At 36.6% G+C, this 72,089-nt stretch overlaps 3 protein-coding genes and 1 pseudogene across 3 annotated transcripts; 3 read left to right on the forward strand and 1 right to left on the reverse strand.

Annotated features, from left to right (window-relative positions):
- Positions 1 to 26,796: 26,796 nt before the first annotated feature.
- LOC107639133 (brefeldin A-inhibited guanine nucleotide-exchange protein 2) lies at positions 26,797 to 36,272 on the forward strand. The gene is made up of 11 exons (XM_088483304.1): positions 26,797 to 28,450; positions 29,730 to 30,047; positions 30,220 to 30,565; positions 30,660 to 31,082; positions 31,175 to 31,467; positions 31,888 to 32,161; positions 32,369 to 32,874; positions 33,383 to 33,704; positions 33,829 to 34,210; positions 34,375 to 35,057; positions 35,278 to 36,272. The coding sequence occupies exons 1-11, from the start codon at positions 27,222 to 27,224 to the stop codon at positions 35,881 to 35,883; spliced, it is 5,382 nt and encodes a 1,793-aa protein (XP_088339430.1). The 5' UTR covers positions 26,797 to 27,221; the 3' UTR covers positions 35,884 to 36,272.
- Positions 36,273 to 37,392: 1,120 nt separating this feature from the next.
- On the forward strand, positions 37,393 to 38,091 carry LOC107636251 (putative calcium-binding protein CML23 pseudogene; annotated as a pseudogene).
- A 3,058-nt stretch (positions 38,092 to 41,149) lies between these two features.
- LOC107639132 (kinesin-like protein KIN-UB) lies at positions 41,150 to 51,231 on the reverse strand. Its single transcript, XM_088484077.1, has 19 exons — positions 50,867 to 51,231; positions 49,228 to 49,328; positions 49,008 to 49,130; positions 48,635 to 48,820; positions 48,246 to 48,467; positions 47,982 to 48,141; positions 47,069 to 47,218; positions 46,736 to 46,824; positions 45,660 to 45,863; positions 44,761 to 44,877; positions 44,360 to 44,491; positions 44,142 to 44,273; positions 43,412 to 43,550; positions 43,242 to 43,334; positions 42,721 to 42,846; positions 42,461 to 42,586; positions 42,163 to 42,306; positions 41,789 to 41,917; positions 41,150 to 41,697 (listed from the first exon to the last, which is right to left on the reverse strand). Exons 1-19 carry the CDS (start codon positions 51,012 to 51,014, stop codon positions 41,537 to 41,539), a joined length of 2,682 nt encoding a protein of 893 aa, XP_088340203.1. The 5' UTR covers positions 51,015 to 51,231; the 3' UTR covers positions 41,150 to 41,536.
- A 5,657-nt stretch (positions 51,232 to 56,888) lies between these two features.
- On the forward strand, positions 56,889 to 57,338 carry LOC107636250 (uncharacterized). Its single transcript, XM_016339772.1, has one exon. The coding sequence runs from the start codon at positions 56,889 to 56,891 to the stop codon at positions 57,336 to 57,338; it is 450 nt and encodes a 149-aa protein (XP_016195258.1).
- The last annotated feature ends 14,751 nt before the right edge of the window (positions 57,339 to 72,089 follow it).

The raw sequence follows: 72,089 nt of genomic DNA on the forward strand, positions 1-72,089 counted from the left end.
TTGAAATTGAAATCTGAATTTTTATAAAAAAAATTTCGAAATATTTGCTTAAAAATAGTTAGAAAAGATATTTTTTATTTTTAAATTTTATGATGAAAGAAAAAAACACACAAAAGACACACAACTTAAAATTTTTAGATCTAATGCTCCTTGTTTTCAAAAATTTTGGAGGAAAAACACCAAGGAACACCAAACTTAAAAATTTTAAGATCAAAACACAAGGAAGACTCAAGAACACTTTGAAGACTCACAAGAACACAAGAACATGAAGAAAGAACACCAAACTTAAAATTTTTAGAAAACTAAAACAAAATTTTCAAAAATTAAAAAAAAATCAACAAAAAAAACACCAAACTTAAAGTTTGACACAAGATTTATTCAAAGAAAAATTAATTTTGAAAAAGTTTTTAAAAAGAAGATAGCCAATTACCAAGAACATAAGCACCACGCTCTAGCCAATTGAGCTATAAATTTAAAGTGTTTTAACAAGGTATAAATAAATCTTTTTTTTTAGATACTAATAATTCTAGAATGCACAAGAAAAACAAGAAAAATCACAAAACAAGAAAAACTAAAGATCAAACAAGGAAAATAAACAAGAACAACTTGAAGATTGAGAAAGAACAATGAACACAAATTCGAAAATTTAAAAGAAAATAAAAACATGCAATTGACACCAAACTTAAATTATAAAACTAAACTCAAACAGAAAAACTCAATTATTAGAAAAATAAAAATAAAATAAAATAAAAAAATAAAGTTTCAAAAAAAATTTTTTGAAAAAGAAAATAAGGATTCTAAAATTTTAACAAGAACAATAATAAAAGACTCTGACCCAAAAGACAAAATCTTCCTAATCTAAGTAACAGGATGAACCGTCAGTTGTTCAAACTCGAACAATCCCCGGCAACGGCGCCAAAAACTTGGTGCACGAATTGTGAATCACACTTTTCACAACTCGTACCACTAACCAGCAAGTGCACTGGGTCGTCCAAGTAATACCTTACGTGAGTAAGGGTCGAATCCTACGGAGATTGTTGGCTTGAAGCAAGCTATGGTTATCTTGTAACTCTTAGTCAGGATATAATATCAATAATAATTCTTAGTTTTAATTGTAAAAGTCAAGGGGTATAAAATAAATACTTGTTACTCAATAATGGAGAATATGTTGGGGTTTTGGAGATGCTTTGTCCTCTTTATTTCAGCTTTTCTCTTGTACTCCTCTCCACACACGCAAGGATCCTTCCATGGCAAGCTATATGTAAGGTGTCACCGTTGTCAATGGCTACTTCCCGTCCTCTCAGTGAAAATGGTCCAAATGCTCTGTCACAGCACGGCTAATCATCTGTTGGTTCTCGATCATGTCGGAATAGAATCCCTTGATTCTTTTGCGTCTGTCACTACGCCTAACAATCGCAAGTTTGAAGCTCGTCACAGCCATTCAATCCTAGAATCCTACTCGGAATACCACAGACAAGGTTTAGACTTTCCGGATTCTCATGAATGCCGCCATCAATTCTAGCTTATACCATAAAGATTCTAATTAAGAAATCTAAGAGATACTTATTCAATCTGATGTAGAACGGAGGTGGTTGTCAGGCACACGTTCATGGATTGAGGAAGGTGATGAGTGTCACAGATCATCACCTTCTTCATAGTGAAGCACGAATGAACATCTTAGATAGGAACAAGCGTGTTTGAATGGAAAACAGAAGTAATTGCATTAATTCATCGAGACACAGCAGAGCTCCTCACCCCCAACAATGGAGTTTAGAGACTCATGCCATCAAAGAATACAAAGTTCAGATCTAAAATGTCATGAGTTGCAAAATAAATCTCTAAAAGTTGTTTAAATACTAAACTAGTAACCTAGGTTTACAGAAAATGAGTAAACTATGATAGATAGTACATAAATCCACTTCTGGGGCCCACTTGGTATGTGTTGGGGCTGAGACTTAAGCTTCTCACGTGCCTGGGCTGTTTTGGGTGTTCAACGCCAGGTTATAACCTGTTTCTGGCGTTGAACTCCAACTTGTAACTTGTTTCTGGCGCTGGACGCCAGACTGCAACATGGAACTGGCGTTGAACACCAGTTTACGTCATTTATCCTTGAGCAAAGTATGGACTATTATATATTTCTGAAAAGCCCTGGATGTCTACTTTCCAACGCAATTGAGAGCGCATCATTTGAAGTTCTGTAGCTCCAAAAAATCCACTTTGAGTGCAGGAAGGTCAGAATCCAACAACATCAGCAGTCCTTTTTCAGCCTGAATCAGATTTTTGCTCAGCTCCCTCAATTTCAGCCAGAAAATACCTGAAATCACAGAAAAACACACAAACTCATAGTAAAGTCCATAAATGTGATTTTTAATTAAAACTAATAAAAATATACTAAAAACCAACTAAATCATACTAAAAACTAAGTAAAAACAATGCCAAAAAGCGTATAAATTATCCGCTCATCACCCTTCATTCCAGGTTCAATGTTCCTTTAATTTATTTTTTTCTACTTTTATTTATTCTATTACTTTAATTGTTATTTATCTTTTCAATTTGACTTATAAATCTTTCCATGTTAGATTTGAATATTCTATTTAATATAATTTGAGGTATTTCAGATTTATGATTGTTTTATTCTATTTATGATGCTTTCAATTTAATTTAGATTTTTCCCTTTTGGTTTTGGTTAAGTAATTGGTAACACTTGAGTTATCAAACTCAGCGGTTGATTGAGAGTTGGAAACTGCTGATTGATTTGGATCGCTCTAAAGCTAGTCTTTCCACAGGAGTTGACTAGGACTTAAGGATCAAATTGATTGGTCCACTTGACTTTCCTTTATTTAGTAAGGGTTAATTAAGTGGGAGCAACAACAATTCTCATCACACCTGATAAGGATAACTGGGATAGGATTTCCAATTCTCATACCTTGCCAAGAGTTTTCTTCATTATTATTTTAATTTATTTTTCTTGTCATTTAAAATTACTTGCTCCCTATTTCAAAAACCCAAAAAAATACACTTTTTCTATAACCAATAATAAATCATACTTCCCTGCAATTCCTTGAGAAGACGACCCGAGGTTTGAATACTTCAGTTATAAATTTTATTGGGGTTTGTTACTTGTGACAACCAAACTTTTGTACGAAAGGATTCTTTGTTGGTTTAGAAACTATACTTACAATGCGATTAATTTTGTAAAAATTCTTTACTAGCAAAAAATCAGTTCGTCAGCCACTAGCATAACTGAGGTGGTTGAATTCCTTTCATTCTATATTCCTTCCCGCTCTTACTATGTTATGTTCCGGTTTTTCTGCTATTTTGTCTCGTTTATTGCATGATCCTTTATTAGATAAATTCCTAGGTTCTAGTTTAGTTCTACTATTTTGAAATTTTCTGTTATTTGCTTTAATGTTGAAAGATGCCTCATGTATTACCCACTGAGCTTGAAATCAAAAAGAAAGAAGAAAAGATGTAGTGCATGAGAAATTGAGTTTAATTATTATTTTTAGTCTCATTTAATCAAATGTGGTGGTGTTCTCTGTGATTCTAAATGCATGACATGAACAGTGCATATTTAAATTTGAATCAAAGAATGTTGATGTATAAGGAAAAGGAATTTAGATAACTATTATGAATTTTCTAAAATTTGTGCAAGTTGATCCTTGAAGCAAAAGAAACAGCAAAGAAAAAAAGCAAGGTCCAAGACTCTGAGCATCAATGACTAGGGAGGTCAGACATGATTAAAAGCTCAAAGAGTTGTTTCCCTAGTCATATGCTTGTGGTGTTCTTGTGTCAAGTAATCCTTGAGACAAAACATTTAGAGTTGAGATCAATTGCAATTAATAGAGTATGCCAAAGGCTTTGAGCACCACTGTCTGGGAGTAACCGAAAGAAAAATCAGAACTTAAAGAGAGTTCAAAAGTTAAGTGCTTGTGGAGTTTCTGTGTCAGGTGAAGCTTGAGACAAAATATAGTCACGGCTAGGCTCAAGGTGCAAAGCACCAAAGAAAAGAGAATCAAAGAAAAATTGATGTGTTCAAGGGTTAAATTGAAGTACAAAAATTAGAGAATTCATAATATTATCCGGATTCTAATTCCGAATGACAGTGACATCCTTCTAACTCAAAGGAGAATGAGATACCAAAACTATTCAAGATTGCAGTTGTAAAACTCACTATAAGAAGAGACATGAGCTTAATCGAACTCTCATTCTCATGCAAATTCACATTCTAAGCCTATATTAATTTGGTTGCTTGAGGACAAGCAACAATTCAAGTTTGGTGTTGTGATGCGTGAGCATCTTTCCTATCTTTTCCTAGTGAATTTGCATGTAATTTGTTGAGTATAATCAAAAATTAATTATCTTTTAGCCACTATGGATGCTACTTTGAGTCTTATGCAATTCTGTTTATTTTAGGTAGCATTTGGTTGGATCTGATGGAGTTTCCGCAGAAAAAGAGAAGAAGGCTATATAGGACAGGAATGGCTTAAAGGATGGAGAGGAAGCTTGCACAAATGGAATCAGCACAAGAATTAAAGGAGATGACAGCGAAGAGCGACGCGTGCGCATATCTGACGCGTGCGCGTGATTTGGAGCTTTCCATAGCGACGCGTGCGCGTACTTAACGCGTACACGTGAAAAGTGAAGTTGCACAGCGACGCGTGTGCGTACCTGATGCGTACGCATGACACGCGAAGAAAACCATCGACGCGTACGCGTGACATGCGCCACGTGCAGAAAACGCTGATTCCTATTAATTCTGATTTAAACTTTATTTTATTTAAAAAAATAGAAAAAGATATTATTTTAGTTTTAGAAAATAGATTTTAAATTAATTAGGATTAGATATAAAAGAGAAAAGAAACTTCTCTTCGGGGGATCCCATTCGAACATTATTCCACTTTTCATTCCACCTCAGCCGAATTTACAATCTTAGTTTTTCACTCTGAACCATGAGCAACTAAACCTCCACTGTTAAGGTTAGGAGCTCTGTTTATTGTATGGATTGATACTATTATTTTTCTATTTTAATTCATGTACTGATTTATATTTCAAGAATTGTTTTCGTTCTTTATCTTATGAATTTGCGTGGAACGGAAGTATGACCCTCTTTCTAATTGAGTTCTTGTATAACTTGGAAAAGCTATTTACTTAAACAACAGCTTGAAAACAATTTCTCCTAAATTCTAATTATCTAGACTTAACGAGATACGTGACATATAATCCTCTTATATTTGGGTAATTAGGATTTTTGTGGCATAATAACTAGAATTAAACTTCACCCCCTAATTGGAATTAATTGACCAAGGAATTGGCGGTTAATGAATTTTAGAGGAGACTAGAAAGGTCTAAGGAATTAGGGTCTAGTCACATATAGTTTGCCATGAATTAAATCTTGCATGATTAAAATAAATTAATAAGAAAAGTCAATCCAGAATATAGATAACTCTGAAGCCTTAACTGTTTCTCCATACATATTTCACAACCTGTTTATTGCTTGCTTTATTAAATTTTTGAATTATTGTTTAATGCTTTTGAATACCAAAACACTCTTTTCTATTTGTCTAACTAAGTAAATCACTTGACATTGTTGTTTAATCCATCAATCCTCGTGGGATCGACCCTCACTCACCTGAGGTATTACTTGGTACGACCCGATGCACTTGCCAGTTAGTTTGTGGTTGTAAACTCTGTACCATTGCCCCCGCCACCTCATCAATGTCGGCCACCTTTGATCCATATTTTCACTTTGATCCAGCAACGGCCCAAGCTTCTTGGGCTGTGTATCAATGGCCATGATGGACCCACGCCAATACATGGCTGTTGCCAGCCCAATAGGCCCAACTGCTATTGGTGGTGTTGATCTCTAAATAGTTGCATATGAGCTCATCAATAGGCACGTGCTTCCGCAAGCACCACCTCAGGCTTCTGGTTCCAATGCTACATCGACGTCAGCTCCATCACTTAGTTCTTCGAAGTGATCAAAAATATATTTACATCTTTGAACTTTAAGCAACTGATTTTTAATTTTTGTCTCGTCAATCATAGATAGTTATGGAGGAATGTTTGAGTTTTCTTAGGTGGATGTTTCGTTGAGAAAATAAAATCATAGTTACTGTATCGATAATATATCGTTATCTTTAGCCCTTCCTCCATTAGTTTTTTCTGTAAAAATGCTGGGCAGTGAACTAATTAGTTATTAATGCAGATGTGAAATATTTTCAAGGGGTAAAATTTTAATTTTCTTTTAAGTGAAAGCTAAAATAAAAATGCTTTGAATTGTTCTAGGTGAAGATACAAATTTAATATTAACAAATATTATATTATTAATTTAACCGAAATGTAATTTGTTTATCTTATAAAAATGATTACCGACTTTTTTTCCAATGCTAATATTTAAATTTGCATTATCACGTGAATACAACTTTAGATACAAAATATGGCCCCCAAAATCAACATAGAAGAAATCGTTATTCCATTTATTCATACATAATAAGCAAAAGAAATAAACATGCTTTCATGACGAATTCAACACACACAAAGAGAAAAAATATTTAACAAACATAAACTGATAAACACTTAGAAAGAGAGGGAAGGGAGGTAAAAGAGAAAAGAAAATGAGAAGATAATAAGTTATTATTTTTAATATTTGATTTAAGAAAAAATTATAAAAAAAAAGTCAAATAATACAAAAAAGATCGTGAGAATAACTGTATTTTTATTTCTTTTTATGTTAGATGAAAAAGTGATAGAAAATTGATTATATTATTTTTTAATATATTTTATAATATAAAAGTAAAATTATCTTTTATAATATGTTTTTATTAACTAAATATATCAAAAAAATAAAAAATTAATATGTTTTTATTAACTAAATATATCAAAAAAATAAAAAATTTACTTAATTTTTTATTTATTTTTTTATTTTTTTATTTTCTTCCAACCAAATAAAATTTAAGTCTAAAAAGTATTATAATATTAACATGTGTGACTACAATGAAAATTAAAAAAAACACTAATAATTCGATCTTGAGTATCTTGGTTAAAACACAAGGGGAGAATTTTTAACAAGTGTGTTCGAAATAAATACAAAATATATTAATAATTCGATCTAGTACAATTTTATTTATAAGAATATAAGTACTGTTTGATTCTTAAAATTTGGAATAAAAATTAAAATTGTTTCTAATTTTTTTTCGTTCAAAATAGTCTTTAGCGTTACGTTTAATATTAAACTATGTTTTTAAACACAATAATTTTTAAATGATAGAAATATCTCTTTGTTTTGTTTCAATTGCATCACATCGACGACCACACCACTACTTCTCTCTCCGTGGTCACCACCACCAATAATATCATACTTCAAATTTTTCAAATTCAACAACAACAACAAATAACTTCTCTTCCAAATTCAACAACAACAAAAACAACAAAGAAAAATAGGATAGAGAGAGCTTCATCCGTTCCTCAGCCAAAAATTATCAAAAAAGCTTCTCGCTAGTCTTTCACTAGTGGCGGCAACTATGTGGTAGTGGTAATAGTAAATGTGGATGGACGGCGGAAGGGTAACACATCATAGCAGTAGTGGCACTGCACAGAAAAGGACAAGGGACAACATAGAAACAACAATCTCACGCATTGAACCCTAAATTTTGCTTTCCTTTTCAAATTTCAATTTTCATTCGGTTGTAGAATTCAAGAGAAAGGACAATATCCTTTTTAATTTGACTTCTTCTAGTTGTCCTTCTGATTTTTTTTCATCCATCTTCAACCTATTTTTCTTGTTCATGTAAAATTTTATCATTTTTTTGGTCTTTGTTTTGTGTGAATTCTTGTAACCTTGAAATTTTTATTTCGAAAGAGTTGAACTGTTGGATTTCGTTTTTGATTTCGGTGACTGTATATTTCTCAATTTTAGAACAGTGTATATGTAATTAGCTGTTAAGTGTTATTTGAAATCATTATTTACTTTTGAGAAAGTATAGGGGCCAACACACCCACCAGTCAATGTACAAAATTTCTTTAAAAATCTGATTTTGAATAATTAGAATTAGGCAACGTAACCTCCTCAAAACGCAGGGATATTCTCACGTCAACATTCCCTCCTATGCGTCAACCTCTCGTCGCGGAGACCCTTTACTGACACTGCATCTCTGCCGCCGCTGGAGGGAGTTCTCGTGCGAATTGCACCTACATTCCTTCATGTCGCCGTTGTAGGGAGTTTTGCGCGAGTAACATGATCATCCCCTTACATCACACTCCTCCATCGCGCCACAATGGGCGCGTCCTCCCTCACATCATCGTCCTCCATCCCGTCACGCCCTCCGCCACCGTCGGTCTTTCTTCTTCTTCTTTCAATGTGATTTAGATATTTTTCATGGATATTTTTCGATATAATTTAGATATTTTTTTTTTGTATATTGTAGATATTATTTTCCATGTAAAGTGGATACCTTTTTTTAATATAATTTGGATATTCTTTTGGTATAAATATATATGTGCTTTAATTTATTTTTAACGTGTATTTGTATTCTAGCATGTATTTTATACTTATGGCTGATTTTGGTATACACGTAGCATAATCCTTAAAAAAATAAAGATCAAATTATTATTATTATTAAAAATTAATTAATCCGATGTAAAAATTGTTTATTGGTAAATTTGGGATATGTATTATGCGGTTTCAGAATGAACATCAGCATAGATTATTATATATTACACATGCAAATGTGGCATGAATCTTACTTGGTAGAGTTAACGTTGTCCATACTCGAGTTGCATGAGATGGCTCTTTAACTGTAGATCAAAATTTCTTTTCCACAAAAATTGAGTTGGGTTTATAAGATACAAAATCATCCGTGTGAAGCTCTTACATAACAGAAGCGCACTACATATATAAAACTTTCATGTTATATATCATCCGTTTAAACTTTAAACTTTGGAAAATGATGATTCATATCATGTATGTCTTTCTTATAATAATTTTCTTTTGAATAAAGTTATATAATTCAAATTTATTACATTATAAATTAACACACTTGTGCTTATGATTTTGAAAAGTTTGGATGTTCTAAGTGTACATAAAAAATTATTTACTAAATTAATTATCGGTATAAAATATATTTTAAAATATAAAATAATTTTAAAAATAAATTAAATAATATATGTATTTATATACAAATATCTAATATTAATTTAGTAATTAATTTTTTATGTGTACATAGTATTTTGTTTGAAGATATTTAAAAAATACTTTTTAAAATTAACTTGTGTTTATTACAACTAAAAAGTTAATAAAATCTTATATTAATAAATATTTATATTTACTCTTGATTAAATTATTGATGTAAAATTTTATTTGCAATCAAATTTTTTATTTATGTCTATTATAATTATTTTAAATTTTAAAAACATTTTTCTAAATATATTATTGTTGTTTGTATATATTTATTGAAAGTTATTTTTGTTTACTAAATATAAATACTACTATTTAAAAAAAAATCTTTTTAAAATCAACTTTAATCAACCTCTTACGAAAAGTAAAATATTTATCAAATTAAACCTAAGACTTATTGCAAGTTTGGCACATAGACATATCCCATAACGACACCTTAATTAAGTGAAACTCTCTAATAATTAATCATGAGGAGAGAATAATAAAAAATGTAAAGGGAAAAAAGTTTCTAAGAGTATAATATTAGTGAGTATCAAAAAGCTATTACGACTATACAAAATTCAAATTCATATTTTCATTTTTTTTCATCGTACAATATAATTAGGTAAAAACTCAGGTGCAATTAACTTTATATAAAGTTGATAACTAAAATTCGTTAAATAATTTAACAGGTTTGATTAAATTATCATCTAACAACTCTCAGCTATCAACTTCAACTATACCTGAATTTTCATCTATAATCATATTACAATCAATTATTTAAGTGTCTTTCTTGTATAAAGATCTTGGCTTATATAACCATTATTGCATATTGATTGCTATGATAAGAGCTTCTTCTATGATGCATGTTGTTAAACTTGCTTATGCTACTTACGACTATTGGTTAAGAATAATAATTTCTCCTGATAAAGTGGGTATCCGCGAGGATTTACCTGTCGAGAGATGGATTTGGAGAATATTTTCTACTCATGGAAACAAAGGACGGATATCTGATTAATAAACGGGGTAGTGAAGGCAGGAGAAGAAGTATCTTCCCTGTGGATATTCATTTAATACCCATTAGTATAAAATTACTTTAATATCTCCAATATATATATATATATATATATATATATATATATATATATATATATATATATATATATATATATATATATATATATATAGGCGTCTCTGGTGGCCGTGGTTTCGGTGGCTAGTGGTGGCTATAGGTTGACCAACCAATGAGAAACTGACAATTGGAGTGTGATATATTGTCCTTAAGCCTTGTATTAATTTGCTAATTACGATAAATCTTGGTTCGTTTCGTAAGGCTAGTGGTGTAAATAAGTGATTAGCCAAGGGATATGGATGTCATTTAGTGGAATAGCTTGTCAACGATTGAGGGCGTGGCCAGCAACCACCAAAAATGGGCGAGATGTGCAATGGACATTGTTAGAGAAAATAAGCGCACGGTGGAAGGAGGCACGTGGTTTCGGTGTCAAATCTTGTGGGCTTAATCACTCTAGCGGCAGCATCTCCGTTCTTCAAGGACATCAAGCACCTGAAGCATATGAACGATGGAGACAGCGAAGCTTTTTATTTGAAGAGAATACCAAACATTGCAAATCAAGATCGATGGTGGTAGCGAGGAGGCTTGAGCACCTCGTCAGCGCAATGACGGTCCAAACCACCAATAGAGCCAGAAAACTCAAGTGCACACCAGAGATCAAGTGGCGGCGACAAGCAGCATAGACACATGCAGGTGCATCAACGGTGGCGGGATGGAATGGGTGGATATCTTCTTGTAGCAAGTGTAGAGGAAAGGCCGGCAAGGAAGGTGGAGCAGATCCATGGGGGTTTAGTAGAGGAAATGGGTTGGGATTGGGTAAGCTCTCTTAGTTCGGGTCGAAACCTGATCTGTTTCACTCAGGTTTAGTTTGTTAACCCAAAGCCAAAGACCAAAAAGACAAGAAAAAGTTAATTATCCACATCTATTTTTTCAAGTTTTTTCGTGAAAATCAAACCGTCACGTGTCATGTTATTACAAGTTCATCATTCTTAGCCACCAAAGCCATGGCTTTTCCCAAGCCATCAGAGACGACACCATATATATGTTATCTCAAGGTGATTTTATTTGGCCACAGGGATCTTTGTGTAGAACAAAGTTGTTCTTCAGAGAGGGTATTAAATTGACTTATCGCTAGTGTTAGAAAAAACACAAAAGCCCATCATCACTAAGAGAGCATTTGGTTGTTGTCTTTATCTCTCTGAGACATGCACACGGTGACACATGTCCTCTGTTTGATTCAGTGAGACAATTTTTAGATAGACATGGAAGTACACGAATAGAGACAAAGACACAAAATTTGTTTCCATCTAAATAGTTGAGTTACTGAGACATAATTTATGAGACACTAATATTTTACAGTTTAATTTTCAAATTTCCAAAATTTTATACTCTCATTCTCTTAAACTTATCTCCCTCCTGCTAGCATCTTGCACCTCTCTCCAACTCCTTATTCTATTTTCAGTGGCTCATCATTCCTTCCTTCATCCTCCATCTTTCCTCCGCCACTATCTTCGCCTCCATCACTGTTCCCTCCGAGACCGTCAGTGCCACCACCGCTGTCGTGCTCTCCTCTCTTTGTCCTCCCCTTCACTCTCCACCGCCCACTGCCACTTTTCTCCCTTTTCCTCTTTTCGTCGCCCACTGCTGCCTCTCTCCCACTCTTTCTCTTCGCCCATCGTGCTTCGATCACTCTCTCTTCTCGATGATTTCAGACACTTGAGTGTGGGGTACTAGGAGCGTTTGCCACTTCGGATGACCAAGGACGGTGGAGACACAGTGGAGGTGGAGGTGAAGGTGTATTTCGAGTACAGAAGATTTGGGGAAGGACTATGGAAAAGAATGGTGAGGTGGTGCTGATAGAGATCTCTATCTGTTTCCATTTTTTAATAAAAAGATAAAATTTATTGAGTTGATTTTTGAAAGAGATCTTGTTGGTGATAATAATTTGAGTTGATATTTAATTATTTATTTATTTTTTGATTAGATGATTTATTTTTTGTTATGAATGATGGAGGAGAAAAATAGGTGGTGGTAGATGAAAAATTTGAGTGATGATAGTAAAAGTAGATGCAGATATTATAAATTTTTTAAGATTTTGTGTGTTTTATGTATTTATTCTGCCAAACATAAAATATACATATATTTTGTGTTTATGTCTTCTTAATTTATGTCTCAATGTCTATGTTTCAGTGTATATACAAACCGAATAGAGCCTATGGTAGTATATGCAAATTTAAAATAAACATGATAGAAAGTTAAAAACAGCCTACCATAATAGTATTCGATTGATCATGATGGAATTTATAATAGGATAAATCGAAAATAAGTAGCTATTTAGGTATTATAACAAGATAAGTTTTGAGAGAAATAAATAGTATAAATAAAAGATTATATAATTATATTAGGATTTTTTTTCTTTTTGCTTAAAGAAAAGAGAATTCAGAATTGTGTTCATAATTAGTCATACTATTTCTCCCGTGACTAATTTTCATATAAATAACATTAACCACTTAGTCAACAATATAATTTTTTTCATTTGTGACATTTTTCTGATCTCTTATATATATATATATATATATATATATATATATATAGGTGTTGGCTTTACAAGCCGAACTCTCATTCTTACAAAATCATCTTACTATAATGGAGATACGCCAACTGCCACCAATTCCTCCAACGCAAAGAGTGCCGACATCAATTGTTTTCTCAGTTGCGGACTTACCAACGGTTGTGGGCATTGCCCTCGCCACCTCATCAATGCCGGCCACCTTTGATCCATCTTTCCACTTTGATCCAGCAACGGCCCAATCTTCTTGGGCTGTATATCAACGGGTCATGATGGACCCACGCTAATACATGGCTGTTGCCGGCCCAATAGGCCCAACTGCTGGTGGTGGTGTTGATCTCCAAACAGTTGCACGTGAGCTCATCAATAGGCATGTGCCTCCACAAGCACCACCTCAGGCTTCTGGTTCCAATGCTTCGTCGTCAACTCCATCGCTTAGTTCTTCTAAGTGATCAAAAACATATTTACATCTTTGAACTTTAAGCAACTGATCTTTAATTTCGTCACGTTAATCATAGATAGTTATGGAGGAATATTTGAATTTTCTTAGGTGGATGTTTCGTTGAGAAAATAAAATCGTAGTTACTGTATTGATACTATATCATGATCCTTAGCCCTTTCTCCTTTAGTTTTATCTATAAAAACGCTGGACAGTGAACTTATTAGTTATTAATGCAGATGTGTAGTATTTTCAAGGGGTAAAATTTCAATTTTCTTTTAAGTGGAAACTAAAATAAAAATGTTTTGAATTGTTTTAAGTGAAAGATACAAATTTAATATTAACAAATATTATATTATTAATAATTTAACCGAAAAATAATTTGTTTATCTTATAAAAACGATTACCGATCTTTTTTTTTCAATGCTAATATTTAAATTTGAATTATCACGTGAATACAACTTTGGATACAAAAGATCCCCCCAAAATCAACATAGAAGAAATTATTCCATTTATTCATACATAGTAAGGAAAAGAAATAAATGGTAATTGCTTTTATGAATTGCGAACACAGCTGCTTTCATGACAAATTCAACACACATACAAAAAGTAAAAGTATTTAACAAACATAAACACTATTAGAAAGGGAGGGAAGAGAGGAAAAAGAGAAAAAGAGGAAAGCTAATTAGAAGAAAAATTATTATTTTTATTGTTTGATTTAAGAGAAAAATTGATATAACTATTAGACTAAATGAAGAGTTAGCAGTACCAAATATTGATGAGATTCTTGATGAACTTTGTGGTGCTGAATATTTCTCTAAAATTGATTTACGTATTTTCGTACACATCCCAAAGACGGCTTTTCGTACACATCTCGGGCATTATGAGTTTGTGGTGATGCCTTTCGAGCTAACAAATGCTCCTTCTATATTCCAAGCCACCATGAATAGAGTATTCTCCTTTACCTCCGAAAGTTTGTGGTAGTATTTTTTGATGACATACTTGTTTATAGCCGGTCCAAAAATGAACACCTTCAGCACTTGAGGACAGCTTTAACCGTGTTACAGCAACATTATTTCATTGGTAAACTGTCCAAGTATGTTTTCTGCCAATGTTAAGTTGAGTATTTAAGCCATGTGATGAGCAGCGAAGGAGTGCAAGTTGATGCTTCAAAGATTACAGCCATCGTTGAATGGCCAAAGCCAACCAATTTGAAACAGCTGAGAGGTTTTCTCGGACTTACTGGTTATTATCACCGCTTTGTAGCGAGATATGCACACCTCGCTGCCTCGTTGACTGATTTGCTCGAATTGAACAATTTTCATCGGGATCATTCAATTGACCTTGCTTTTGAGAAACTCAAAGCCGCGTTGACTCATACTCTTGTGTCGGCACTCCCTGATTTTTCTAAACTGTTTGTAGTAGAAACAGATGCATCTAGTAATGGAATAGGAGCAGTGTTGTCTCAAAATGGCCATCCCATGCATTGCATATTTCAGCAAGAAGCTTAGTGGGCGACTTTCGATGGCTTTGGTGTATGTTGGAGAGCTATATGCTATCACCCAAGCTGTAGCAAAGTGGAGACATTACTTATTGGGCCTCCATGAGCTAATGACTCAGGTGGTGTTGACCCCTGATCAACACTACTATGTCACCAAATTATTGGGGTTTGACTTCGAGGTAGTATAACGGTCGGGTGTTTCTAACAGGGCAGCAAATGCACTGTCTCGACTCTCGACAAGGTGAAGAAACTATTCTAGCGTGTTTCCAAGCTTTTTTCACTGTTCAATCTTCTTTAATACCCTCCTTATTGAGAGCCACAACGAAGGACCCAAAGGCTAAGCTATTGGTTGAATAGTATAGTCAAGGGGAATTATCTCTAAACTTTTTTTTTCAAGATGGCTTATTGGTATATTGTGAAAAAATTTGGGTGCCAGATTTTGGGGGCCTACATGAACAGCTGCTACAAGAGTTTCACACTACTCCTATGGCAGGATACCATGGCGAGCTTAAGACATGTAAAGCTCTTGGTGAGTTTTTCTTTTGGCCCGGCCTGTGCAGGAGCATTCACAAATTAATTCAAGAGTGTGATATTTGCCAAACAACCAAATACATGACTTCTAAATAACAGAGACTTCTTCAACCTTTCCTGTTCCTGGTGGACCATGGATGGAAGTCTCCATGGATTTTATTGTTCAATTACCCAAGTCGGCTGGCTACTTTGCAATTTTAGTGGCGGTAGATCGATTTAGCAAGACTGCGCATTTTGAACCATTGCGTGTAGGATTTACAGCAAGTATGGTGGCGAGAATTTTCATTGGATCGGTGGTCAAACTCCATGGTTTTCCCTTTTCCATCATTTCAGATCGAAACCCCCTGTTTCTCATCCGATTTTGGCGCAATCTATTTGAATTCAGTAGCACCCAACTCCATTATAGCACGGCATAGCACTCACAGAGTGATGGCCAAACCGAGGTGACAAATCGTTCTTTGGAGGAGTACTTCTGTGCCTTTTCACACTCCCAACCTTAACAGTAGGCAACATTTCTTATGTGGGCAGAGTTCTGCCATAATAGCTCCTTCCATTTGGCTATTTAAATGACGCCACATGAAGCCCTCTATGGTTTCCCGATAAATCTGCCACCAGGGTGCATGTTGGGTGCCTCGCTAGTACTGGAAGTTGATATGTTACGTTCTTGCGTACGCGAGAAATCTTGAATGATGAGCTTGCCTACTACTTGCACCAAGCAAGAAATCGCATGAAGAAATAAGCAGACAAAAATCGGAGAGATAAGGAATTCCATGTGGGTGATTGGGTGTTACTGAAACTTAGGCCCTACCGGCAGCTTTCTCTCTTTCGCCCGGAACACCCTAAGCTGGGTCGATATTATTTTGGGCCCTATCAGATAGCAAGCAGAATAGGAAAGGCTGCTTATCGTCTTGCCTTGCCAGAGGAAAGCACAATCCACCTTGTGTTTCACATTTCCATGCTCAAAGAATTTCATGGAACTCGCACCATTGAAGCTCCTATTCTTGCAGCAACACCTGCTACGTTCCAGCCAACACCCACAGCAATAGTTGGACGATGCTTGGTTGACAGAAATGGTGTGCACGTGGAACAGGTTCTAGTAGATTCGGAAGGGTTACCCAGGGATGAGACAACTTGGGTAGATCTTGATGAGTTGTTGAGGGTGTTCCCTGATCTCAACCTTGAGGACAAGGTTGTTCTGAAGAAGGGTGATGTAATGGATCAAAGATAAAATTCTAATTGATTAGGATCACCAAAATATTTATTATGATTAATGGAAGATCTAATTTGTTATTATTTTTGTTCTTGATTATTAATAAACATGATAGATGAATGAAAAAAAAAATAATTTATAAAATAAAAATAAATTTTATAATTAAATAATATATAAAAGATTAATTTATAACTAAAATTAAATAAGGACTATTTAACATCGAATCTTGTGCCATGAATCTATGTCAAGTTATTCCCAAACTTCTAAGTTAATAGTTTACTATCTGATTCGATCTTGAGAACCTTGATTGAAACACAGAGGCATAATTTTTAACTAGTGTGTTCGAAATAAATACAAAATATATTAATAATTCGATCTAGTACAATTTTATTTTATAGGGATAAGTATTGTTTGATTCTTAAAATTCGGAGTTAAAATCAAACTTATTTCTAATTTTTTCGTTCAAAATAGTCTTCAACGTTACGTTTAGTATTAAAATCATATTTTTAAACACAATAATTTTTAAATGACAGAAATATCCCTTTCTTTTGTTTCAATTGCATCACTTCGACGACCACACTATTACTTCCCTCTCCATGGTCACCACCACCAACAATACCATACTTCAAATCTTTTAAATTCAACAACAACAACAAATAACTTCTCCTTCAAATTCAACAACAACAAAAGCAACAAAAAAATAAGATAGAAAGAGCGTGATCCATTCCTCAGCGAAGAAGAATAAAAAAAAGCTTCTTGCTAGTCATTCACTGGTGGCGGCACCCGTGAAGCTATGTGGTAGTGGTAACAATAAATGTGGATGGACGGCAGAAGGATAACACATCACAACGGTAATGGCACTGCACAGAAAAGCTACGGCAACAAAAAACAACATAGAAGCAAAAATTTCACGCATTGAATCCTAAATTTTGCTTTCCTTTTCAAATTTCAATTTTCATTCAGTTGTAAAATTCAAGAGAAAAGGACAATACTCTTTTCAATTTGACTTCTTCTAGTTGTTTTTGTGATTTCTTTTTTCATCCATCTTCAACCTATTTTTCTTGTTCATGTAAAATTTTATCATTTTTTGGTATTTATTGTGTGTGACTTATTGTAACCTTGAAATGTTTGTTCCGAAAGAGTTGAACTGTTAGATTTCGCTTTTGATCATAGGTGACTATGTATTTTTTAATTTTAGAGTATTGTATATGTAATCAGTTGTTAGGTGTTCTTTGAAACCATTATTTACTTTTATGAAATTATAGAGGGGCCAACACACCCACCAGTCAACTTAAATAATTTTTTAAAAATTAATTTTAAGATTAGATTTTGAACAATTAGGAATAATCAGATTTTGAATAATTAAAATTAGGCAACGTAACCTTCTCTAAACACAGGATTCTCTTATCGCGTCAACCTTCCCTCCCATTGCATCAACCTCTCATCGCACAGACCTTTTGCCAACACTGCATCTCTACCGCCGTTGGAGGGAGTTCTCTTGCGAGCTGCACCTGTGTTCCTTCACGTCGCCGCTGTAGGGAGTTTTGTGCGAGTGACGTGATCACCCACTCACATCGCACTCCTCCATAGCGCCACAGTGGGAGTGTCCTCCCTCACGTCACCGTCTTCCATCCCATCATGCCATTTGCTGTCGTCGGTCTTTCTTCTTCTTCTTCTTCTTTCAATGTGATTTAGATTCTTTTCGATGCGATTTGAATTTTTTTTCATATAATTTGGATATTTTTCGATATAATTTGGATGTTTTATTTTTTGGTATATTGTAGGTGTTTTTTTCATGTAAAGTGGATACCTTTTTTCGATATAATTTGGATATTCTATTGGTATATTGTGGATATTTTTTCGTTCCTTAGTAGAAAATGTATTGAGATTTAGGATGTGGGTGTTTCTTTTACAAAGAAAGAAACATCAAATTACAAAGAAATAAACATCCACAACCCCTTGAAAATGAATTCAATGTGATTTGAATTTTTTTCGATGTGAGTTGAAATTTTTTTCATATAATTTGATTTTTTTTAAATATAATTTGGATGTAATTTTGGTATATTGTGGATTTTTTTTCATAGACCTTGGGTGCAGTCCAAATATGAGTTAGCTGAAGTTGATTATACCCCTATTAATTACCTAATGGAGTTGTTTGCCTTTTCAATCTCAGAATTTTTTTTTCAAATTATTTTTTCTCATATAGCTAATTTAATTGTCGATGCTGTCAACTCATGATTTATTTCAATTTTCTTGGTCAAGAAAGAAGTTTAGCGGCACGGTAGGGTAGCTCTGACGGCAACACAGTGACTTGGAAGGGGTCGAAATTGAGAAAGAAGTGACTTGAAATGATGGAAGATGATGGAGGATGAGAAGGAACAGAAGAAGGAGGTTTTTTTTTAATTATCAAAATTAAAGTATAATTTTATTATTAAATGTAATGTTGAGACCATTTTGAAACAAAAAAAGGTTATGGATGATTTTGATTTTGATTCCAAATCTTAGAGACTAAAGCTAGTCATTCTTTGACCCGTGAATTGCTTTACAATGTGTGGCATACAAGTTTAGCGTTGGAAGCCTTTAATGCAAGCATTAAAGAAGATTAGGAGAACGGATCCTCTATAGTGAGATAAAAACTAGACAAGGTCCAGCTCTTGACCATTTATATTTATTAATTTAAATCAATGGCATAAAATTTTAAAAATTAAAAAAATTTAAACTCTACAGACATTTCTTTCTTGAGTTTTTCTTCTTTTTCCTTCTTCATCTTTTCCATGTCCACTGTAATATTCTGATTATAACTTCTATAAAATCAATTTTTTTATAATTTCTTATTTTTGAAAGATAATAATTTAAATGATTTTATCATAATCCAGTATATTTCTTCAAAAACATAAATCTGCAACTTTAATATAAGGATAAAAAACAAATCATTTTGATTATGGACCTAGTAATTATGTTATATACAAAGAAGTAAAAAGCTTTCAACAAGAGGACACCATAGTTGCATAAATATATTATAAAACTCTCCACCAAATTCATCACACACAGTCACACACCAACACTAAGTCAAAAATAATAGAAAGATTTAATTTTTCATGTCCAACTCTAATAATATACTCACAACAATACCATCCTTAATGGAGTTAAACACGCACAAACCATCCAAAAAAATGAAGAAATAATCACCACTGTTAGCAATCAATAATAACAATATAACATTGAGACTTGAAATAAAGGTCAATGGGCCACTGCCACATGAGGAGAAATTGTGGAAGTGGAAAGGTGATACATCATTCAGAATAAAAGTGATGCGAGGTAGAAGAAAGGATTTTACAGTTTATTAGATTTTGAACTATTAATTTAACTCAACAGATATAAACAGTCAAGAGGAAAGAAATGAAAAAGAAAAAAGAACTCAAGAGTCAAGAAAGAGATATCAATAGGGTTTAAATTATTTAATTTATAAAATCTTAAGCCGTTGATTTAAATTAATGAGTACGAACGGTCAAGATTTAACACTAGATCTTATCCAATTTTTATCCCACTGAAAAAGATCCGAGGGGGTAGATCCTCTCCAGTGAAAAAAACTGGATGGTATCAATTGTGATCTCTCACCCTTTATTACACTCTCTCTCATATTTAATTTTGGCCCCACTTATAAAGTTAACGATGAGAGATCACACTACATTTCCATAAGTACTGAAAAAACTGGAGAGGATCCATTTCCGTTCCCGAAGATTAAGGCGAAAATAAGTGGAGTAACTTGTTCTTTTTTACTGTATTGGCAATATGGTCATTTTGATTCCTAAATCGATATACACTAACATTGTCTCGAACCAAGAACATCGTAACATTCAAACTTAAACCACTATGAATATGAAATGCATAAACTTCAAGACAAGAGAAATTAAAGGTTGACCGAATGGAATAACGTGTGGCGAGAGAACAATTACACTGTTGACTCTTGGTGGGGAACGTGTTATGAGTAAAAGGGAAAATAAGGGAAAAAATATTGTAACAAACTCCAAAATAAATGAGGTGTGCACCACTAATGATGATGACGAGTTGGTTATGCAAGAAGGACAAACGTCAAACAATGTGCAAATTTAGAATCAAAGAAGGAGCAACAGAATGAGAGCTACATATAGGAGGCTGAGGAGTTTTTTGTAGTAACTGAATGTCGTATTGTTCTCCCCCCTTTTTTATAATTGTCTCTTATTCCTTCTCTTGGAATTGTTTTGACTTCTCTTTTTCTCTCTTTTCCAGGTCCTTGACGTAGAGATTTTCTACTGCATGTTCTCTACATCCTCATACTTATACTTTTTTCTTATTTCTCAACTTGACTATATTTCCTTGCTTCTCCATGTAATTGCTTCATACCTTACTTGTGGTTACGTTAATACTGAATTTCTGCTACTGTTTCATTGACTGTTGCTGTAATTTGTTGTTAAATACTTGATTCAATATATTACACCCTTCTATTAGTGCTTTCATTGTCCATGGCAGTGGCTAACAACACAAGAATGAAGGGATTGGAAGCGAATGTGAAGCGTTTATTTCAATTGATGGAGTCGATGATGGAGGAAAATAGGGCTGAGTGTGCTCGCATGAAAGAGGATACATATATGAAAATTGACACGATCTAAGCTTCAATCTCTCAATTGGCCAGTGAACGTACATTCAGCCACTCCGCTTCCCATGAGCCACTCCATGGTGGGAACTCGCGTCTGGATTCTCCATGGCATACTGGTCCTCAACCTCGAAGGGTGAACTTTGAGCTTTCAAAATTTGATGGAACTGATGCTTTAGGGTGGATATTTTCTGTTAATCAGTACTTTGATTTTTTCTGCATTCAGAGGAAGAACATATTGGTTTGGCTGCTATGCACATGACTCGAATGGCGATTCTGTGGTTTCAAATGTCCCAGCGCACAACTCAATTTTGCTTGTGGACACAGTTAAAGCGTGCCATCGAGATCGAATTTGGATAGTCCATGTTTGAGTCCCCACGAGAGCTTTTGTTTAAGCTTCAACAGCAGGACACCGTTACTGAATACAACTAAGAGTTTGTGGCACTGGTAAATCAGACGAATATTGAACCAGCCGATGCCCTCTGTGATTGTTTTATTGTTGAAGGCTGATATCAAGCGGGAAGTCAAAGCTCAATGCCCTCCTTCACTCATGCAGGCTGTGAGTTTGGCTAAGCTTTACGAAGATACGTTTGTAGCAAGCCAGAAATCCACAATGGTTCCTAGTTCTTGTTGCTCTCAATTCGCCACTTCTCCCTCCAACCCTCAACTCCGCCTTCCTCTCGTAACCCACTTCTTCCCTTACTCCCCATGTCTAGATAGAGACAACTCATTAATACAAATCGGAACCCCATCAAGAAGTTACCTCTGGCTGATATTCAGAACCGGCGAAAGAAGGGATTATATTTTTGGTGCGACGATAAATTCACACCCAGTCACAAGTTTCCTAATCTCCATTTTATGCTCCTTCAACTTGAAGGTGAGGACGAGGGTAGAGGTGAAGGGCCTCCCATGGACGACGCGAAGGAAGCGAAAGTGTTGCAGCAACTTGAACATGAAGTGGTGGAACACCATCTGTCTTACAATGCAATGCACGATACGTCAGGTCTCGCTGTGATCTGTATGAAAACTTTCTTCAATAGTTTCGAGGTTCATACTTTGATCGCTAGTGAAAGCTTTGATAACTTCATACAACTAAGAACTACTAAATTCTTAAATCTCCCTGTGGTCCCTGCCCTAGGTTTTAAGGTGATCATGGGCGATTTCGACGTGATTGAGGTGGAAGGTTGCATACCTTCTCTAGAAATATTCGTGCAAGGGTGCAAAATTAGGATCCCAGAAGTTTATGTTCTTCATGTTGCTGGAGGTGAATTGGTGATTGGCACTACATGGCTTAAGACTTGGAAAGCTCACATCTTGGATTATGATTCCTCATTCCTTTGTTACTTGCATGGAGGACAATTTGTGACAATCCATGGCGAAAAACCTTCTACTCCTTCCCCTACCCAGTTTCATCACATCCGGCGCCTAGTGCACACTAATGTTGTGGCTGAATCTTTTACATTAGAAGTGCATGAATTGATGTCCACAGTGCTAATCCATTTCCATTATCCGAGGACATAGACAATGAACTTGCCCTGCTTCTTCACAATTATGCTGGATTTTTTGAACCACCCACAGACTTACCACCACCTCGTGAGCATGATCATAGCATTTCTCTAATACAGGGTGCGCTTTTGGTTAAGACTCGACCATATCACTACCCCCATAGTCAGAAGGAGAAAATCGAAATCATGGTACAACAAATGTTAGATGACGGGATCATCCAACCAAGTAAGAGTCGATTTTCTTCACCAGTACTTGTTAGAAAGAAAGATGGTACTTGGCAATTTTGCACTGATTATAGAGCTCTTAATAATATTACTATGAAAGACAGTTTTTTTATTCCCATAGTCGATGAATTGTTAGATGAATTGTATGGAGCTAATATTTTTTCCAAGTTGGATTTGAGGTCGAATTACCACCAAATCTTGGTTAAACCTGAGGACAGACATAAAACAGCTTTTTGAACACATCAAGGCCATTATGAATGGCTTGTCATGCCCTTCCGCCTCACCAACATGCCAGCCACCTTTCAAAGCCTTATGAATGATGTGTTCTGCTCATTTTTATGGAAATTCGTGCTCATTTTCTTTGATGATATACTTGTCTATAGCTCTTCCTGGGAATTGCACTTGCAGCACCTTGAACTTGTATTGTAGAAATTGGCGCAAGAGTACAAGCTATTGACGATTGGCCACAGCCTCAAACTGTTAAACAACTGAGGTTTTTTGGGCTTAGCTGGCTACTATAGACGCTTTATCAAAGGGTATGCCTCTGCGGCGGCACCTCTTACTGGCTTGTTGAAAAAGGATGCCTTTCATTGGGATCACAAAGCTGAAATTGCATTCAAACAATTAAAGGATGGAATTATTTCTCAACCGGTGTTGGCTCTACCAAATTTTGATCAACCATTTGAACTTGAAACTGATGATTCGGGAGCAGGTGTATGGGCTGTATTGATTCAAAACAAACATCCTATTGCTTATTTTTAAAAAAAAAATTTCACCTTCATTGCAGAGGCAATCTGCGTATATTAGAGACTTTTATGCTATCACCGAAGCAATTGCTAAGTTTTGTCATTATTTATGTGGGAAGAAGTTAATTATTCGGACAGACCACTAGTGCTTAAAAGCATTGATGAGATAGAATCTTCATACACTGGAGCAACAAAAATTGTTGCACAAACTACTTGGGTATGATTTCAAAATTCACTATAAATCAGGTGGTAAAAATATGGCTGCGGATGCTCTCTGACATCGTTTTTTTGTTGCATGGTCTACTTCCACTTTGGATTTGATGTAAGCATTACGTGATAATGTTGAGAAAGATGAGAAATTGAGAGAGATTGTGGCTCAATGTTCTACTTATTCCCAAGTTGACAACAATTATAGCTGCAAAAATGCGATACTTCTATGGAAAAACAAAGTTGTGGTACCCCTTAATAGCAGTTTAGTCCAGTTAATCTTGAAGGAATTTCATGATAGTCCGGTGGGGGGACATTCGGCATTGCTAAGACAATGGAGCGCATTTGTTCCCAATTCTATTGGCCTAATATGCAAAGGGTGATCCGTGACTATGTGCTTTGCTGTCCCATATGTCAAAAGGTCAAGATTGAGATATAATTACCAGCTAGTTTGATGCATCCTTTACCCATTCCTTTACAAGTTTGGGAAGACATTTGCATGGATTTTATCACTTACTTGCCACCTGCTCAAGGTTACTCGGTCATCGTGGTTGTGATTGATTGTTTGACGAAGTTCACTCATTTTATTGCTTTGCAGAGAGACTTTGATAGTAAGAGTGTTGCCCCGGCATTCATCAAGAACATTGTCAAAATGCATGGTTTTCCAAAATTGATCGTTTTGGATAGAGATAAAATCTTTATCAGCAAAATTTTTTGCAACAATTATTCAGATTAAGGGCACCAACTTAGCCATGAGCTCCGCATATCATCCCGAAACAGATGGCTAGATGGAGGTGCTGAACAAGACCTTGGAAATGTACCTCCGTTGCTTTTGCTTTGAGAATCCCAAGAAATGGCTGTACATGTTGTCTTGGGCCTATTTCTGGTACAACACATCATTTTACAGCAGCATTAAAATATTCTCTTACAAAATCTTATACGGTCGTAATCCTCCTTCGTTGATTCGATATGAGTTCTCCCTTCAAGATGAGCCATCATTGTAGGAGTTGTTGGGTGAGAGGGACAAGATTTTGGCTCAATTAAAGCTTAACTTACACCATTCACATCAGTTTATGAAAAGTTATGCTGATCGCTCTAGGACACACATAGAATTTGAGGAAGGTTACTTGGTCTTAGTGAAATTGCAGCCTTATCGCCAAAATTCTGTTGCATTGTGGAAGAATAAAAAGTTTGGTATGCGATTCTTTGGTCCTTTTCGTGTTAGTAAGAAGCTCAGTGCGGTTGCCTATAAGTTGGAGTTGCCACCTGAAGCTTATATCCATGATGTTTTCCATGTTTTCGTGCTCAAGAAGTTTCGAGGAGAAGAGTACCATCAATATTTACACATGCCCCTATAAACCTTAGTATTGCGTCCAGTCTTATCCCCATCCGAGGTTGTGGACAATAGAACAATGCTACAAAATGGCAAAGAGATGCACTAGGTTCTGATCAAATGGGGCCAAGGCTCAGGGGCAGCCTCTACATGGGAGAATATCTCAGAGTTTATGAAGAATTATCCTCATTTCACCCTTGAGGAAGAGGTTGATGTTAAAGAAAGGGGTAATGTTACGAGTAAAAGGGTAAATAAGGGAAAAATATTGTAACAAACTCTAAAATGAATGAGGTACGCACCATTAATGATGATGAGTAGTTGGTTATGCAAGAAGGACAAATGTTAGACAATGTGCAAATTCAAAATTACAGAACGAGCAACATAATGAGAGCAAAAAATAGGAGGCTTTTTTGGTAGCTGAAAGTAGTATCGTCTTTCTCCCCTTTCTAAAAGTGTCTCTTATTCCTTCTTTTGGAATTGTTTTGACTTCTCCTCTTCTCTCTTTCCCAGGTCCTTGATGTAGAGAATTTCTGCTGTATGTTCTCTACATTCTCATACCTATACTTTTTTTTTTATTTCTCAAGTTGACTATATTTTCTTGCTTCTCTATATAATTGCTTCATACCTTACTTGTGGTTACGTTAATACTGAATTTCTCTGCTACTGTTTCATTAAATGCTGCTGTCATTTGTTGCTAAATACTTGATTCAATACATTATACCCTTCCAGAACAACACACCAATTGCGACCTATAAACTTAGTCGGAGTCAAACGATACCAACTTAAGATTCACAAGGCGGCGAAAAATTTTAAAGTCCTCCTTCAAGCGAAAAATTTTGAAGTCCTCCTTCAAGTGAAAATTTTTTATCCCGTATTATTAATAGAATTACTGTATGTAGATTGGTCAAACACTTCATCAACTACATTTAAATTTGACAAGTGTTACTATAAATTTAGTCCAATATATTTGACCAGTTTAACCATTAATAAATAAATACCACCAGAAACACACTTATTTTTAATGGATGAAAGTGTCTTAAAACAAATTATTTTAGTTAATTAGGACAAAAGCATGTCATACAAAAGATTGGAATTTCACTCTAAATTTTTTCTTTCATTACCATAATATGACTTTAACTTCTAAAATGTACAAAAATTTACCATAAGACAAATATGCGACAAGAAAGAAAAACTAATAATCATCATACATATTATAAACATACATGTGAATGGACCTATTTTTATGGATTTTTCACATGACCTGCATGTTTGATCTCTCTCAATTAATTTCATTTTGTTATTATACTTCCACTTCATCTCTTTAAATGTTTAAATATTAGAAAAATAGTAATGTCATTCTTATTTTAGTAATACTACTCATTGTTTTATAATAAAAAACCATATAAAAAAATATTATTATAAAATAAGAATAATATTACTATTTTTTAAATATTATTAGATATTAGATTATGATAAATTGACAAACTGAAGTCAAAGAAAACTTCCTAATCTCAAAACAACAGTTTACACATTTTCTTTATTTGTTTTGTTCTATAGTAATTCTGCTACATTTAACTCAAACAAATAATGTCCCTATTTTAATTAGAGAAAATCACCTAAAACTAATTTTTATTTAGAATGACATTTTATATTCCTAGATAGATCTGCATTGCATAGAGTCAAATCTAACTGGAAAAACACACAATTACCCCCAACAATGCGTCCAATATTCCTTTGCTAAGGCATCATTTGCAGAGCGACGGAAAGGATATTTCAGTCAATTCATGTCAAACTCCAATATCTTCCGTCATCAACTCAAATCGAATACTCTCATCTCTGTGTCTAACCCTTCTTAGTTCTTAGTTACTTCCTCAGATCAGATCCCGTAACTGAACTCAGTGACTCGCTCCCTCCGTTTTGTCTCCCCACTCACTGAGTCAACTCGCCGCCATTGACGAACCACCTTGCGAGCTCAACTACCGCAATTCCTCAGCTCATGGGAGAAAGATCCTAAGGAACCGTACACCTTCCCGAGTCGCCGCCGAACCAACTCGCCGCCGAGTCGCGAACTCGTTCGTTCTCACCAAAACTCGGGAATGGCTTCTTCGGAAGCCGATTCCCGGCTGGTCCAGGTCATCATCCCGGCGCTTGAGAAGATCATCAAGAACGCATCGTGGCGGAAGCACGCCAAGCTCGCTCACGAGTGCAAGTCCGTCATCGAAACCCTAACCTCACCGCAATCACAGCAGCAGCAGAGCAATCCTCAGTCGCCGGGGTCCGAAGACGGCGCCGCCGATCCCGAAGCCTCAGTCCCCGGTCCGCTCAACGGCGGCGGCGCCATCGAGTACTCCCTCGCGGAGTCCGAATCAATCCTCCGGCCTCTCATCAACGCCGCCAACTCCGGCGTCCTGAAGATAGCTGAGCCAGCCGTTGATGCTCTTCAGAAGCTCATCGCCCATGGTTACCTCCGCGGCGAGGCTGACCCCGCCGGTGGCTGCCCTGAGGCGAAGCTTCTCGCGAATCTTATCGAATCCGTCTGCAAGTGCCACGATCTCGGCGATGATGCCGTCGAATTGCTGGTTCTGAAGTCTCTTTTATCTGCAGTAACCTCAATTTCACTGAGAATCCACGGTGATTGCTTGCTTTTGATTGTGAGAACTTGTTATGATATATACCTTGGTAGCAAGAATGTGGTGAATCAAACAACGGCGAAGGCTTCGTTGATTCAGATGCTTGTGATTGTTTTTAGGAGAATGGAGGCGGATTCCTCCACAGTTCCGGTTCAGCCGATTGTTGTGGCTGAACTGATGGCGCCTGTGGAGAAATCTGATGCAGATAACTCGATTACACAGTCTGTGCAGGGTTTTATAACGAAGGTTATGCAGGACATTGATGGGGTTTTGAACCCTGCTACGCCGAGTAGCAGGGTTTCCGCATTGGGAGGCCACGATGGTGCATTTGAGACCACTACCACTGCCACTGTGGAGACCACGAATCCGGCGGATTTGTTGGATTCCAGTGACAAGGACATGCTGGATGCGAAGTATTGGGAGATCAGTATGTACAAGACTGCATTGGAAGGGAGGAAAGGGGAGCTTGTGGATGGCGAGGTGGTGGAGAGGGATGATGATATGGAGATCCAGATTGGGAATAAGCTGAGGAGGGATGCATTTTTGGTGTTCAGGGCACTTTGTAAGTTATCTATGAAGACACCCCCTAAGGAGGCGTCCGCAGATCCGCAGCTGATGAAGGGGAAGATTGTGGCCCTAGAGCTGTTGAAGATCTTGCTGGAGAATGCTGGAGCTGTCTTCAGGACTAGCGACAGGTACAATCACTTTTTTAGATGTTGGTCTTCTTTTCAGTTAGTGAAGATGTTTATTAGTTTAATTGTAGTGAATTAGTGATTGACATACGAAAACCAGAAGGTGTAGTTCTGTGTTAAACATAGTACCGGGAGGTGGTAAACATGGCTGCATTTTATGGATATTAATAAAGTAAATAGCTCAATGTCATTTGGGTGCATATTATATCCATTTGGATTTTTTACTAGCAAGAAGTTGTGGTAACCAAGCTGTATTTTACTAGGTGAAGTTGGATTATTTACATTTGGGGAGTAGTGCTGCTATATTTTATACAAATTAGAGAGAAGTATGTGAATGCCATATCGTTAGATCAAAGAAGTTCTTGATCGTGATTGATAATTTAGGCTTCACAAGCCCTGAGGATATTCTGAATTTTGAAGTATAAAATCCTATAGGTCTTGGGAATTCAGTTAAGAAGTATATTTTAAGGATTTTACCAGAAAAAAAACTCGGGAGAATCTGTTGTACAAATAATGGTAGGATCTCTTACTGTTTAATTTGTAGGAAATATGAAAACAAGGAAAGGAATATAAGAACAATGTATCGAAGAGATGCTTGGGCTTTAGGTTAAGTTTCTTGAAGATATAGGTAAAAATCAGCACTAATATAGTGAAATAGGAAATAAAAATAGTGCTTGTTTGGGTAATGAGATTATAAGATGAAGTTGTTTCTTTAAAAAATTGTTTAGGTTGTTATTTTTGGGGTTAAAAACTTGCAAATGGATTATAAGAAAACATAAAATAACTTATAATTTATAAGCAATTTGTTACTGAGTTTTTTGTTTGAAGCAGAGCAATAGCATATTACTTTAAAATTACTTTTAAGTCAATATATCCAAACATAAATCCACTTTAAGATCATGCTTCCAAACTTAAAATTATTTTCATACAATCAATTGTAGAAACAAGTGGTTATACTTATAACCAATTCCTGGATGATTTTGATCTCAATTTTCCAAACACATACATAGATTACATTTTCAATAATGATAATGAAGACTTAAACTAATTCCTATGACTCCTGTTATTACATTGCGATGACTTCTATTATTCCAATACAATATTCCTATTATTTTCATACCATTTAAATCACATGGCACCATACATTAATCACATATCGATTCTAACAAGGCATTTTGGTTGTGTATGGAGGAGGCCTGTATATTACTATTCTGTATTATCATATAACTCTCTTGGATGATAGTGAAGATTTCTAATGGTTGCATTGACTTTGGTAAAGCAGGTTTTTGGATGCCATTAAGCAGTACTTATGCTTATCATTGTTGAAGAACAGTGCATCAAATCTTATGATTGTTTTTCAACTATCATGCTCCATATTCATCAGTCTGGTTGCTAGATTTAGAGCTGGATTGAAGGCAGAAATTGGTGTTTTTTTCCCTATGATTGTCCTCAGAGTTCTAGAAAATGTTGCTCAACCTAATTTTCAGCAAAAAATGATAGTCCTCCGTTTTCTGGAGAAGCTTTGTGATGATTCACAGATATTGGTGGACATTTTTATCAACTATGACTGCGATGTCAATTCGTCAAACATATTTGAGAGGTGTGAAATGCTTGATTTTACTTGTTCACTTTATGAATAATATGATATACTAAAATGTGGTCTCCAGATAATTCCTGATTTCTTGAATTAATTTCATACACTATTCATGCTAGTTTCAGTGTTTCTTGTTTGTTTTTTAAGATACATAATATAATCACTATGCTCTTTCTAGGATGGTCAATGGACTTCTTAAAACTGCCCAAGGAATCCCTCCTGGTGTAACCACCACGGTTTTGCCACCTCAAGAGGAAACATTAAAGCTTGAAGCATTGAAATGCTTGGTTGCTGTATTAAAATCTATGGGAGATTGGATGAACAAACAGTTGCGCATTCCAGAACCTCTTTCATCAAAGAAAGTGGAAGCAGTTGATAATGGGCATGAGGCTGGAGGTCATCCTATGGTAAATGGGAATGGAGAAGAGTCAGCTGAAGGATCAGAAACTCATTCTGAGATCTCCAATGATGCATCTGATGTTTCCACCATTGAGCAACGCCGGGCATATAAATTGGAACTCCAGGTAAGCAATGCATAAAGTTTGGAGTAGCAAGCAGATGTCGGTTATTGCTTTTAGCTGTACATTGTCTATGAAGCTAATGTCCAGCTTATGGCAGGAAGGTATATCATTGTTTAATAGGAAGCCTAAGAAAGGAATTGAATACCTCATTAATGCCAACAAAGTGGGTAACTCTCCGGAAGATATAGCTGCTTTTCTTAAAGATGCTTCTGGGTTGAACAAGACTCTGATTGGTGATTATCTGGGAGAAAGGGATGAAATGTCCTTGAAAGTAATGCATGCCTATGTGGATTCTTTTGACTTTCAAGGGATGCAATTTGATGAGGCAATCAGGGTTCTCCTTCAGGGATTTAGACTGCCTGGTGAGGCCCAAAAAATTGATCGAATCATGGAGAAGTTTGCCGAACGTTATTGCAAATGTAATCCAAAAGTTTTTTCCAGTGCTGATACAGCTTATGTCCTTGCTTATTCTGTGATCATGCTCAATACTGATGCTCACAATCCAATGGTGAAGAACAAGGTACGCTCAGTTAATTCGATAAATATATGCACAGTTAATTAATTATGATAGATGCAATCGGTTATTTTCTACATGGTTTTTGAACGACGCAGATGTCTGCTGATGATTTCATTAAAAACAATCGTGGAATAGATGATGGAAAAGATGTGCCAGAGGAATACTTGAGGTCCTTGTACGAGAGAATATCTAAAAATGAGATCAAAATGAAAGATGTTGATTTGGAAACCCAACAAAGACAAGCTGTGAATCCTAATAGACTGTTGGGTTTGGATAGTATTTTGAACATTGTGATCCGTAAGCGTGGGGAAGACAGTACTATGGGGACTAGTGATGATTTAATCCGACGTATGCAAGAACAATTCAAAGAAAAAGCTCGCAAGACAGAGTATGTTCCCTAGCATATTTTTCCCATCCTGTTGAAAGCATTTATTTCCTGTCCAAGCTCATTTCTCAGATCTTGCACTCCATTTGACCTCATTCAATGTTTGGCTCACCTGAGAATCTTGTGTTGCCACTATTCATACACCTTAACGTGTTTAAAAGCTTATCACTTCTAGAAATATTTATCTGTTGCTTTGCATGATCCATTTTATTTTGAAGTGTGGACTGTGTCCTTGTTCATTGTATTTCTTGCTTTATTTTTTTCCGTAAATTCTATGCCAACTGTCTCACTTGTTTGGATCTTAAAGTTGATTTTTACTTCTTATTGAAATGTATTTGTTTTATTGTTGTTCCTTTCATAATGTTTGATACATAGGTTCTTATACTTCTTCAATTTGATGAATTTTTTGCTTTCAATTTGTAGGTCAGTCTATTATGCTGCCACGGATGTCGTAATTCTTAGATTCATGATTGAAGCCTGCTGGGCTCCGATGTTAGCTGCCTTCAGTGTTCCTCTTGATCAAAGTGATGATGAAGTTGTAATATCTCTCTGTCTTGAAGGCTTCCGCTATGCTATTCATGTTACTTCTGTAATGTCCATGAAGACTCATAGAGATGCTTTTGTAACCTCATTGGCAAAGTTTACTTCCCTGCATTCTCCTGCTGATATTAAGCAGAAAAATGTAGACGCAATCAAGGTTGGCAATAAAAATTCTATTCTTGCTGGCTCATGAACACAGTAATAAGATGGAATCTTTGTTGAGTAGCAATTGTTTGTTTTGATTTTGATACTTTCTAAAATGCTAAGTGTATAAATTGTTTCCGTGACTTCTTTATGATTGAGTCCTGCCAACCTTAAGTTCTTCTGGATTTGACTTTAGACTTTTCATATGAATTGTTGATAGGTCATAGTTACTATTGCTGACGAGGATGGGAATTACTTACAAGAAGCATGGGAGCATATTTTGACCTGTGTTTCCCGATTTGAGCATCTACATCTTCTTGGAGAGGGCGCTCCTCCAGATGCGACATTCTTTGCTTTTCCTCAGAATGATTCTGAAAAAACAAAGCAAGCAAAATCAACTATTCTTCCTGTCTTGAAGAAGAAGGGACCTGGGAGAATGCAGTATGCAGCTTCCACGGTAATGAGGGGTTCATATGATAGTTCTGGAATTGGCAGTAATGCTTCTGGAGCTGTCACGTCGGAACAGGTGAACAGTCTAGTTTCTAATTTGAATATGTTGGAACAAGTTGGAAGCTCGGAAATGAACCGCATATTTACTCGGAGTCAGAAGTTGAACAGTGAGGCCATAATAGATTTTGTTAAGGCTCTATGCAAGGTCTCCATGGAGGAATTGAGATCTCCCACTGATCCACGGGTGTTCAGTCTTACAAAAATAGTTGAGATTGCGTATGTATTACCCTCCTCCTCCTTAATGCATTCTATCTGCATGCTGCCTGAACTTTTTTTTTCTTCTGCCTGACGGTGTTTTGGTTGGAGTTATTGCAACTTTGGAACACTGGTTTTCTTGGGAACTGCAATATCCTTTGTTGTTTATGACACTGTTGCCTTGGTTGCACTTACATTTGGCACTTGCCCTTCTTCATGTCCCATGCAAAATTATTTGAATGTTTATAAAGTTTGCTCATCTGATCTAGTTTCCTGTCCTGTTCTTGTAAATATCATATGGAGTTGCGTGTAAAAATGCTATCTATTACTTTTTTGGTTTTGAAACCAATTCAGTGTCATTTTATTGATGAGAGCAAATTACAACTGTCCCCAAAGATGAAATTGGGAAGGTCCAACTGATCTGGGGAAAAAGTTGGGGCAGGGCATTGGGCTTATGATTCTCTCTTTAATGATTAGTTAGTTTCTATTCGCTGCTGTCTAATTTATTGTTTGGCTTGATCGTGCACAGGCATTATAATATGAACCGCATCAGGCTTGTGTGGTCAAGTATTTGGCATGTTCTCTCAGATTTCTTTGTAACCATTGGCTGTTCCGGAAACCTTTCAATTGCAATTTTTGCAATGGATTCCTTGCGTCAGTTGTCAATGAAATTTCTAGAGCGGGAAGAGTTGGCTAACTATAATTTTCAGAATGAATTTATGAAGCCTTTTGTCATTGTTATGCGAAGGAGTAGTGCTGTTGAAATTAGAGAACTTATCATCAGATGTGTCTCTCAAATGGTTCTATCTCGTGTGAACAATGTCAAATCAGGATGGAAGAGCATGTTCATGGTATGGTTGCATTTTTTTTTTTTTTTTTTTAGTGGAGAGCACTACAATTTGTGCAGAGAATGTTTTTGTTTTGACTTTGTTTGCTGAGATTCTTTCTACTTATTGCTTGTGGTCTTGATTTCAGGTATTCACAACAGCGGCATATGATGACCACAGAAATATTGTACTCTTGGCTTTTGAAATTATTGAGAAGATTATTCGTGATTACTTCCCCTACATCACCGAGACAGAAACCACCACCTTTACAGATTGTGTGAATTGTCTGATTGCATTCACCAATAGTAGATTTAACAAAGAGATTAGCTTAAATGCCATTGCTTTTCTTCGAGTCTGTGCAACTAAACTAGCAGAAGGAGACCTTGGTTTTTCATCAAGGAATAAGGACAAGGAAACTTCTGGAAAGATTTTGTCACCATCACCTCGAACAGGAAAAGAGGGAAAACTTGAAAATGGAGATTTAACAGACAAGGAAGATCATCTCTATTTCTGGTTTCCTTTATTGGCCGGTAATGATAATACTTTTGTTTAGGCATGACTTAGAGGAAATTTAGTTAGCTCCTTTCTTAATTTGAATGATTCGTACTGCTATCCATTTTATCTCAAGTTGTGAGAAGCTTAGCTATTCACATGTGCACTTAACACATGCTGACACGCATCTTCTATTGTGCAGGTTTGTCTGAGCTTAGCTTTGATCCAAGGCCCGAGATTAGGCAGAGTGCCTTGCAAGTCCTATTTGAAACCTTACGCAATCATGGCCACCTCTTTTCATTACCTTTATGGGAAAGAGTATTTGAATCAGTCCTATTCCCAATATTTGATTATGTACGTCATGCTATTGATCCCGCAGGAAGTAGCTCACAGATCAATGAATTGGAGATTGATGGTGAGCTTGATCAAGATGCATGGCTTTATGAAACATGCACACTAGCCCTCCAATTGGTGGTAGATCTTTTTGTCAACTTCTACAGCACTGTCAATCCTCTTTTAAGAAAGGTGCTGATACTCCTTGTTAGCTTTATAAAGCGCCCACATCAAAGCCTTGCTGGCATTGGTATTGCTGCATTTGTTCGTTTGATGAGTAATGCTGGAGAGCTATTTTCAGATGAGAAGTGGTTAGAAGTGGTTTTGTCACTAAAAGAGGCTGCAAATGCAACACTACCTAACTTTTCATTCCTTGACAGTGGAGACTCCGTGATTATAAATGATCAGCGTGCTTCAACAGCTGAAGAAGATAATGATCCTGCTGATGAGTCTAGCTCACCCAATAATTTAGAAAGCTTTAGAACTCGTCGTCTTCATGCATATTTATCTGATGCAAAATGCCGAGCTGCTGTTCAGCTTTTATTGATTCAGGTAGATTCTTATTTTCTTTATCTGATTTAGCACAACAAAGTTGTGTTATCTTGGGAATATGCACCAAGAGGGAGGACACATATGCTCCACATCATAACATATTTTGGTACATATTGTGCACTAACAAAGTTATGTGCGCCAGTAGAAACAAATGTATTCTGCTTTCTCAAAAAAAAAAAAAAAAAAAAATTGACAATATTTACTTTCTGAAATTTGGCAGGCGGTGATGGAGATATACAACATGTACCGTCCTCAACTTTCAGCAAAATCAATTCTTGTCCTGTTTGATGCTTTGCATGATGTGGCATCACATGCACACAAGATTAACAGCAATATTATTTTGCGCTCAAAGTTGCAAGAGTTTGGTTCAATGACCCAAATGCAAGACCCTCCGCTGTTACGCCTTGAGAATGAGTCCTACCAAATATGCCTCACATTTTTACAGAACCTACTTGTTGACAGGCCTAATGAGGCCGCTGAGGTGGAGACTCATTTGGTCCGGCTTTGTCAGGAGGTCTTGGAGTTCTACATTAAAGTTGCAGGTTCTGGACAAGTATCTGAATCTTCTCGTGGTGCACAACAACATTGGTTAATTCCTTTAGGCTCTGGTAAGCGAAGAGAACTAGCTACACGCGCACCTCTCATTGTGGCTGCTATCCAGGCTATTTGTAATTTGGGAGATGTGTGCTTTGAGAAGAATCTGGCTCAGTTTTTTCCCCTTTTCTCAAGCTTGATAAGTTGCGAACATGGGTCAACTGAGGTCCAGGTAGCACTCAGCGACATGCTTAGTTTATCAGTTGGTCCTGTTTTGCTACGGTCATGTTGATTGCTTGGGTAAGATTTACCCTGCATTGAGATGTAGGATATTTTTGTCTAAATCTGTCCATATTTTTCTTCTCTTATTTTCCGTGGATTACATAACAGAAATATAGTTTTATAGTGTATGAATAGTGTATGAAAGTTAGCAGTGAGTGTGTTTAGATAATATATCTTCCACCAAGTTCTGTATTTTTATTCTTGGGCAGCAAGTTCTGTATTTTAGAGGCCTAGCTTTTCCAGTCAGAAGCAGGTTTAATGTTGTATGCTTATTGCTTACTTTTCCCGGAATTTCCCCAATTTTTTTTAAGAATGAGTTTTCCTTCTTTTCCTGTAAAATTTAGTTTGTAACCTTATAATCTATTTTAAATGGTATTGATGTTTTATTGTTTTTATTAAGAGTTTAACTGGGTATTTAATTTTTTCGGTCAATATTAATCAATCTTATAAAATTGTTTTTTATTTTAAATTTTAATCATAAATTCTATGGGAATTAAAAAATATAAGTTTACAATAAAAAAGTTAATTAATGGTAATTAATTAAAAATCAGTTTCTCATTTATTTTATTATAATTTCTTCAATCGTATGACTCATTTAGTACACGTCAAATTTTTGCAGCATGGAAGGTTACAAAATGTTTTTCTTTTGAAGGCCTATAAGGCTAACATATAAGAATTACTATGGCAGTATGGCCGTCTAGTTTTAATCAGAATCCAAATATGGCCAGAAAATAAAGGTCAAAAGCTAAATATCTGATCCAGTTGCAAACTTGCAGTCCTGCGTACGGATAGCTCAACATGTTGAAAACTTGAAACAACGTTATTGTATTTGTAAACCTATAATCTTATCAAATTTAATTTGCCGGCGTTAAAGTTAGATTGACTTAAATACTTAATACTTTTCAACCAAATGCCAAACAAGACCTAATCAAATCTCAATTAGAACGAACCAGTTCAACCTAATAAAAACTAGAGTCGCTATTATATTATCATGGTGTTTATGTAGACTAAAAATTAAGGTAATATTTTTTTTTATATTTTTGCTATAATATTTAATTTTACTTTTTAAAATGAAAAGTATTTTCAAATATTTTAAAAAACATTACTTTATTTTAAAAAATATTATTAAAATTATATAACTACTACAGTAATCGTAATAATAGACATGTAATAAAATATCTTGTCCATATATTCTATACTCTATGCAGTTTACCAAAAATAAATTCATGATCTGCTACTTTATATATATAGACGAAGTGATACCACCTTGCCTCAAAGAAAATGTTCAACCATGTCTAACAACCTTAAACCCTAAACTTCATCAACCTCATATATCTCCTCCATCTTTAATGTTTGTTGCACGTCAAGGTTATCAAATTCTAGAATTAACATGTAAGTTTAAGTCTCAAATCGCTTTGACGATGTTAATTAGATGATTTTATAATTTAGCTTTAACTAAATTTTTCGAGTTTAGGTGAACTCTCTCTAAGCATTTTTCCCTTTAACTTCTTCCTCAGCCATGTTTGAAACTTTTAAAACTTTCTTCACTTTTCTTGAAAGAAAGACCAAATTCCTTGGCCTCAATCAGCCAAAGAGCATGGATATGATTGATTGCTGCTACACCAGAAAACCAAACAACAATGGGTTCTCATCATCATCATCATCCAAGGTATCATTACCCTCTTCTTTTGTTGATATGGGAATCTCTAACCAATTGAAGCATGTTTTCAAGCTCATTGACACCAATGGTGATGGCAAGATATCAACCACCGAACTCAGTGAGTTTCTCTCATCATGCATTGGATACAAGAAATCCATAGCTGCAAAAGAAACTGAGAGCATGTTTAGTGTGTTGGATTCAAATGGAGATGGGTTCGTTGACTTGGATGAATTCATGGTTGTTATGAATGAAAATGACAAAAAGGATAATAATAATAATAATAATGATGATGAAGAAGAAAATGATTATTTAATGGATGCTTTTCTTGTGTTTGACACTGATAAGAATGGTTTAATCTCAGCTAAGGAGCTAAATAGGGTTTTGATGAGTTTAGGGTTTGATCAGTGCAGTGAGAAAGAGTGCAAGAACATGATCAAAGGGGTTGATAAGAATGGAGATGGGTTTGTAGACTTTGAAGAATTCAAGTCCATGATGAAATCAAGACATGCCAATTAAAACCTTAGTTTGGTTGAAAAAAAATTAACGAGAAATATTGTGTATTTATTTTTTATCATAAATCAAATTGTTGACAATTTGACATACATCCTTTTATTATGGATGAAGTGTATGATTTTTTTTTTTTTTTTTTGGGTAAATTTCCTATCAGTGAGTTTGAAATAATGTATAAGATTAAAATGAATATAAATAACATCATATTTCAAATTCAGTGACATAATGTAAATACTTTTAGTAGTCATCATCATCATCATCATCATCATCATCATCATCATCATCTGCTGGTTTTTGAGCTCCTCTTGGTAGTGTTGTATATTTGAAACTGATTGCAAAGGAAGTAATAAGAGATCAAATTATATTTGGGTCATTTATCTGTAAAACTTTCGACACATCTCTAGACTTGTAGTCAATCACATGTTCACATGATCCATTGTAAAAGCTCATTGGTTTACTTTTATTTTATTTTTCATAAAAAACACTTATTATTCAAATCAAACTAAACCAAAATACCAATGATATATTCAGCTTTTTCGAACAAAAAAAGAAACTACCAATGATAATAATAAGTGTCTACTTTTAACATTTTGTTTAGATTAAAAAAAAATAAAAATGTATGTGTCAGTATTACAAAAGTTAAAAATTAATTTAAGATTAGACTAAACTACACTTTTTGTCCTTAAATTTTTGAAAAATTCTCCTGATATTTAATTTGTTTCAATTTTTGTTTCTAACGTTTAAAATATTTAATTATACCTGAGAAGATTAACACTGTTAATAAAGAAATTGACGTGGCAATTGTGTACAGACATATGTCAAACCCAGAAATATAATTGAACATATTGAAACGTCAAGAATAAAATTAGGGTAAAATATTAAATTAGCGTTTTACGTTAATCCTATTTTAGTCCTTAATATTTAAAGTATTTTATTTAAACAAAAAAAAGTTCATTTAACTTCAATATAGTCCCATCGTGAGATCAAAATTAAATAATTAATGGAATATTCTACATGATCAGTGGCGGAACCAGAAATTTCATAAGAGGGGGGCAATTAAATATAAAATATAACAAAAAATTAATAAAATATGATTTGTAGCATATATATCAAAAAAGTAATTATATTATATAAAAGTCAATGTTCGACTACATACTTTAAGATTTTGATATTTTTTAATCTTGCTCAACAAGTTGTGCCACAGGTTGTTCAATAATATTTTGAACATTACTCAAAGAATCTGAAGCTGAATTTTGTTCATCATATATTCTCTCTTTTCTCTTGAAAAATGAGTGAATTATTTTCATCTTTGACATTTTTAACTTAACTTAAACTATCTAACAAAAAAAAAACAAAAATAATTGCATATATATTATTTTCTTTAAAAAAATATTAAATCTATTGAGTAATAACAAATAATTTTAGAAACACAAATATATAATAATCAAAAATAAAGTTACCTGATTATTTTTTTGTTCCAAGTCTCACCCAAAAATAATTCTATTAAGTTTTGCCCTCACTTCAATCTTTGAACACTGTCCATTATAAAAAAAATAAATTAATTATTTTAAATAAATAATATAAATAATACTTGACATTGTTATTAACTTAAAAAAATTGAAATATACCTCTTTGAATCTTTGTTGTGCATTCAATGGTTAATATTTTGCTGTTCACTTCTCTTCAATGGTTTTTCTTCATATGTCTTGTTTTGGTATGGAAAGAAAATTAGAATGAGAAGAGTAGAAGACCAAAAGTTTGGAAACCACTAAAAGAGAGAGAAAAGTGACGCTGATGCCTCTGATGGTTTAAAACAAATATTTGAAAAATGTACTAGTGTTACTTTAATTAATAGTATGGGCTTGGGCTAGTATAATAGAACCATAATTATTATTATTTACTATTTTTTTTTTAAATTTTGGGGGGGACCATGGCCACCTTAGGCCCCCCCGTAGATCCGCCACTGTACATGATAGCAGTATAAGAACAAGATAATCTGAAGAACAAGTACAAGTTTCAGAGGTACAAAATCAACTGTAAATACATCAATACATTTATTTATCATTTTTCTTATAATTTAAATGAAATATTTTCTATAGAACTAAGAAAAATGATAAATAAATATATTGATACATCCACAGTTGATTTTGTGCCTCTGGAGTTTGTACTTATTTTCTAGATTATCGATCTTATTCTTGTACTGTTGTCATGTGGGACATCTCGTTAATTATTTAACTTTGACCTCACGGTAGGACTACATTAAAACTAAATGAAACTTTTTTGCATTTAAATATGACACTTTAAACCTTAAGGACTAAAACAGAATTATGCCCATACATAGAGGACCAATTTAGTACTTTACCCATAAATTTTTTTTTGGTGACTACTTTACCCATAAAATTAAAACCAAACATTGAAAATAAAATTAAAATTAAAATATAAACATTGAGAACAAAAATAAAATATATTTTCAATAACTTTTTTTAAATAAAAATTAGGTTTAATTACTCTGTCGGTCCCTATAATTTCATCAAATTTTTAATTAGATCCCTATATTTTTTTTTCTTTTCAATTGGGTCCCTATACTATATCAAATTTTGTAACTAATTTCCTACCGTAACAAAAATGTTAGAATTAACGAAATATTATGTTAAACTACACAAAATATTCAGTCAAGTATTAGACATATTCGTTTTGCTTAAAGAAATATTTCGTTAATTCAAACGTTTTTGTCACGGCAAGAACTTAATTACAAAATTTGATATAGAATAGGGACTCAAACTAAAAGAAAAAAAATATAAATATCTAATTAAAAATTTAATAAATTTATAGAGATCAGACCGATAGAGTAATTAATTCTAAAAATTATATTGATGATCATCTTATCAGTCACTTTTGTTGAGATTCACTTCAATACAATAACATTTTTTTATTAAAAATAAAAATTGAATATAACACTTTTTGTTCCTCAAATTTTCGAAAAATTTTAAAAATACCATTCTATCAAATTTTATATACCATATACGGATGAATTGATTGGCGGCCAAAACTTCTATAATTAGAAACTTCACAACAATGATTTTCTAACATACATACATTGGCAAAAAAAAAAAAAGAAGATAAATTTCATTACTTACATGAATCAATCAATTTCAATATTACATACAATATGAGCTCCATATAACTAAGAGTTGGTCAAATCTTTGACAAACCCATGTTTGACTGAACATAATATCAACTTCCCTCTCTACCATGCAGAAACCTCATTTGTCATCTACTTTCCCTTCTATCAATATTCGATATACAAACAATCTAGGTCAGTAATGGCTAGATATCATTACAAATTACATGCTTAACCCTGCTTCTCCCAAAGCAAAACTAGCAAGGTATACATCTACCCCATATGCCACCAAGAAGAATTATTAAGTACCGGTAGTTCTGTTTCACAAAATGTGGAACAAGAATAAAAATGTAGTTCCATGCAGACCTGTCATCAACATTCTATCCGCAGTCGTCGCAGTTCAGATTTGAATGTCGGGATAGAACTGAGAGTCCGGCGAGCAAGACTGCGAATGTCCTCTCGTGAACAATCCCTTGAAATCCGGACGAGCTCCCAAAGAGCTCCTCCGCTAATCATGTCTTTTGCATTCACTTCTGCAATATTCATTATCTCGGTTGGTTTAAGTTTTACAAGAATGTAGTTAGAAAAGTTCAAGAGATCACAAGAAGTCGCCTGTTCCCTTACCATGTTGTGCCAAGTGGCAGAGCGCAAGCTCAATATGACGCCTGATGGGTGCAGCCTCGTTATTAGCATTTTGTACTATCCAAGGTAGTGCACCATCTTCTATCAAGAAAGATCGACCACTTTTTATCCCTGTGAGCGCAAAGTAGAATCATCAGGCTACAAACCAAAGCCTCTTTATCTCCTTAATCTCTATATGGTACTAGAAGAATCTTAAAGTTGCTTTGTGGCAAGTGTAGTGGAAAGAGCTCAGAAAACATAAATTCAGCAAGTTAATCAATGGGAAATGGCATTTTCTTTTTATGGAGTAAGAACATTCTCCATTTTTCAATCTATTTTAAGGTGTGTATACTCGGATACTAAGGAGGGAAATAGACCTTGATTAGATGATCGAGATTCGCATTTTGCGAAGTTAGCTATTCCTCGTGCGACTTGGGATAGAACATCGGGATGCCCACATCTAACTATTCCTAGTAAAGCCTTGATACCTCCTTGAGATCTCAGCTTCATCAATATTTTATCTGGATGAAGAACATGGCAACGAAATCACGGTTAGTAGCAAACCGTGGCATCAAATCAGGCAAATTATGAATGACTTCATTTGACAGCTGAAAATATATTTTCAACATCTAGCAACTTGAATAGTTGGAAAACCAAAACGAAATAGTAATATACCATTTCCACAAAGGTTAGCGATTGCCCCAGCAACCATTCGAAGAGTTTGTGGATCTTCAGCATCAGATGCTGTCATTGATAAGAGAGTTATTCCTCCTTCTGCCATGATAAGTTCTTGGTTTGCTTCTGAATTGCCACAATGGAAACCAAAGACAATATGACTTCCCAAACTAGCTATACAAATATTGACAAATAAACTGTAAATAAGAAAGATCCAATTATTTATATCATTTGACAGAAAGCTACTCTTTTACAATCACCATTCATAGCAAGATTGGCAATTGCCCCAGCTGCCACTCGGCGAACAGTTTCATCCTCGTATCTTCTAAGAAGCATCAATAAGGAAGTGAGACCACCAGATTCGACAATTCTTTTTTGATTAGCCTCTGCATGTTAAATTGGGGGAAGTTACTGAACAAATCCTAAAGATAAGACAAATGATCATATACTGCCAAAAGAATACAATCTTAATGATTATGAAGACTACCAAAAAAATAGTGCAATTAATGGAAACATGGATTTGTGGAATGGGACCACGTGAAAAAGGGGCTGGAAGTTCACTAAGCAACATTCAAACCCCCCCTCCCCCCTTCTCTCTCTCCTCCTAAGAGAAAGTTGTGTAAAATTAACACAGACTAGAACTTGTCTTGAAACATATAATTGTGTTGCCAAAACAAAGAGCATTTCATAGCAAAATACCACAATGATTAGGCGGTTCATGGAGACACAAAAAGTGTTTAGAAAGCCAAATAGTTGCTTTCGGTAAAGAGGCTAAAACTACCTTCAGCTGCTAGGTTGGCCACCACTTTCACAGCATGAATTCGCATATTGGCATCATCTGACTCCAGCAATGACAAAATCTTTTGCAATCCAACTGTTAAAATAATACGGGTCATATATGTATGATTATGAATAATTTGATGTTTCAATTATAACTCGATCTATTCATACCTTGCTCAAAGAGAGTAGTGACTGAAGACTTTGGACCATTCCCAGTGTCTTTGAGCTGGGAATGCCTAACATGTGTCATAGAAGGATCAATGGAGGGAAATGAGCTCCCTGAGCTACCACTTTCCAAACACCTTCTCATCTATGGACATAACATCAAATCATTCTAGATCAAACCCATGCTAAAAGAACAAAGTAACCTGCAGGTACAGACTAAAAGAGGAAAAAAGAGCATTCATCTGATGACAATTAGTACAAATTTCATTGTACCAGCCAAACTTTAATTTGACATTTGACAGAACTTTTCAAAGAACTTCGTAATGTAGAAAAATGTGTCAAGATAAACCATAAAACTAGCTTCTACTGCAAATAGATTTTGCCTTCTAGTAGTTATAAAACCCAAAATTCCTAATAACCAAACCATGCAAGTCAGGTGGTGTTTTAGTAGGAGATACAATATAATATTCCAAAATAACTGCTGGACAATCATGTAGTTCTTTGGCATGTTTTGGTGGAAGGTTCATAATTCAACATGTCTCTTAGCCCATACATTTGTTTATAATATTATGTTCGTGAACTCTATTGGCTACTCTAATTGTGTTTCTTGAGGAGAGTTTACACAACTGATATACAAGGATATGAAGAGTTCTGTTGCACTTTATAGCACCTCCTACAGCACATACTATTCAAGCATATGCTACATGGCGTACATGCTCAGAACTTGAGAAATTACCTGGTCAGCTTCAAAGTTCAATTGCAATAATTGACTTCTTAATATTATTATCTCTTCTTCAAGCTTCTTTTTCTGATTAGCCTCATCCTCAAGGAAGTTGCGCAGCTTAATAACCTCCAGATCCTCTCCTCCCTAGAACACAGAGGTTCTGTTATACCAGAAAGCCAAGATTGGGAAATAAGAAAGCCATAGAAGATTTCTGTTTCACTGAAACTCACCTCTGATCGGGTATGTTTCCCCAGCTGACCTTTTAGACGTTCTAACTCTTCTTCAGCTGCCTTTCTTTGCTTATTTTCTTTTTCAAGCAACATTTTGAGCTCAGACACATCTGCAGAAGATGATGCAGGTCCCTGTTCCGAAAAAGCCAAAAATAAAGTGACAAAATGTAAACAAAATACCTTCAGCCACTGGCTTTACTGGTTAAACACGCCAATTGTCAAAACATTATCTTTTAACATTGGGACCTCCAAAAGATTTAAGTGCTAATCATAATATCAATTTTGGCACAAGCCACAATGACCAAACCAAAGAAAAAGATGGTAAATAAACATACGGGAAAAATGTTTGCCTACAAGATTTTCAGTATAGTTAATACTTAATATTGGTTAAAAATAAATACCTCGCCACAATCAGCCACAAAACGATTACAGTCATGTCTTTCTTGATTTAACACTAATTTCTGCTCCAGCTCCTTTACCAATTCCATGTACTCCATCTGGCATTTCAATCTCTCTTTCTGCAAGTTGAAATTCCATATGAAACATAGCACCATAGATGTATAAAAACAAAAATATTAATATGTAGTTTCAGAGATTTAGGTTGTAATAGAATATAATGTAAAGGTTTTGCACCATGCCTAAGCTTTACCTCTGATTCAGAAAATACAATTAAAGGTAGCTAGAAATTACAAAGTTGTATTAGAAGATTGTTTTTCAGCAGAACAAGGAATACTAAAATAATGTAGTTCAGCCTTTCACTTAATAGTTGGTACTTGGAGCTGCAAACTCACAGCACAATGCGTCACCAACCATGAAATGGTAAAGTATAACAGGAAAATTGTATGTATCCCAAAGTATACAATTATACATTATATAAATTCTATATAAAATCTGAGATACTGATTCCAAAACCTTGATAAAAATATTCCAGCCACGCTCTTATTTGATGATAGATCACTTTTTATCTTCAAAACTCAAAAACAACAATACTTAATAGAGCTCATCCTTCTTCAAGAAGCCATGTATGCCACTTAATTAAGTCATGCACCACAGTTGCTGACTTTGGGTTCTAATTTCTATTCACAGTACAAAAAGAGTAGACAACACCCAAATCAATTATAAAGAATCAAATTATGACATCATGCATACATACCTTAACCACAAATAAAAATCTTTATTCACAATGTATTATTATCTAGCAAGATTTTTGCAACATTTCAAAAATTAGAAGACTTAATTTTATTTTGAAACAAAGACTACTGCTGTCAAGAGAGCTACTTTTATATAGAAATAAGCAAACCTCTAATGCATCTGCAAAATTCCTCTCAACCTCAGCAATACGACATTGTGCTTCCAAGTTTATTTTTTCAACTTCGTCATCAAAAGCTTTTTGCTGCCTTTCATTTTCTGCAATAAGCTTATCCAACTGCACCTCAAGCTTTCGAGACAAGCTTTTATAATCAAACTCCTCCTTAATTTTCAGCATATTTTCAACTTTCATAGCCTGAAAATAAAATACACATTAATCTGTCTGCCAAAAAAGTTAATCAAGTCAAATATCAACAATGTTTTTAGTTTCATGTAACAGTAATAGTAACATACTAAGAACTTTGATAATAAGGCAATCAGAATCCATGATGAACCGATGACTGAATGAGGAATAAATAATTTCAAATTATCAGGGAAAATCAAATATTAACTAGCCACTAGATAGGATATGCAAATTAAGATAATAACAATTTCAACAGTAGATAAATGCATTGCACAAGAATAAGGGTAGAATCTAAAGTCATCAATTCACCTTAAACATAAAAAATTGCACAATGGCATGGACATCAAGAGCATATAAGTCTAATAATATTTAGTAAATGTCATATGAATACATTGAATAGAAATAAAATTTTATATACAAGTACCATTTTGGCCTCCAAAAGATTCAAATCTTTACAAAATGATTCTCAAAAGAAAGAAATAACATTTTGACCCTCCAAAAATGATCTAAGTTTGATTCGTTTTTTTTGCAAGCCTGCTTGGAAAAATGATCTTTTTCCCCTCCAAATTTAGTAATTTTACACTAAGTGAACTATTTTTTATATATGAACGGCAAAAAATTGAAACATAAATTGAAAAAAAAGGTCAAGAGATAGAATTTTTCCTCGGTATTTTGTATTTACCTTTTAAATAACTTTCAAAAAATCTAGATCAAATGCATTAGTCTTGTGCCACTTATGAGAAAAATTAGTGCATATTGTCAAACTGGAAGGCCAAAATGTCATTTGTTTCTTTCTGGAAGTCATTTTGTCAAAAATTGAATCTTTTGAGAGGCCAAAATGGTAGTTTATTCTTTTATAAACATATTCACATATAAAACCTAACCCTTTGGCCAAATAATATGGTGCTAGAAGTCTCTCCTCGGTGACGTGGAGATGGGCCAATGGTCACAATCAATGATGTCCTTGCTGTGCCTACAGATTATTGGAAAACATTAGGCAGGGAAAATAAAATAATAGCACTGTAGGTTTGAACAGATACAACTAACGTCCAAGACCAATTTATGTGATGCAGAGCCTGAGAGTCTGAGACTAAGGAAGATAAAGTAGTTGTGTCAGTCAAGGATCTAAGAAACCAGTTTGCTGAACCATTAATGACATCTCACAAGATTTGACAATATTAGTAGGATATCTAACAAGACAGATTAAGGCATCCAACCTCCAAAAGAATCTCGAAGCATCCTGGTAAGCTTTGAATCACGAAATGGAACATGAGCACTGTTCTCTGCTAGAGCATTAATGCACTTTCCCAGTGAACTAAGTGAAAGGTTGATTGATTTGGCTTCTTCTAGCATGTGTCCTTCACTTCCTGCAGGGGGAAAAGAAAAGATGAAAAGTTTCAGCATATACCAACTAATAGCAGTATCTATTAACTCAATTAAGTTAAAGGAGACAGGATCAACACTGTCCGTATTTCAAAGGCCACGAGAAATCCAATTGTCTCAATTTTCTTTACAAAATTGTGAAAATGAGGAATAAATGAAAATCAAGTGGAAGTATTGTAATTAATTATTATCAGTTAAAAATTATAACTGAAATACCCTCTTAGCATTCAGCAGTCCAGATCGCCAGAAAGTTGTCTTTCTTCTTTTATAACAACACACAAAACACCCAAATACTTTCAGACATTTATTATACAATATAGGACATTATTATTGCATTCAATATTTCAATGCATATGCAAATTGACAGTTTTTTAGACAGGAAATAACTGATAGCATTAAAATGGAAAAAAAAAAGGTGTGAGAAACAAATCAAGGTCTGCCATTTGACTATATATATATATATATATATATATATATATATATATATATATATATATATATATATAAGCACTAAGATACCTGCAAAAGTAACTCATCTTTCTAAAATTTTTTCAGGACTTGGAAATTGAAAATGGCAAGCAGGGTTTCAGATATCTAAATTTTGTCAGAGCTGATCATGAGATGTCAGCATAAGGAAAACATGCGTACACAACAAGGACATGATGAAGAAGGCGCTATTGAACAAGGACCGTTAATTTATGACATGCATAATTATACACATACACAAATGTTAAGTCTAGCATGCACCTGACTTATGGACACGCTCTGAACCAGCTAAATCCACCACAACTAGCTTGCTCTTCCTAACAAGTGGTTTTGAAGGTTTAGTAATAAAGTTTGGTGTATCACCACCATTTTCACTAGATTCGATATCTTCATTATCCATGACAGACCTCTTAATATGTACCTGTGTGAGAATAGATATAAGATTGAATATTCTTTTTAAAATATGGATTTCTTAATTTGGGAGATATAATATAAAAATAAAATGTAAATAAAACATTATTTCACCATGAGAATAGCGTGACTACGGGAAGATTCTGTATTCAACTTTGTGTTAGCAGCAATCCGATTAGCTTCCCCGACTCTTAATAACTCCAGAAGACTCTGCTGGTCCCTGATTTCTACAAGTGTTGCTCCAGGCAAAGATACGTCACCAGTTCTAGGATCGTCCACTATAGGAATATTATCATTTACTGGATTAAGCAGGTCCTGGAGAGTCTCCATGTAAAGCTGCACATTTTGCAGGTGGTGTTATTACATATTTCTACACAAATTAATATGGCCTAGCAAAGTTTACACTTGATTGATAAAAGGAACAACCTTCATGGAAACAAGAAGACGAAAATCAACAGATATTATGCGAAAAGAAGTATGAACAAAAAGGTATAAAACCAAACCTGCAGATATGAGACAGTGATGGAATCTGTATCTGGAGACAATTCGGCAAAAATATCCTCCATCGAACGAACCATTATACCACGATCAGAGGTGTCTCCTTCCCCCAAACTTCCAAGAGTAAATGTTTTCCCCGTTCCGGTTTGACCATAAGCCATTACAGTGCCATTGTAGCCATCAAGAACACTCTACAAACCAGACATCACAGACATGTTAAGCTGTATAACATTAAAAAAGACGACAATGATGATGGTGAAGGTTAGAAATGTTTATGAAATCATGAGTGACACTAACATAAAGAAGAAATAGATAGAATAGCTCAGTAGAAGATATTCGTGAGCAAATTAAATTAGGACATGAACCACCATAACAGACCTCAACAACTGGCTTAGCCACAACTTCATAGACACGTTTCTGTGATGCATATTCAGTAAGCACCTCATCAAACTCGTATGTGTCAGAATCCCAGTTGTTTCTACGAAGTTTCAACCTTTTAAGCTGAAGAGGAGCAGAAAAAGTAAATGAATCCACTTTATCAAAATAAAGCAAAACATTGAATCTACATACATTAGCTAATCAAGTAAACTGGATGCACCTCTGGTTGCAGTTCGACACAGTCAGCAAAATCAGCATCTGCTATCATTTCTTCAGCATTTCGAGGTCTCAATCTCACTGCCACTCGAACTCTTCCAGGCACTGTACATAAAAACTTTGGAATTGGCTTCCATTCAAAATAAAATCATGACTTCAGTATGAGGGATGTGCAAGAAAACTAAAAGTCTAGACCCTCTATATCTAGTATCTCTAGATATATTGGCCAGTTGGAGGCCCTATAAGTCTATTCCTTCCTCTTTCTTTATCTGTTCAGTATCCTTTTCAGCATAATTTATACTAAAATCTTATGCAGCCCGAAGTTCCCCTTTGTCAAGTTTCAAACTTGCAGTTGAAAGGCAATGACACAGGAGCATGTATGAGCCCCATATAGATTTGGTTGTTACAGTTGGAACCCCATTTAAATTTTAAAAGACTCAATCCTGAACTATCAAATTAACCTGGACTTTAGGAATGGCATCTCCTCATCACCAGGAGGTCGTAAATCATAGTTGGTCCAAAATAAATATGGATGGATTGCTCTTCTAGCAAGTTCTTCCTGAGTAAGTCCCTTCACACATTCCCAACAAACACAACTTTGAACCTAAGCTGTTCATGAATATATATATATATATATATATATATATATATATATATATATATATATATATATATATATATATATAACTAGGTCAAAAGTCATTGGCATTTTAACATTTCAAACTGATCATTTCCTTATTCTCTATTTTCGGTTCAAAAGATGCATTTCATCAACCAACATCCTAAGTCGCTTCCCATAATAAATGAAAATGTACAAGCAAAATACATAATTTTACACTTCATAAAAGTATCTGCTAACTACCATACAAACTCAATTATTGAAAACTTTGATTCTCGTTATCCGGAAGGATGTAAGATATGGGAGAGTAAGATTACAAAAATAAACAAGACACACATTAACAAGGGTGATTAATAAAACAACCTCAGACCAAGCTCTTAGGCATGAACTGATAGCATCATAAAAACAAAGGAAGCACCCAAACCAAATGCTTTAAATTGAAAGGAAAAGAAAATAATTTCACACTACTCCTTCAAAATTATTGCCCTCCCCATTGTGCTTAAATTGAAAGCCTTGCTTAGAACCAGAAACCACCAAAAGCTACACATATTGATGACCGATATCATCATCTGGGGCTCTAATAACACCACACATTCCAAAACTCCAGATCTAAACTAAACTAAATGAAGGAGAACGGGGTTTAAATAAAAAAGCAATGTGCAACATGCATCTCATTATTTTCTTTCCACACACACGGCTAGTCCTACTCCTATATATCACAATTGTTATGGCGCTTTCTTTCTAATTCACAATTCTAACAGCCAAAAATACATATAAAAATTGCAACAACCACCACCAACCAAACCACCACATAAACACATAATCATACAAAACTAACTAGTCATAATTGCATCATAGATCACAAAAAAGAAAGAGTCATAATGAAGAGTGAGAAGTAGTGTGCTTCATTATTTGAGTCCAACTGACAAATGCTACTACTTAGACTTACATTCTTTCCCTCTCTCTCTCTCTCTCTCTCTCTCTCTCTCTCTCTCTCTAGAAGGAGATGGTTGAGGGGACTGACCGGCGTCGGCGTTGCGGGGGGCGGAGGAGTTACGGCGGAAAGTGGATCCCGGAGAGGGAGGGCGGTGGCGGGGCTTGAGAGGGCGATCGAACTTGTTGCTAATGATTCCTCTTTGGGTGCCGTTTCGATGAATGTTGCTGGAAGCCATTGATTTGATTGACGGCAGAAAACGGCAACTGAGTTTTCTGCGTTTTGGGAAATAAAAGAAGAAGAAGAAAAAGAAGGTGGGAATGATGCGTGGGTGCGACTCAGTAATGGGAGAAGGGACCGTGACGGGTGGGACCCACAAGAGTTGTGAGTGGGACCCTTTAAGTACTGTGAATTGGAGAAGAATAAAGAAAATAAAGAAGCTTTCAGCTTAGGGTGAGACCGTGAGAGTGAGGAAAATATTTTCACCTGAAACTCAATCGGGGTGTTGTTTACAATGGATCTTTTATTTAGGGACCATTCGTGGTCTTTGACTTTTGTAATCATTGGATTGGAAAATAATTTTAGTTAGTAAGAGGGATGGCTGGATGGGTATTGTGTAATGGAGGGTGTAGCATAAGAAATAAGAGCTGAGCACACCGTAAAGCTATTAAACTCATATTGTACTCTTGTCGACTTGCAGCTGTGAAAACGTGGGTACTTTTTTGAGATAAAAAATGATTTTGAGTAGATTTGTTGAGTTAACAAGCAAGTTATCCAAACAAGTACGGTAAGAACTCGTAAACACATTGAACTCCTCTAATTAAAGCATAAGTACTGAAATTGGATTAATGATTTAAAATTGGGTGGTTTCTCCCAAATCCGTGCATATTTGAAGGTGATTAACCTTGCTTACATGTCATTCGATTATTGGATCGTGTTATTAGCTTGTCTTCAAATTGACCGTGTGCTATACTGTGTAGTTTTGGACAAAAGAGAGTATAACTAACAAAGCAATCAGATCATAACTGACATTACGAGATAACCGCAAGATTGCCATAATGGCTACACCAACAAAAGCTTGTAACCGTTAAATCTCGGTAATAATGCGTTGTAATAAGCACTGAATGCCGAAAAAACAATAGCTTTACAGGGCAAAGTTAAAAGAAAAAAACAATCCATAGATAAGCACACGAAAAAAGGCTTTCACCACTTAATACATTATTGACTTTAGCATCGGAATGTCTTGCAGATTATCCACCCGGCCTGATTCTGCGCGTAACGACGTCGGAATCTCTAATCTCCATCTCTTTAGTTCGTAAGTTCGCTTTGAGCACGAACATTTGGCGCTATCTATGGGGATTCTACTTTGGCGAGAATCATGGCCGAGCGACAGATTCGCTTTGCAGTTAATTTAGAAATCTCGTTGAAAAGCCAACAACGGGAGGATAGACACGAGACTAATGTCACACCAAGTCAAGAAGAAGTCCCTCTTGGCTACGAAAATCTAGAACCCATTAACCCAGAAAACCGTCATCCAGAAACCCATCAGTTTGCTTGCCTTGGAGACGATTATCACCATGCCATGCAAGAAATGCGACATAGGGTGCAAGAGTTAGAACACTACCAATTAGAGTTTCAACGAGAGTTGGCTGAGCGCTTATTGTCCAGGCAGTCCTGCTCCCAAAGTCGTCCAGCCGAGGAACGGAGTAGCCCCATCCCGGAAACCCTGAATAAAGGCAGGAACACTGGCGGACCTCATCTTCACCCCTACGTCGTAGAGACGAGAGAAGGTCGCCCTGACGACGGGTTGATTCTCGAGCATGGGAAGAGTCACAATCTGTCCAGTCTAAAAGGAGGCGGACTCCGCAGAGGAGTCCTACTTCTAAAAGACATAAAGAATCCCGAGAACATGTCATAATGGGATAGACCCGTTTGCTCCCACGTTCTTCAAGTACGATTGACAAAGCATTTTGACAAGCCTACGAACTTGAAGTACGACAGAAAGATGGATCCTCAAGAGCACATTGATGCCTTTGAGGCTAGAATGAACTTAGAAGGAGTTAAAGATGCAATCCGATGTAAAGCTTTCCCGATAACATTGTCAGACCCAGCCATGGTATGGTTTAACACACTGCCTTCCGGGTCGATCTCATCCTTTTGTCGACATCAAGGCCAAGTTTCTGGCTCACTTCACTACCAGGAGGACTCAAGCAAAACACCCAATCTCCCTATTAGAGGTGGAACAAAGGGTGGAGGAGAGTATCTGAGATAACCTGGATCGATTCAATAAAGCGCTCCTAGAGGTAAATATATGAACCCAAGAAGTCGTGTGCTTGTGTTTAATTGCTGGATTGTTGGAAGGAGACTTCCGTAAGCATTTAACTTCCAAGGATGTAAAATCCATAGAAGAAATCTACCAGATCGCTTTGGAGTACATGCGAGATGAGGACGTTTCAAAGGTGGTTTCTACCAAAAGGAAGAACCCAGCGCCGTCTCCTCAGAAAGGTGGAAGCTCGGGGCAAACTTCATCACCAAAACCTCCATTTCCTCGAGTCAGAAAGTTTGCCTCCTACACCCCTTTAGTGGCCTCACTTGCCGAGGTTTATCAGCAAGTATCTCATCGAGGCATATTACTAAAAGCGAGATAGATCCGACCCAGAGCCTCATTCAACAAATTCTAGTATTGTGATTACCACAAATCCTATGGTCACAAAACTGAGAACTGTATTGATTTGAAAGACGCTTTGGAGCAAGCAATCCAAGATGGAAAGCTTCCTAAGTTCGTATAGCACGTACGACCGCCAAGACAGCATAGCGAGCACGAAGATCGGAAAATCAGGAACCCAAGGAACTCCAGACCTCCAGAAAGCATGGAAGACACGGCTCAAGTTATAGTCAACGTCATAGTTGGAAGGAATGGCTTGCCAAGATCCAACAATGTTGTCAAAAGGGATGTTAAAGTCGTGACATCTGAAGTTCTCAAAGTAACCAGCATCCCAGCAGTCCAGTTCTCGGCGAAATATTTCTAGATCGCCACAACAGATGAGGACGAACCCTTGGTTATCACAGCTAGGTTGGGTAATAGAATTGTGAAAAGGATCATCGTCAACACCAGCACAAACTCAAATATTCTCTTTAGAAATACATTCAATGCTCTGGGGTTGAAGGACCAACACTTAAAACCCCATCTTTCGGGGGTTGTTGGGCTCGGAGATCACTATATCAAACTTGATGGGGCTGTAGACCTCCTTTTCACTATAGGGGAAGGCGTCAATATAAGGACAGTACAGGCCGACTTTGTAGTCCTTCAAGATTCTACAGTCTACAATATAATCTTGGGGAGGAAGATACTCGATGATTTGTGTGTGTTCATCTCAACCAAATCTTTGGTCATGAAGTTCCTGATTGCAGAAAATCGGGTCGCAACGATTCAAGGTGATCAAGTGTCTGCAGTTAAATGTAATAAAGCTAGCCTTACACTTCGAGATAAGGCTAAAGAGTCCAATAGGGTCTTTCTCGTTGACTTAGACTCCCGAATTCAAGAGAATCCGAGGCCAGAGCCTAATGGAGAGCTTGAAAAATTTCAAATCGGGGATAAGCCAGAAAAATACACCATGATCAATAAAGAACTGCCTTACCCCTTGAAATCGAAGCTTCAGAATTTCTTGGGAGGTAACGTAGATTTATTTGCCTAAGAACCTGCCGATATGCCCAAAATATACCATGCATTCATGTCCCATCAACTGGCTATTAATCCCGACTTCAAGCCAGGTGCACAGCGATGTCAGAAGATGTTGCCTGACCAGGCAGCCGAGGTCAAAAGCTAGGTCCAAGGACTATTGGATGCCGGTTTCATCCAAGAATTGACTTATTCCACTTGATTGTCGAATGTGGTGATGGTGAAAAAGTCTAATGGGAAGTGACGAATGTGTGTAGACTACACAAATTTGAACAAAGCCTACCCAAAAGACTATTTCCCTTTACCTAACATAAACAACTTGATCAATTCCTCCTTGGGATATTGGATACTAAGCTTCTTGGATGCTTATAGTGGTTATAACCAAATCCCGATGCACAAAGCTGACGAGGATAAAACAGCTTTCATCACCCCCGAAAGGATTTACTACTATACTATAATGCCTTTTGGTTAAAAAAATGCAGGGCTAACATACCAAAGGTTAATGGCGAAGGTTTTCAAGCAACAGATCAGAAAGAATATGGAAGTCTACATTGATAATATGCTGATAAAAACCAATGAAGATTATGACCTGATCAATGGCCTGAAGGAAGTATTTGACTGCCTCCGACTTTACAGGATGAGGTTGAATCCAGCGAAGTGTGCATTTGGAGTTTGGGGAGGTAAATTCTTAGGATTCTTGGTAACCTAAAGAGGCATAGAGGCCAATCCTGAGAAGTGTCAGGCAATCTTAGACATGTCGAGTCCTCGGAATCTCAAGGAGGTTCAAAGGCTTAAAGGTTGGTTGGCTGCCCTGTCAAGGTTCTTGGAAGCTTCCGCCACTAAGGCCAAACCATTTTTTATTTTGATGAGAAAAGATGTCGACTTTGCTTGGACGGAGGAATGTGAGGCTGCTTTTCAGCATTTTAAAAATTTACTCTCATCCCCTCCTATTTTGGCAAAACCTAAGCACGGCCAGCCTCTGTTCCTATATTTATCTGTGACTGAAGAGACCATGGCTTCAGCCATGGTCTTAGAAGATCAGGATAAACATCAACGTCCAGTGCACTTTGTTAGCAAGGTTCTTCAAGGACTTGAGCTACGATATTCAAAAAATGAAAAACTTGCCTTTACGTTACTTACGTCGGCATGTCGGTTACGCCAATATTTTCAAAGCTACTTAATAATTGTGCGAACAAACCAACCGATCAAGAGGGTTTTGCAAAAACCCAACCTCGTAGGACAGATGATGAATTGGTATATTGAATTGTCCCAATTTGTCATGTGCTATGAACCACGCTCAGCCATCAATCAAGGCTCAAGCGATGGTCGACTTCCTGGCTACGATGACGCACCCTGATTTCGACATACAGATATGAGAGCTTCATCTAGATGGAGCTTCCAATGTCTGGTATGGGAGAGCGGGCCTCATCCTAACCAAAGGAGAAGACGTGGTGATCGAGGCCTCCATTAAATTTGATTTTTCCTATCTCAAATAATCAAGTTGAGTATGAGGCTTTGCTTGCAGGATTGGCACTAGCTCGGGATGTCGAGGCAATGGAGATAACCGTGTTTAGCGACTTACAATTAGTGACCTCCCGAGTTAATGAGGAATTCCAAGCATGGGACCCGTTATTGCAACAATACTTGAAAAAAGTACAACAAGAGGTACAATCTTTCGATTCTTTTTTAATCAAGCATGTACCTAGAGAACAGAATACTCGAGCCATTGTGTTGTCCAAGCTTGCAAGCACTAAGCCTAGTACGAAAAATTACAGTTTGATACAGAAGGTGCTTACAGAGCTTACTATGATGAAACCCAATGTTCCGACCCTTTGTTCATCTACTATCAACATGTGGATGAACCCAATTTGTGAAAATTTAGAACACGAGACTTTGCCCAGTGACCCCAAGGAAGCAAAAAAATTACAGCTTAAAACAACCAAATACACTATGATAAATGGGAAATTATACAAAAGGGGCATGTCCCAACCACTATTGAAATGCTTAAATGACCAGCAAACGATGTATGTGTTGCAGGAAGTTCATGAAGGTTGTTGTGGGAATCACTTAGGAGGGAAATTGTTGGCACAAAAAGTCGTGAGAATAGGATACTACTGGCCGATGCTCATCAAAGATGCCATGGAGTACGTGAAAAAATGTAAAAAGTGTCAGCAAGACAGCAACCTCCACCAGGCGACTCCCCATGAGTATCTGTCATCCCTACGCGGCCATTTGCTAAGTAGGGCTTGGACTTATTGGGACCTTTCCCACAAGGGTCCGGTCAGGTAAAATATCTTATAGTTGCTATAGATCATTTTACCAAGTGGATCGAAGCTGTGCCATTGTCTAGCATAAGCTCCACCCAATGTCGAAAATTCGTCTGGAAAGAAATTATAGTGATGTTCAGAATTCCCGAGTCCATCATCACAGATAATGGGATCTAGTTCACGGACTCGAAATTCCAAGAATTATTGTTCAACGCAGGCGAACGGGAAAGTCGAAGCTGCAAACAAGGTAATTTTTAATGGACTAAAGAAGAGATTGGATGAACATGTTGGTTCTTGGGCTGACGATGTGTGGTCAGTGCTGTGGTCGTACCGAACTACAGTGCACTCCACTACCAATGTGACTTCATTCAGGCTCATCTACGTTGAAGAGGCAGTAATCCCAGTAGAACTTGGAGAGCCAAGCCCGAGAATTCTTCTAGGAACGTCGACAACCCATGAAAGCTTGGACCTAATTGACGAAGTCAGGGGTATGACTAACCTAGCAGAACAATCCCTGAAGCAAAGGGTAGCTAAGAGATGCAACGCAAAAGTCCGGCCTAGGAGTTTCCAAGAAAGGGACTTAGTTTTAAGGAAAGCTGATACCGGGGTAAGTTAGCCCCAAGTTGGAAAGGACCCTTCAGAGTGAAAGAAACGCTGGGGAAAGGAGCATACAAGCTAGAAACTTTGGACGGCACCGAAATGCCAAGAAGCTGGAATAAAACCCACTTAAAAAGGTACTTTTCTTAAGAGATGTTAAGACCTTCGAGAAACTTTTTTTTACTTTGCCAAATAAGGACACTCTTTTCCTAGGGATCTAGGTTTTTGACGAGGCCCCACTTGTATTTAAAAACTTTCTTTGCAATTTTTGTATGAGTGTTTGAATTATTAAAAAGTATTTTCTAAATCCTATGATGAATCTGATGTTACACATGGAAACGTTCCCTCATTCGTTGCAAATCAAAGTCAAACTAAAAGTAAAGTTCGAGGTAAAATGATCTATCAAAAAAGGATATATGATAGACAATAAAATGGTGAAATGCTAACCGTTAATAAGTTAATCCCGAGTATAGCAGGAGCAAATAATGTTAAATCCCGAAGAAATAACGGGAGGAGATACTGCAAAAAGTGTCAAAAATTCCAAAGTACTAACTTCAAAACACTTAGAAAAATAAGAAAAGCAAATTGTATGTAAATTACAATATTGAAACAACCTTCCCATCGACCACCTTCTTGAAAGCGCCAACTTCAGAGACGTCTAAGTCGGGAGCCTTCAATTTGATTTGGTCCAAGATATTCCTCTCGGCATCAAAAGCGCTGTCAATAGCAGCCTGCTCGGCTTCCCTAACTGAAAGATCAAGCTCTTCAATATTTTTCATCAGCTTGGCAACCTGCTTCTTCAAGGCTCCTTCCCTCAAATCGGAAGCAGCTTGGGCTGACTTCAAATTCTTTACTTCATTCTCCAAGGAAGTTTACTTGCTCTGAAGATCGGTAACCGAGCTATTGAGATTCTGGATTTGAGTGGTGGCCTCAGCAATCATTTTATACTTGGAAACGAATTCCAAGCGGAGACTCATGATCTCCACCTCTGCGTCTTGAAATAAGTCGCAGAATGCAGGAACATCCTCTGAACTCAAGGAAGAGTATCCTCCAGAGGTATCTTGGCAAGAAATGCCCTAGTATCTTTATCCATAAAGTGCTGATCCACAAATTCATGAGCTCGGAATCCCTTATCCAGGACATGCCTGAATGCGGTAGGGGAAGAAGCAACAGCATCATCCGGACCAACATTCTTAAGCTTTTTTCTGGCTGGGGAGTTGGTAAAAGAATCCCCCTCCACAATGTGGACCACGGGACCTTGCCCTTCCCCAATTTCTTCGACCCGTCGAGGTTGCGGTTGATGACTGACAATGGCGGAGAAAGAAACCCTATCGCCACCAGCTGTGATTGGAGGCTGCGTTGCCAGCCTCCTCTTCATCTCGAGAATAGCTGTGAGTCCCCTGACCATGTCAACTAGGAAACAAAAATAGAAGGCAACTCGTAAGATGAAGAAATCAAAAATGAAATAAAGGCACAAAAAGTAGGGGGTTTACTGATGGCATTCCGAGCAGCCTGCTCATTTATGAGGATGTCCCTTAGAACTAGTGGATGCTTATTCCACAACATGATGAACAAATTGATACTGTTGAGTTCATTAGCATTCACGCCGAAAAGTCACATTTTTGGCGAGGAAATGTCGTAATTTCAATATAGATTAAATCTTTTGGCACCCTCCAAAATCAGGGAAAAGAGAGTAGTGCCCTCTACCCTTTCAATCTCAAAAATTTTTTCTTTAAATCCGTGATAGGATTCCTCAAATAAAGTAAAAAAATTTCTATTCGAAACACCTCAGAAAGAGAAGAACCCACAACCCTGAGACATAAACGGGACTGTCAAAGTGAAGAAATAAAAAAAAAAAGACCCTAAGGGTAGGTTCAATATCCAAGAACGGGCACAGAAGCTCGAAACCTCGAATAATCGCCCAGGTATTAGGATGAAGCTGCGAAGGGGCACATCCGGCATAAGTCAGAACACCCACTTGAAAGTTGGAAATGGGTAAGTGAACCCCAATCCTGGAAAGGGTCACATACATCCATAACCAGTTCAAGACAGAACCGGTGTGCTCACTTACGTGGCACAAACGGTCCCCAGACCTCAGTACAGAGAAAACATATAAATTACTAATGTCAGAATCAAAAATAATTTGAGCCTCTCGCAAATCGTCCAGCTCTTCTTGTGTAACTGTAGAAGAGGTAGTTTTAATCTCCTCGGATACCCACGAGTAGATGTCCACCTCAAGCTCATTGTTCATCCTCGGATCGGGGGCAGGACGGGGTCTCGGCAAGTTTTCACCGCCACGACTGTTAGTCTCAATAACCTTTTTCCTAGCCATCACCTACAGGGGCACCACCACCACTACGTCACTACCACCACGTTACCAGAAAGCAAAAATCCTAACACTACGAAATCGTTGGCTAACTTAAAGATACGAAACAAAGTCATTTTCCAATCCGTTTCCATTTCCATGGCCATTCCCATTACCATTCCCCTGCTGTCGTTCCATTCTTTCCACCGCTCTATTAGTTGTAGTGACGGAATCACGCACAGCTGTAGCCATTGCATTCATAGATTTTAACAAGGTGGCCGGGTCAAATACCGGCTCGAAACTCGGACTCGATTAACGGGAGCTACGCCTGTTTGCAGACACTGAGGTCTTGTTAACACCAAATTATCAACATTAAGGTGATTAGTCTTAACATATCCAATTTAAGTGGTAACATTTTCAAAATGAATTCTCACATACTGACATGCAAAATGTATCATTAGAGATACCCTAACAGCATGGAAATACACAAGCAGAGCATGCAATGAAGCATGGTCAGTCCATTTCTAGGCTCTACTAAGGATGAACTGCTCTGACACCGTTTGTAATGACCTAACTTCTAGTATAACATGACCAATGCTAGCCGCCAGGCACTACTACACGGCTTTTCCTAGAGACTCTAGATCTTATGTTAAACATATAGATATGAGCCTTGGTGCACGAAAATTGCAACCACACTTTGTAATTCCGCACAACTAACCAACAAGTGCACTGGGTCGTCCAAATAATACCTTACGTGAGTAAGAGTCGATCCCACGGAGATTGCCCGCTTGAAGCAAGCTATGGTTATCTTATTATTCTTAGTCAGGAGATCAATAGTAATTCTCAGTTTTAATTGCAAAAAGTAAAAGAGCATGAAATAAATACTTGTTATGCAGTAATGGAGAATAGGTTGGAGTTTTGGAGATGCTCTGTCTTCTGAATCTCTGTTTTCCTACTATCTTCTTCTTCACGCACGCAAGGCTCCTTCTATGGCAAACTGTATGTTGGTGGATCACCGTTGTCAATGGCTACCATCCGTCCTCTCAGTGAAAAAGGTCCATATACATGGCTAATCATCTGTCGGTTCTCATTTGTGTTGGAATAGGATCCATTGATCCTTTTGCGTCTGTCACTACGCCCAACATTTATGAGTTTGAAGCTCGTCACAGTCATCCCTTCCCAGATCCTACTCAGAATACCACAGACAAGGTTTAGACTTTTCGGATCTCAGGAATGCTGCCAATAGATTCTAGCTTATACCACGAAGACTCTGATCTCAAGGGTTTGAATGCTCTGTTGTCAAGAGAGGCAATCAAACTCATGAACCAGAAGCCCAAGAGATACTCATTCAATATAAAGTAGAACGGAAGTGGTTGTCAGGCACGCGTTCATAAGTTGAGAATGATGATGAGTGTCACGGATCATCACATTCATCATGGTTAAGCACAAATGAATATCTTAGAACAGAAATAAGCGTGATTGAATAGAGGCAGAAGTAATTGTATTAATTCATTGAGACACAGCAGAGCTCCTCACCCCCAACCATGAAGTTTAGAGACTCATGCCGTAGAAGTCATGAGGTACAAAATAAATCTCTAAAAGTTGTTTTTATACTCAACTAGTAACCTAGGTTTACAGAAATTGAGTAAGCTAAGATAGATAGTGCAGAAATCCACTTCTGGGGCCTACTTGGTGTGTGTTCGGACTGAGCAATAAAATATTCATGTGTAGAGACTTTTCTTGGAGTTAAACGCCAGGTTGGTGCCTATTTCTGACGTTTAATTCCAGCTTTTATGCCAGTTCTGGCGTTTAACGCCAGAATAGGGTAGAAAGTTGGCGTTAAACGCCAGTTTGCATGATCTTAACTTGGACAAAGTATGGACTATTATATATTGCTGGAAAGCCCTGGATGTCTACTTTCCAACGCCATTGAGAGTGCGCCAATTAGGCTTCTGTAGCTCTAGAAAATCCATTTCGAGTGCAGGGAGGTCAGAATCCAACAGCATCTGCAGTCCTTTTTCAGCCTCTGAATCAGATTTTTGCTCAGGTCCCTCAATTTCAGCCAGAAAGTACCTGAAATCATAGAAAAACACACAAACTTATAGTAAAGTCCAGAAATGTGATTTTTGCATAAAAACTAATAAAAATATACTAAAAAGTAGCTAAATCCTACTAAAAACTGTATGAAAGTACCCCCAAAAAGCGTATAAAATATCCGCTCATCACAACACCAAACTTAGATAAATAAAATAGGATAGAGAGAGAAGATCAAGAGGCAATAACATCTCAGAGTTTTATATGAAGCTCAACTTCTCATTAGATGAGCGGGACTAATAGCTTTTTGCTTCTGAACAATTTTGGCATCTCAACTTATCCTTTAAAGTTCAGAATGATTGGCAACTATAGGAACTCAGAATTCAGATAGTGTTATTGATTCTCCTAGTTTAGTATGTTGATTCTTGAACACAACTACTTTATGAGTCTTGGCCGTGGCTCTAACCACTTTGTTTTCCAGTATTACCACCGGATACATAAATGCCACAGACACATAACTGGGTGAACCTTTTCAGATTGTGACTCAGCTTTGCTAAAGTCCCCAATTAGAGGTGTCCAGAGTTCTTAAGCACACTCTTTTTTCTTTGAATCATGACTTTAACCACTCAGTCTCAAGTTTCTCACTTGGACTTACATGCCACAAGCACATGGTTAGGGACAGCTTGATTTAGCCGCTTAGGCCAGGATTTTATTCCTTTAGGCCCTCCTATCCATTAATGCTCAAAGCCTTGGATCCTTTTTACCCTTGCCTTTTGGTTTAAAGGGCGATTGGCTTTTTTTGCTTGCTTTTTCTTTTTCTTTTATTTTTTTTCGCAAACTTTGTTTTTCACTGCTTTTTCTTGCTTCAAAAATCAATTTTATGATTTTTCAGATTATCAATAATATTTCTCTTTTTCCATCATTCTTTCAAGAGCCAACAATTTTAACATTCATAAACTTCACTATCAAAAATTATGCACTGTTCAAGCATTCATTCAGAAGACAAAAAGTATTATCACCACATATAAATAATTTGAATTTTTCTTATTAAGAACTCGAAAAAAAATTGCCTCCTTATTCTAAAAAAAATATGCTATTTTATTCATGTTCAATGATGATGAGAAAAATAAATCATAGCTTACTTGGAGATAATAAAAATAAAAATAAAGATACTAATTACTACTATTCATGTGACTCCTAAGGTAGATCTCTAATAGCAAAAGTTATCACAGAGTTAAGATTAGGACTCAACAACCTTTATTTTGGGAGATGGATGCTCCTTCAATCTGTGGGGTGTCTGGTCCCTCAAGGGAGAGTCTCTGGCGCTTCAGCTCCTGCAGTTCATGCCCTTGCTTCTCCTGTTCCTTAAGCAGTTTGCAGAGCATGCTATTTTGATTTTGCTGTTCTTCTTTCATTTGATCCATAGCTTCTTGCAGCTTGGTGATAGATGCTTCTAGGCGGGTCTAGTAGTCAATTTGATGGATTTCTGGGAGAAACTCATGCGCCCTCCTTTTGATGGAGTTATCTTACACTTGTTGCCCTTCCATTGACTTCTTGGTGATTGGGTGGTCGACTGGGATGAACTCACCTACTCCCATCTTTACCCCCGCGTCTTTACATAGCAGAAAAATCAAGCTTGAGTAAGCCAATTTGGCTTCAGTGGAGTTCTTATTTGCAATTTTGTAAAGCTCACAAGAAATCATATGATGAATCTCCACTTCGTTTCCCAGCATAATGCAGTGAATCATCACTGCTCTTTTGACAGTGACCTCAGAGCGGTTGCTGGTGGGCAATATGGAACGCCCAATAAAATCCAGCCAGCCCCTAGCAACTGGTTTGAGATCCCCTCTCTTGAGTTGGTTTGGGACACCCTTTGTGTTGGTTATCCACTTGGTTCCAGGGATGCATATGTCCTCTAGAACTTGGTCCAAGCGCCTATCTAATCTCACCATCCTCCTGTTAAAGGATTCTGGGTCGTCTTGTAGTTGAGGCAGCTTGAAGATCTCTCTTATTTTGTCAAGGTGGAAGTAAATAATCTTCCCTCTGACCATAGTTCGAAAGGTATAGAAGGCGGTTCCAGTCATTCTCTACTTATCTGTTTGCCACAGATTTGAGTAGAATTTCTGAACCATGTTTCTTCCCACCTTTGTCTCAGGATTAGCTAGAATTTCCCAGCCTCTGTTTCGAATCTGTTCTTGGATTTCCGGATATTCGTCTTCTTTCAGATAGAATTTAACTTCCAGGATCACTGACCTCAGACCCATTATTTTGTGGTAATGGTCTGCATGTTCTTTGGTTAAGAACTTCTCTTGATTCCAAAGTGGTTTTGGAATATTCTCTTTCTTGCCTCTTGAAGTGGTTTGTTTTCCCTTAGGAGCCATGATCTTAGTGAGTCTTAGCTTAGTGATCACGAAAAACACACCAAACTTAGAGGTTTGCTTGTCCTCAAGCAAAAGAAAGGAAAGGAGAGGAAGAGAAGGAGAGCCAAATTCGAGATGTGGAGGAGAGGGGGTGGCCGAATGTGAATTTAAAAGGGAGGGGGTGGGTTCAAAAATTTTGAAAAAGATATAATAGAAGATGTGATTTGTAAAAGATAAGTATGATAGGAAAGGGATGCAATTTTAAAATTGAAAAGATATGAGAGAGATTTGAAAAAGATAATCCTAAATTTGAAAAGATAGTATGATGAGTTGAAAAAGATTTGAAAAGAAATTAAAAAGATATATGAGTTTTGAAAAAGATTTGAAAAGAAGTTGAAGAAGAATGAAGAAAGATTTTTAGGATTAAGAATTTTTTGAAATTGAAATTGAAAGATGAGAATTTGTAACATGTTCATGCAAGAAATTATGGCGTCCATTCTGGCATTTAACGCCCACTTGTTGCTTCTTTTGGGCGTTTAACGCCCGGCCAGGTACTCTGGCTGGCGTTAAATGCTAGGAAACTTTTGTCACTGGGCGTTTTTCTAAACGCCCAGGAGGCTGCAGTTCTGGTGTTAAACACCCAGAATGGTACACATTCTGGCATTTAACGCCCAGAAAGATATCTTCACTGGAGTTAAATGCCCAGAATGGTGCCCATTCTGGCGTTTAACGCCCAAAATACCCCTTACTGGCGTTTTCTTGCCAGTGAGCTCTTTTTCTCTGTGATTCCTCTGCCTTATGTCCTGAATCTTCATCTCTCTGGATTATTCACTAAAATGTATTATCTAAAATAAAATTAAATTACAAATAATATAAACTCATGGCTGGGTTGCTCCCAGCAAGCACTTCTTTATTGTCTTTAGCTGGACCTTACTGAGCTTTAATCTAGTCTCAGTCTTGAGCATTCTTGCTCAACATTGCCTTCAAGATAGTGCTTGACTCTCTGTCCATTAACAATGAACTTTTTGTCAGAGTCAATATCTTGAAGCTCTACATATCCATATGGTGACACACTTGTAATCACATATGGTCCCCTCCACTGGGATTTTAATTTTCTAGGGAATAATCTGAGCCTAGAGTTAAATAACAGAACCTTCTGTCCTGGTTCAAAGACTCTAGATGACAATTTTCTGTCATGCCACCTTTTTGCTTTCTCTTTGTAAATCTTAGCATTTTCGAAAGCATTGAGTCTGAACTCTTCTAGCTCATTCAGCTGGAGCAATCTTTTCTCTCCAGCTAATTTAGCATCAAGGTTTAGGAATCTAGTTGCCCAGTAGGCCTTATGCTCCAGTTCCACGGGCAGATGACAGGCCTTACCATAAACAAGCTGGTATGGAGAAGTTCCTATAGGAGTCTTGAATGTTGTTTTGTATGCCCACAGAGCATCATCCAAGCTCTATGCCCAATCCCTTCGATGGGCATTTACAGTCCATTCCAGGATTCTTTTTAGTTCTCTATTAGAGACTTTATCTTGCCCATTTGTCTGTGGATGATATGGAGTTGCTACCCTGTGGCTAACTCCATATCGGACCATAGCGGAGTAAAGCTGTTTGTTGCAGAAATGAGTGCCCCCATCACTGATTAGCACTCTAGGGACACCAAATCTGCTGAAGATATGTTTCTAGAGGAACTTCAGCACTGTCTTAGTATCATTAGTGGGTGTTGCAATTGCCTCCACCCATTTAGATACATAATCTACTGCCACCAGAATGTAAGTGTTTGAGTATGATGGTGGGAAAGGCCCCATGAAGTCAATACCCCATACATCAAACAACTCAATTTCTAAGATCCCTTGCTGAGGCATGGCATAACCGTGAGGCAGATTACTAGCTCTCTAGCAACTGTCATAGTTACGTACAAACTCTCGGGAGTCTCTATAGAGGGTAGGCCAGTAGAAGCCACATTGGAGGACTTTTGTTGCTGTTCGCTCACTTCCGAAATGTCCTCCATATTGTGATCCATGGAAATGCCATAGGATCTTCTGTGCCTCTTCTCTAGGTACACATCTACGGATTATTCCGTCTGCACATCTCTTAAAGAGATATGGTTCATCCCACAGGTAGTACTTTGCACCAGAAATTAATTTCTTTGTTTGCTGCCTGCTGTACTCTTTGGGTATGAATCTTACAGCCTTATAGTTTGCAATGTCTGCAAACTATGGTGTTTCCTGAATGGCAAAGAGTTGCTCATCCGTAAAGGTTTCAGAGATCTTAGTAGGGGGGAGGGACGCCCCTTCTACTGGTTCTAACCGAGACAGGTGATCTGCTACTTGGTTCTCTGTCCTTTTTCTGTCTCTTATTTCTATATCAAACTCTTGCAGAAGCAACACCCATCTTATGAGCCTGGGTTTTGAATCCTGCTTTGTGAGTAGATATTTAAGAATAGCATGATCAGTGTACACAATCACTTTTGATCCTACTAAATAGGATCTAAACTTGTCAATGACATAAACCACTACAAGCAGTTCCTTTTCTGTGGTTGTGTAATTCTTCTGTGCATCATTTAGAACACAGCTAGCATAATAAATGACATGCAGAAGCTTATCATGCTTCTGTCCCAATACTGCACCAATGGCATGGTCACTGGCATCACACATCAGTTCGAATGGTAATGTCCAGTCTGGTGCAGAAATGACTGGTGCTGTGACCAACTTAGCTTTTAGAGTCTCAAACGCCTGCAGACACTCTGTGTCAAATATAAATGGCGTGTCAGCAGCTAGCAGAGTACTTAGGGGTTTTGCAATTTTTGAAAAATCCTTTATAAACCTCCTATAGAATCCTGCATGCCCCAGAAAGCTACCTCCTATAGAATCCTGCATGCCCCAAAAAGCTTCTGATTGCCTTAACATTGGCAGGTGGTGGTAATTTTTCAATTATCTCTACTTTAGCTTGATCCACCTCTATTCCCTTGTTCGAAATTTTGTGCCCAAGAACGATCCCTTCAGTCACCATAAAGTGACATTTTTCCCAGTTTAAAACTAGGTTAGTCTCTTGGCACCTTTTCAGAACAAGTGTTAGATGATCAAGACAGGAGCTGAATGAGTCTCCATATACTGAGAAGTCATCCATGAAGACTTCCAGAAATTTTTCCACCATATCAGGGAAGATAGAGAGCATGCACCTCTGAAAGGTTGCAGGTGCATTGCACAGACCAAAAGGCATCCTTCTGTAGGCAAACACTCCAGATAGACATGTGAATGCTGTTTTCTCTTGATCCTGAGGGTCTACTGCAATTTGGTTATAGCCTGAATAGCCATCCAAAAAGCAGTAATAGTCATGACCTGCTAGTCTTTCTAGCATCTGGTCTATGAATGGTAAAGGAAAATGATCCTTTCTGGTAGCTGTATTGAGCCTTCTGTAGTCAATACACATACGCCACCCTGTAACTGTTCTTGTAGGAACCAGTTCATTCTTTTCATTATGAACCACTGTCATGCCTCCCTTTTTGGGTACAACTTGGACAGGGCTCACCCAAGGGCTATCAGAAATAGGATAAATAATCCCAGCCTCTAGTAATTTAGTGACCTCTTTCTGCACCACCTCCTTCATGGCTGGATTCAGCTGCCTTTGTGGTTGGACCACTGGCTTGGCATTATCCTCCAAGAGGATCTTGTGCATGCATCTGGCTAGGCTAATGCTCTTAAGATCACTTATGGACCACTCAAGAGCTGTCTTGTGTGTCCTTAGCACCTGAATTAGTGCTTTCTCTTCTTGTGGCTCTAAAGCAGAGCTTATGATCACAGGAAAAGTGTCACCTTCTCCCAGAAATGCATATTTCAGGGATGGTGGTAGTGGTTTGAGCTCGGGTTTAAGAGGTTTCTCCTCTTCCTGAGGAGTTTTCAGAGGTTCTTTTGTTTCCTCTGGTTCCTCCAGATCAGGCTGAACATCTTTAAAGATGTCCTCTAGCTCTGATTCGAGACTCTCAGCCATATTGATCTCCTCTACCAGGGATTCAATAATATCAACGCTCATACAGTCTTTTGATGAGTCTGGGTACTTCATTGCCTCAACAGCATTCAGCCTAAACTCATCCTCATTGACTCTCAGGGTCACTTCCCCTTTTTGGACGTCAATGAGGGTTCGTCCAGTTGCTAGGAAAAGTCTTCCTAGAATGAGAGTTGCACTCTTGTGCTCCTCAATTTCCAGCACTACAAAGTCAGTGGGAAATGCAAATGGCCCAACTGTGACAATCATGTCCTCAATCACGCCTGATGGATATTTAATGGAGCCATCAGCAAGTTGAAGACAGATCCGTGTTGGTTTGACCTCTTCAATCAAACCAAGCTTTCTGATAGTGGATGCAGGGATTAGGTTGATGCTTGCCCCAAGATCACATAGAGTTGTCTTGGTGCAAGCCCCTTCCAATGTGCATGGTATCATAAAACTCCCAGGATCCTTAAGCTTCTCTGGTAAGCTTTTTAGGATGACTGCACTGCATTCTTTAGTGAGAAAAACTTTTTCATTTTCTCTCCAATCCTTCTTATGACTTAAGATCTCTTTCATGAACTTAGCATAAGAGGGTATTTGCTCAAGTGCCTCTACAAACGGAATCTTTATTTCAAGAAATTTGGTAACTATCTAAGGCTCTTAAATCCTGAATCTAATGCTACTCAACACTTCGATTTCTGTCTCACTACAATTCACTTTCTACCTCTTCCAACCCTCCATAACACCGTGGAACAACCTTCAGCGTCACTTCCGCCAGCATGAGGGATCTCTCAGTTTCACACACATACAAAGCATACAAGGAAAGAACAATTATGGATAGCAAGTAAAACATATAGGACAAGTAGTAGTTAAGTACAGATAAATAATTAGGCAAACAAATACAAATGCATACTGAAACAAATCATACAAATGCACATGATGCATGCCTATCCTGGCCGTGAGCTCATGTGTCAGTTATACTGTCAGAACCCGACACATTTCGATAGCTAACCCGGATGTCGTCTCTCATCTGCGCATCTCCAGGAGGCATAACATCGGGGGATTAGTGCCCTACCATCTTCTCCTGGAGGCATACACCAGGGGGAATAAATCGGGGGATCAGTGCCCTACCACCTTGCAGACAGAAAGCGAGAATGTGAGGGAAAACGTCAGGGATTAGTCCCCTACCACCTTCCTCACATCCCACAAAACACAAACACTAGGAATGCGGGGGAATAATTCGAGGGATTAGCGCCCTACTACCTTTCCCACATCTAATACAACACAATCACAGAGAATTCGGGGGGAAAAAGATCGAGGGATTAGCGCCCTACTGCCCTTCCCACATCCAACACATCAATATCATCACAACTCATTAATCTCCTCTCATTCAATGTTACCAACACTTCATTAATTTCATTATCATTTCACGACTCCTTCTCAACATCCTCTCAACTTATTTAACAGACCCATCCTCACTCTAAGACTTAAAAAACTTACTAACGGACCTTAAACAAGTGTAAAGGAGGTTTGGAAAGTAGATGATTGACTTAACATTCAAAAATCTCATTTTTGGCGAGTCCGCGTACGCGAGGTTTCAAAACAGGGGGAGTACTCGCGTCGTGTGCATACTCTCGCGTACACGACTTTTCAAAATTGGGTTCCGTGTACGCAGGCCTTGCCCCGCGTGCGTGAGATTACAAAACAGTGAGCATAGCTTGCGTCGCGCGTGCAGGTCCTATAGGCGACACTCCTTTTTGCCCCAAAAGTTGTTAAGTCATTAAAAATCGGTTTTATACACCTAACTTCCGACGTTTATAACTTTCTCTACAAAACTCCGATTTTCACAAACTTTAAACCGTTTTGAAGCTCTTGAGATTATCTTTAATTTGAAATATATTTCATTCAAATCCAAAATATGAGGCTCAAGTTATGATCCACCAAAGTATGTTAAAAATCTATTTTTACCAAAAGAGTTCAAAACCGCTATTTTCCAAACTCTCAATTTCAAAACCAATGTTCACACCTTAAAACAACTTCAAATACACTCAAAGCAATTCTCTATCCATTTTATTCCTTCCATAACCTCCCAATACTCAATTTTATCAATTTTTGCCCCACAATTAATAGCCAACAACAACATAATTTATTAATAATTCATATTACCACATCTCCACATTCATTGCTCAAACTTATAATTCTCATCATCATACACATTCTACATTGCAATCTCACCAACCATCATCAAGACTCATATCACTTCAATATTATCAATAATTTTTCATACAATTCAATATATATATATATATATATATATATTAACTCCATCATACATATCATGCATCAACTTTATATATAAACTTCACCCACACTACTCACCACACTCATAGGTACATATAATCCATCAAGTTCAACAATTCTAGAGTTAAATAAGCTTCATATATCACTCAAATAACAAGATAAAGATAGAAAATCATCACTGAATTTACATATTACAAAATTAAGCACAAAATTACCACAAACTGGCTTATATGAACACCAAATCAAGCACAAACATATTCTAACTATTCCTAACCCTTACTTCTTATGTAATTCAGTTATTAAACCTTTCACACACTAGAAAATGTGCACACAAGGACAAAAACACACTTGGTGGTGGTGAGTTTCGTTTTTGGCCTAAAGTGTCACAAAACGTTGAAATTCAACCACTTTGAGCTCGAATCTCTCTAACTCCTTAGGCGTGCCTATGGGTGCTTCAAGATAAGTTCTCTATACATGGAGGAGAGTAAGAATTCATTGTGGCTACTATTTTTAAAAAAAATAAAAAAGGAAAGGAGAAAGAACAAGAGTTTACATTGCCGAAATTTCGATATAAACACAAGAATTAGCGAAAATAGGAAAGGATTTGTGTTTGTATGATTGAGCACTTGAAGAACACATAAAGAACAATGGAATAAGAGTTGAAATAGGGGTTGGACAGAGAACAAATGCAAAAATTTTCTCTCTTTTCTCTCAAGAATTCGGTTAAAAGAGTGTAAAAATGTGTAAAGTGTTTTGGAATTTTGTGGTCAATGCTTCCTTAAATGAAAAATTAAAGTCTTGCTGAATTTATGATGATAAACGAGGCTGAAATTTTTGTGGTCAAAGGCTGGGCTTAATGAAGAAGGGGCGTGAAAACGAGGAAGCTTGGTCAGCACTTGCGTGTCGAACTTATCCACAGTTGACCGCAATTAGTCACTCGAGGTTAAAAACACAGCAAAAGGGGTGAAAGGTTGAGATAGTCTTGACCCAGAGGCTGAGAAGGAGAGATAAGTTACTTGGGTGAAAAGTAAGAAGATTTGAGATTTCTAGGAGTGATTTGCAAAATACTAGTTAGAAATTTGGTTCGGAGTAAATTTTACTACATGGTAAAATAATTAATGGCTAAGATTTATTATTAAAGAAATAAATCATGAATGGATGTCTAATATTAATCTTGGGACACAATTACCAAGGTAAAAATTATTTTTACTACTGGTTTCGAAGTTTTGGGTTAAAAGAGATTTTCTTGGCGCACGCAAAACCGTCACTAAAAGTGAATTTTCGGCTCAAAAAGTCTCTAATGAGAAAAATAAACCAATGGTAAGCTAATATTTATTATTTATTAGTTAAACTTGACTTAGGAAGATTAAGGGTTAGTTACCATAGTTATCAGAATCGAACTGGTAATCAACTCGGTCACACAACCGGATCACCAGAAGATTGGTTCAATCGGTGGGTCACTAATTAAACCGATTGATGCAGTCTAATTAAATATAAATATAAAATTATAAAGAAATAAGCTTAAAATTAAAAATTCAAAAGTTTGTCTTCACAAACACACTAACAAAAATTAAGTATTAATTCATTAACATAACTAATATTGAATATAAATAAATTAGTTACTAATACAAAATATTTTCTCAATTTAAATAAAGAGAAAAAAATAACACAATAAGTAAATTAAAATTCAATGATGATTTATGGCAACAAAAAATTTAACTAAAAAGATGATTTACAGCAACAAAATCATGTTCTGTAAAATGACTGAAACCTTTTTAGCAATG

This window comes from Arachis ipaensis, chromosome B4 (genome assembly GCF_059453495.1).
Source record: "Arachis ipaensis isolate K30076 ecotype BB chromosome B4, ASM5945349v1, whole genome shotgun sequence".
Classification (NCBI taxonomy): Eukaryota; Viridiplantae; Streptophyta; class Magnoliopsida; order Fabales; family Fabaceae; genus Arachis; species Arachis ipaensis.

What these genes read in the sequence shown, in the direction of transcription:
- LOC107639133 (XM_088483304.1), top strand. Translation starts at nt 27,222, where the DNA reads ATGGCTTCTTCGGAAGCCGATTCCCGGCTGGTCCAGGTCATCATCCCG. An exon ending in GTCTTCAGGACTAGCGACAG is followed by an intron (nt 28,451 to 29,729) that starts GTACAATCACTT and finishes TTGGTAAAGCAG; the next exon opens with GTTTTTGGATGCCATTAAGC. An exon ending in AAAATGTAGACGCAATCAAG is followed by an intron (nt 32,162 to 32,368) that starts GTTGGCAATAAA and finishes AATTGTTGATAG; the next exon opens with GTCATAGTTACTATTGCTGA.
- LOC107639132 (XM_088484077.1), bottom strand. Translation starts at nt 51,014, where the DNA reads ATGGCTTCCAGCAACATTCATCGAAACGGCACCCAAAGAGGAATCATT. An exon ending in GCTTCGAGATTCTTTTGGAG is followed by an intron (nt 46,825 to 47,068) that starts GTTGGATGCCTT and finishes AATAATCTGTAG; the next exon opens with GCACAGCAAGGACATCATTG. An exon ending in CGCTAACCTTTGTGGAAATG is followed by an intron (nt 42,307 to 42,460) that starts GTATATTACTAT and finishes TTCTTCATCCAG; the next exon opens with ATAAAATATTGATGAAGCTG.
- LOC107636250 (XM_016339772.1), top strand. Translation starts at nt 56,889, where the DNA reads ATGGGATCTAGTTCACGGACTCGAAATTCCAAGAATTATTGTTCAACG.